Source organism: Lagopus muta, chromosome 2 (genome assembly GCF_023343835.1).
Source record: "Lagopus muta isolate bLagMut1 chromosome 2, bLagMut1 primary, whole genome shotgun sequence".
NCBI classification, from domain to species: Eukaryota; Metazoa; Chordata; class Aves; order Galliformes; family Phasianidae; genus Lagopus; species Lagopus muta.
In genome coordinates, this window is record NC_064434.1 from 51,474,323 (window position 1) to 51,534,981 (window position 60,659).

General features: G+C 39.7%; 2 protein-coding genes across 3 annotated transcripts; both read right to left on the bottom strand.

Moving 5' to 3' along the window:
• Positions 1-375: 375 nt before the first annotated feature.
• On the bottom strand, positions 376-21,934 carry KIAA0408 (KIAA0408 ortholog). Of its 2 annotated transcripts, XM_048936199.1 has the most exons (7): positions 21,714-21,934; positions 14,449-14,555; positions 10,403-10,600; positions 7,566-7,907; positions 7,164-7,243; positions 5,118-6,477; positions 376-3,268 (listed from the first exon to the last, which is right to left on the bottom strand). In XM_048936199.1, exons 3-7 carry the CDS (start codon positions 10,535-10,537, stop codon positions 3,095-3,097), a joined length of 2,091 nt encoding a protein of 696 aa, XP_048792156.1. In that variant the 5' UTR covers positions 10,538-10,600; positions 14,449-14,555; positions 21,714-21,934; the 3' UTR covers positions 376-3,094. The 2 variants fall into 2 exon arrangements, with proteins under 2 accessions (XP_048792156.1, XP_048792155.1); XM_048936198.1 differs by lacking the exons at positions 14,449-14,555; positions 21,714-21,934 and adding an exon at positions 12,419-12,459.
• An 825-nt stretch (positions 21,935-22,759) lies between these two features.
• On the bottom strand, positions 22,760-48,813 carry SOGA3 (SOGA family member 3). The gene is given in 6 exon segments (XM_048936197.1): positions 22,760-23,278; positions 23,280-24,584; positions 25,194-25,265; positions 43,019-43,177; positions 46,587-46,811; positions 47,093-48,813. Coding segments are annotated over 6 exon segments (3,057 nt in total). The 5' UTR covers positions 48,329-48,813; the 3' UTR covers positions 22,760-23,218.
• Positions 48,814-60,659: the final 11,846 nt, after the last annotated feature.

Here is a 60,659-nt window from a genome sequence, read left to right on the forward strand (position 1 = left end):
AGTTGTTCTTCCATGAGTATGCCTGTGTGCAGGCATATAGAGTCACCTTTGCCTGAGACTTCCAAGATAAATGCATTTTTCTGTCAAAGATTATATGGGGGAACTTGGAGCTCTTCCTACAGCAAACATGTACAATAAAACCAGTGCTATGGTTCAGTAATCCCTGCTCTGGAAACAAAAAACTTGCCACAGTACATAGGTCCTATACCTATGGGTATGGTTGAAGAGAATATTTCAACAGCCTCAGTGGCAAGTTTCTAAAATCAATATATCCAGCAAACCTCCTACAGATGAAAATCACCAGTTTTGATACTTTCAGGCATCAGAACCAATGTCTGTAATTTGATGGACACAGAAAACGTTGACAAAATGAACTTGTCCTTGACCTATTAGTTTATTTCAAAAATCTTCTGTTCATTAAATTTACATACATAAGGGAATGTTGTAGATATTTGATCCTTTCTCTGTTATTCAAAAACGTGACTATGTCAAAAGTGATCAAAGAACGTTAAGTACGCAAAAGAAACACATCCATTGACTGACTGATGAAAATGGTTCTGCAGTATTTTGTTCTCAAAAGAAAAGTGCACCACCCATTTTTCAGAATAAAGTTGCATAACTTTACCATGAAGGTAATTGAGAGTTTTGATTGTGACTGAAATAAAGAACCATAATTTTACCATTCTCTCATATTACCCTTTCCTCAGCTGCAGACATTTAAAGTCTCCTGACTACTTCGGCATTTAAAAGGTCAATTTGCAAGGTATTTTGGCATGCTAGTTTTCATAGTTACGAGAATCTTAATGTTCCAAATTCACTGTAAGTCATCTTAATCTTTCTCATTCTAAGGACTTCAACAGAGTGCAATTTCTAAATTAGGGCAAAGAGAAAAAATTATATTACTCTTCATTTTTCATTCAAACACAGATTTTTATCTCTGTCCAAAATGTATGAATTTTCTTCAAGGTCTTCTGTCCTTCTGTCTTTTCTAGTAATAACCTTGCAATAAAATCTGAGCTGTTTTTGGTTTATTGTTGATCTGCTTGAAGCCTTCATATATATACTCACACATAAAGTGCCAGAAAGTTTAGATGAGCCAAATTAGTCTGAGCATGTTTTTGCCATGTAGGCAGCCATGATTCTGCATGCAATTTTGGATTTATGGCTCTAACGCCTACTCAATCCAACTCTGGCATGCCTGAAAAGTTATTGATCCTACAATAGAGGGTACATTGTTCAGAACACATAGCTGTCTGCTTTTTACTCTGCAAAAAGGCAGTTGCATACAGAAAAGAAGAATAAGGCCCTAAAAAGAAGAAAAAAGGTGAGGGATCTCAGCATGACTGGGATTAGACAACATATCACTATCAGATTAAGCACAGCTAATTTTCCATATATTGCCAAACATACAATTCACTAGGACAAAAGCCTACGCTCTCTCTGAAATCCTTTTTACATTCACATATGAGGACGCACATATTAATGGAGCTTGGGATGATTTTTGAAACTCCTTTGAACACACTATATTTCTCCAGAAGAAGAGGGAAATTTGCAGGACAAGATTAAGCTGATGTTGAAGAAGGGCCTCTTTACTCCTTTTCACCTAGACATGCTGTTTAGAGGTACCATTTATCATCGTCACTACCCTGTGCATTCAGCAACAACCTAGAAAAGGGTGCAAAAAATTCCAGGATGGACACCATCTTTTCAGCAAGAGTCTGGGCAGCATCTGCACTTCTTTCACACTGTGGGAAAGAAAAAGCCAAGCTCTGTACGCATCATTGTGATGGCCCATAATACTGACTCAAGTGAAGGCAATAACACTTCCGATGCCATTTGTTGAGAATTTCTGTCACTACTGTGATGAGATCTCGATGCAGTACTTCCATACTAGATGTGGATGTTGCTAGAATGCAAGTAAACTTCATTACTGACTGTCAGAAGTCAGTTAGGGAGCAGCATGCTGCTAGCAAGCGGCTCAGGCACTCCAGTCTAGGAGGAGAATAAAAAAGGAGTGTGTCTGCAGCACTGGGAACAACAGTCCTTGTTCTCCTGCCTTGAGTGAAAAGTAAACAAGTCCATTTTTTTCTGACTTTGCCAAACCTCAAAGTATAATGCTAGAAGAAAAAATAAGTTTTGCAGAATTGAGCACATACAACCCTTTTCTTCCCTTCATAAACTGTATGTTACACTAGTTGGAACTGCTGAACTGTTTACAATATGCTATATATATAATGGCACGCTTAAACATTTTAAAGAGATCAGAACATTTCAGGAATGTCTCTGGTGTTGAAAAAGGCTGTGTATTACAAATCATATAATATTTTAATTCAGAAAAAATATGTTTGGGTATTTTGACCTCGTACTATAAGGGTTAGGAAACTGAACAAGGATGCCATGAAGCATGACTGATAAATCAGTCGAGCTAGTCTGCTTCAGATACATATTGTGCAAGGCATTATCGCTGCAATTAGAGTCACAAAAATGCATATTTAGTTTTTGTACATTAAATACTACACCTGTGAACCTATGTAAAAGATATACAAAATATAAATGTCATCAGGACTGTATATTTCAAACTTTTATAATAAACACAAAGTATATATATATATGTTGGCATATAGGTTGTAATTTCAATGGCAACACTAGCACAGTTTGTCTCTTCTAAGTACAGACCTGTATACTTCTTAGTCCAACACATGCACTTACAAACACATGATCATGCATACAGCTTTATGTTCTGCTGTTTGCAGAAAAGTCAGAATATACAGCACTATACATTGTTTCAACTCAAAATTGATTGGCGAATTAAGAAAGATGCCACTCAAAATAAATTCTCTGTGAGCTAGTATTCAAAACAAAACAACAACAAAAAAAAACAAAACAGGAGAAATCGGGGGTATCATTGTTTCCTCTCAATAAAAACACTGAAGACCATGATGATGACCTAAGATTCAAAACATTTTGTCCAGCATGTGATGGAGTCATTCTTGAACAAGATAGGACAGTGTAGATCTGGTTGCTACAACACATACCGAACACAGTTATAATGAGGTGCAGAGCTTTCACAACACCATCCAACCCATTTCTGGGTTCAAACTACTGAGGTCTCCGACCGAAAGGAGACAGACCAGTTGTACGCTGTCCTTCTCACAGCTGGAGGTGCTGATGGTGATCTGGATGCCCATCTGGAAGGTAGACGTCTATTTGCTGGTCGGGCTGGCCGTGAGAAACCTTTCCCATTTGAACATTTAGCTGGCACAGATATCTAGAACACAAAAGCAACCATCCTTGATTTAATGAGTTACAGCAGGAAAGTCCTTCAGGGAGTGCACTGGGAATGTAGGAAGACATTCAGGGTGACCACAGAGCAGGTGGTCTGAAGCTATTAAAAGGAACAAAGTAATGCGCAGAATGCAAAAGAACAGGCATTTCTATGTATAGGAATTCTCACTTCAGCAGCAGTTTAAAATATGCAGAGACAAGTGTCAGACACAAGGAAAGAGACAAAATGTTAATGCAAGTTAAAACTGAACACCCATTTTTCATTTCTCTTCATTGTTGGAAGTCTTGTGAATGAACTCTCAGCATCTTAAGAGTACGATCTACATACTTTTTAGGTAATTTTTGATAGCTTCCATGTCAGCAGATGCATTTTGCTAAGAACTCTCTTTCTATTAGCACAGCACAAAGCTGTTTACAGTTGGTAAATAATTCAGAATGATTATTTATTAAAGCAGTGCTGTGCCTGCATGCCAAGCCTTATATGTACAGGACAAACAACAGACCTTGATTTTAGCTACAGAAATATAAATCTGAAATAATAAAGATAAAACTCCATGCTTCATGCTGGGTGTAGTTTTTCACATCTTTGAAAAGCTGCTGAATGGAACCCCCTAACCGAGCAGTATTCTACTCTTACTTTATGCAACATAAATGACATCATAAAGTGTGAGTCTATGGAGAAAATAATCCAACTGGATTAGTAAAGTTATTCTGGGTTTGCATCAATGCAAATTCAGTCATTCATCATTATTTCTTCCTTACATATTCATTGATGAAATTCCATTTTCCTATCAAACTTTCACTGGATGAGAAAGAAATCAAAGGCTTTATGTATTTTCCTGTGCTGTAACAAAGATGCTTCTGCTAAGCAAGATGTTGCATCACTGCAAGGCTGACATAAAAACACGCAGATTAAAATCTACATGCTCACATTCTCAGCTGTTTAAATCCACATACCTCCACTGAAGTCTGTGAATTTGTGACAGTGTAAGGCATACCAGATGACAGTCTGAATCCGTCTAAGTTTCTCAGCTCTAAACATATTTGCCTTCTTGTTTCTGAGACAGTGAGGAACACATTCATTTGTGTTTAGGCCAAGGAGCTCTTCAGGAAAACAGATTTTTCCTTCTCTGAGGCCTCTTACAAAATCTGTAACTTATAGTTTATTTAAAAAAAAACAAACATCTGTTTCTATTTTCATTAAGAAAGAATGTTGGCAAAGGCAGCACTTTTGCAAATACAATTCAGCCAAATATAAATTAATTAGTTATGCCATACTCTTCTACTCTTGTGAGCATATACTTGAATTCATAGGACAAGCGTGGAGATGTAAGTGGATGTCACTTCATTCCTGAAAGCTCTAAGAATAATATAGCTCCCATTTTCATGGTCAGTTCCAAGGAAATCCTGAACCAAGCAGCACCCACGACTCTGAAGGATGCTGCCTCAGCCATCTAGAATTTTGACATGGCAGAGTGGTCTTAAGTCATTTGAGAAGGTTTATGAAACAAGTATCAGCTAAAGGAAGAAGGGAGGGCACTAATATCTGATTTTCAGTAGTTCAAACCCCAAACTGCTGTTAACATCTAGTTTTACATAGCAGCAGCAAAGGCTACAATCTGGCACATAACTTCACTAGTCATGCCTACTTACATACTTCTGCCCTCTCATGACTGTTATTTTTAAAGGAAATCCTTCTGATTCACCTAGATCCTGGCCTGACTTACCAGTTTTTATGTAATTTTTTACAGTATCATGATAGTCTGCCTCACTTTAAAACATGAAGCTAAGTATAAAATGGATTTTGTTCTTGCCATTCTTCTGAACCTTACCTCTGGTAACTTCTGTCTCTCCTTTCCTTGCTTCAGTTGCTGCCCAGTATGCCTGGCTGAATTCCTCAGAAATTCCTGTTTTCCTTGCTCACTTGGAAGCATTTCTAAACACTGATTCAGTGTCTCACAACCTCCATCAGTGGATTCAGAGTTTGGCCATGCCCACTTATCTTTGCAGTATTTTGCATTACATGGAGAAATCACTGCAGATTTTTCATAGTTTTTCAAAAGCTTTTCAACAACACCATAGTTTGATCTTGAGTCAGCTGAACGCGGGCGACCGGATAAATTACTCGGTCTCCAGTCATGCTCATGAAGCATGTGCCTGTAACCACTAGCATTTGAAGGTTCATTTATTTGCTTTTGTTGTCCTACTGTTCTGACAGCTTTGCTGGGGTTGCTAGTTTCTTGTTCTTTTGCTGCAGAGAATTTGGGATTTGAAACACAAGATGTATGTACCGCTTCTGTCCTGCTAATAGCAGAGTCACTCTGTGGGCTGCAGGGTTTGTGATCTAATGCTGTCCGAATCACCTGGTTTTCTTGTAAAGTATTGTTACGTTTATCTGTGTGAAACACAGTCCGGTTAAACTCATCAATCTTTGCTGCTAAAGTTTCATTTCTCTGAGTCTTTCCCAAAGTACAACTGGAGTCTCCCAAAAGACCGTTGTGCAGCGCAGCAGGGGCATAAAAGTCGTTGCTGTAATAAGGACTGCAATGAGACTTGGAATTTTGTTTCTGGTGCATTCTGTTACTATGAGCCATATTTCCATCTGAACAACTCTTCTGGGCTGACAGTGGGGAAGGCTCACTTTTACTGTCTTTACCAACATCGTATGCCCATGTATTGTGGCAGAAACTTGGCACAATGCACTCATTTTTGGTTACAGGTATTGCAGCAGTTACCACCACAGGACCTTTCCCAGCCTGCTCCTCATTTGCATAGGCCATTGCAGTTTCATTTTGTTTGATAGATGAAGGATTTGTCAATTTCCTTCCACTCCTACTGTCCTGAACCTTGCAATTGCTTTTGATGCCTGGATCTCTCATTGGTGCTTCAGAAAGCTGTACAACTGTAGAAAGTGAGTTTGTTAAGTGTCGAGAAGTGCTTCGTGGAGGAACTGGTGGAGCTTCTTTCTGTTGCCAAGGTCTGAAAACCTCTCCTCTGTTGCCAGTAAGACTACTGTAAGACATATCCTTCGAAACCTTGGTGGAGCTCATCAGATTCTTCCTATTATTATGCTCCTCTGTTACAAATGCAACTGAAGACTGTGATTCATTGTTGGACAGATGGTTCATCTCAGGCAGAATAACCGTGTTTTGGGTTTCTTCAAACTCCCCCAGGAAAGGAACTGATTTCATTCTGGACATAAAAAGATAGATATTTCAGGGGTGAGCACAAAGAATATTCCCTAAGGGGACTTCAGCATGGACTCATTCTATGAGCAGGTATTTTATCACTGGCTGCTTAAAAGGCTTTGGCAGCTGTTTTGCTACAGCTGATACAGTTTATTCAGAACAAACATGATGAATTTGAAGAAAGCTCAACACAGAGAATTTTGTGTTCCCTTCCCTTGCCACTAAAACTATTTGCTTATTTTCTTAACTATCCTATAGCAGGGATTCCTTGTCAGGCATTCCTTGACACATTTCCAATATTTAAGGCTAAATCTGGGATTAACGTAAGAAACTTCCCAGCCTAATATAAAATATTCTATAGAACCACACAGCAATCAGGGCAGACAAAAATATCTGCTCCCTTTCCCAAGCCTCTATATGGACATTATAAACAGACACAATTTAATCTCATACGAATACTTACCTCATTTTGTAGGTTCTATAAACTTCATTTTACTAGTAAAATGTGTCCTGTATCATATTTCACAACATTTCATTTGAATGATTTATGCTGTGTACTAAAAGACTGAGAGGACAGAAACTGATCGGCTGCTGATAAATTCAAGAGCAACCCTCCCTTCAAAGTAAACAGAAACATGGACTTGTATCTGTTTTCTTCCTCTAAAATATAGAGTCCAAATATGCCTTTACCTTCTGTGGTTAGACTTCTTCCGAATTTCCTCTTGATAGCTGCATAATTCTTCACTAACTCTGGCAAGTTCTTTAAGAGCCTTTGTAAATATAAGAATAGTTTTTTAACATAAGCCTTTTAAATAGCATCTCCAGAACTACTTTGAAAATTGTTGGGATTTTCATTTAATAGTCACAGCACAGGAAAGCAGTGTAGGGAAAGATATAAAAAAGGTTATGAACTGAGGTAAAGTGCATGCTATAAACACATTTAAACAGTGAGAAGACGCACATCATCAGCAAACTGAGGAGGAAGTAGAGACAGCACCTCGCTGGGAGAATAAAATCAGGTTAATCCTAGCAGACTACAGCTAGGGTATTTTCTTCATCCTTTTAAGTGAAACATGCTAATACTTTACTTACCACATTGAGATCACCAATATAGCTCTTGGCATTTTTCTTGGAATTTTTGATGCTGAGGCTGTCTTCAAGTTCCTCATGGTTCTCAAAGGCCAGACTGTTCATTAACAGGGTATCGTTTTTTCTCTTGGCTCTGATTTCTTTGCATTCAGGTCCTCTTTTACTCAGCAAACTCCCTCTTTCCATCCCATCATTTACCACATTGTGTTGATAGTTCAGTTCCATTGTGTCACTCTTTTCTGAAGTAGGAGAATGCATGGACAGCTGCAGCATCTTGCTCTGAATAGCCTTATTGTCGTGGACATTCATATTGTTCTCTCTTCTAAGTTTTACCTCCTGGTAAAGCTAAAAAAAAGACAACAGAACCTTCTATTAAATCACAGTACTTTGATCAACTTTTGAAAAAAAACCATCCACCACATATTAATTTTCTATTTCGAATAATGTTTCACTTGGTAGCACTAAGTAGAAAAATTTGATACACTTGTTAGTAGAAAAGTGTTGAGTCACACAGCATGATAGTCCACAGGATGTTATTGTCACAGGATGTGGAATGGGAGGTTGCTATTCAAATCCCTTTGCCATGGTTTTAATAAATGGCTGGCACACATAGGATGGGATTCCAAGAGATCTCTTGAGGACAATGTCCAGCCAGAGGTTGTATGATTGCCTTCCAAGTAATATCTGTGCATTATATTGTGAATCACAGAACCACAGAACACAGCTTTGACAGGCTGCATGGGGAATGAGAACAGATGTGAGAGAAGGCTCTACGTCACAGCCTGGTAAACTATATTAGTTTAAGAAGGGGAAGTGAATTTTCAGCACATACAGTGCCATCTGCACTAAAGCAGACTCTTCTGGTTCTCAGACAAATGGAATTCTTCCCTATGACTTCAGTGATAAATCAGTACTCCAGAATGGTACTATTTGGCAATGTGCTGTCACTGTCCTATTTTCTTTCTACCTGCTGAGAACCAGTGGCTCTACTAGTAAATGAAAAGGTGCTAATTCCTGTCATCCAGTATATACAAACCAGAGTACTGTGACAAACTACAAAGTTGAAAAAATAGCAGCATCATAAAAACCTCTTATGTTTACATTATTATTTCTAGTGCCAAGAATCCCACGGCTCCTTATAAACACTCATTCTTAACTTTCTCTTATGAAGAAAGAACAGAGTAGGCACCTCCAAATAACCACCTGCCTGCTCTCTTGTTGTGCACTGTCCTTTTGGAAGGTCAATGAAAAAGAATGACAATGTGAAGAACACGGAGTCATTTCATGAGTAGTGCTGTTGATAAGTACTCTCATATTCAGAGACTTTGACACTTGACCTCCTCTGAGGCTTTCAAAATTCACTCTCAAAGCCCAACTATTCAAGAGATCTGAGGGCCAAACTTTGTAATATCCAATAAAAGAGAGCCTCATTTGGATTCAGCACAGATACTAACAGGGTGCTAATTCAGCAATATCATCTCTTAAACCATCATAGTCCCTTCTGGAGAGATCCTTCAATGAAGTTCATATTTGGTGGGCTGAAGAAAATTACCAAACAAAATCACAACCTGATAAAGTAGCACAAGCCTTGTTTAGGAAAACCCTCTGCAGATGACAGCATTTAAAAAGGGATCTCCCCTTTTCTCCAGACTTGTGGCTTTTTGTGAAGAACTGCCAGGAAACTGAAATCAAGGGCTGCCACAGTCATAGATTAAAAAGGACCTTAGGATGTCAATAACCTTGGGGCATCACCTCTAGTACTGTCCGGTTCTGTATTTCCCCTCAAATCTATTTCATTCTTCATCTCTTTCCTGACAGCACAGAAGCATCCTAACACAAAAGACAGAATGCAGTGGGGATTGGCACACCAAAGTTTGTAAAAACTTCAGGGAAAAGACAGGAGAGCTGACATGAAGTAATACTGCATGCTTTGGACACTATGGCTGCAGTTCTTTTTCCATCTCCTACTTCCACGTGAGCAGTCTCTGCCACACATTCCTGTGTTGCTCAGCCACAGGGAGGTGTTGGCAGAGAGCAAGCAAAGCTACTCCATGTGTATATTAGCACGAAAAATGTGGAAAACTCGGTGATGAAAAAGCTTGTCTCTATGTACTGCCAAAGCAGATTCAATTTATGTGTTTCAGGATGCCAGAGGGTTCTACTCAAGTGACAATTTGGGGATAAAGAAGTAACAAATAATTATCTAAATTATTTCTGGAAGGAGACGCCATAGAAATGGCAGAAAGTGAATGTTTGTTAATACGTGTAAACACAAGTGGTGTGAGGGCTTTCATGCTATTTACCGTAGCCATTTTCTCTATTAAATGTTGTCCATAAATGGAACATGTTCTCGACAGAACAATTCAGCATCATACAGAGATTGATATATCACATTCTTTTTAACATTACTGTTTATCCTACCAGACTTGTGCCAAGTAATGCCCTTTTTTTTTTTTGCCAGAGAATTGATACTTTTTTTTGTCACTAAATATGCTTTTTCCTATGCCTCATACATTCAGATCTATTTAGCATGTCTGTACTTGCAAAAAGCATGTATAAAATGAGCACCATGGCTCAGTGCCAGAAGAACTGGCACAAGTATATACCGCCAACAATACAGCAAACTTGACACTGAGTTATGTTTAACCTCCTGCTTCATATTTCTGAATATTAAATGAGCAATTGCAAATACTGATTAATCCCAGGCTCTGCATCCTACAAAATCCCAGTGACCGATAGGAAATAGGATATAACTCAGAGAAAAATAAATTAAACTGATCTCTAGTCACTGAAAATACTTAAGTAAAAATGTTAGTGTTCAAAGCTTTGTTTTAAAGTACCTCTTCAATTTTCTTCTGCATAACTTTCCATTGACATTCCCATTCTTTCCTCTCATTGTCAAATTTTTCCAGCAGTTCCATCTTCTCTTTATTCCAGTTCCTCTCGGTGTTCTCAAGTTGTTTATGCACGTCCATGGTTACAGTCTGTGTAACAGCAACAAGACAGCTCTGTCTTTCTTTTTCTTCCCTGAATGTTTCCTGAAAGATTATCAGAATTAGTCTTGTCTTTCATTCTAGCTTCCAGGAAAAAACAAACAAGCAAACAAACCCTAAAATTATTAATTTAAATGTGCATGCAGAAGACAGCAGCGCAAGACTGCACAACATATATCTGCAGTGTGACAGGAATATGGAAGACCTAAGTGTTGCAGGACAAAACTCCAGAAGGAAACAGATCCAATCTGAAAATGAGAGGGTGGATGCACAACCAGCATCATAGGATTCACCAGTGTCTTCCACATCAGGCTGTGTACCATGGCCTCTTCACATCTTTGCTGTTATACCTCGCTATAAACCTGCTTTCCTTGAAATCTGACTCTGCGTGATACTGAGTGGCAGATCAGGACCTTGGGATCCTCTAAGGTCTGCCCTTGAGGGTGAAAGCTATATTTACGTTTGTTCAAAAGACAACCACAAGTGTAAAAGTATCATGTTTGCTGATGCACTCTTTTCACACAGGCATTTAGCAAGAGAGAGACCGAAAATCTTTTGGCAATTGAAGACCGTAAACTTGATACATGGGAAGAAATTTCTCATGGCTGTATGGATCCTTAGAATACATTAAAAAAAAAAATGGAGAGAAAAGCTAGAAACAGGTAACAAGCACATACATGCAGTAGGAAGCATCATTCTGACTACAGGCCTCTATTAAGAGTTTATGTATTTTGTATGTATTTTTATGTACTTATGTACTTTGGATTCACAAACATACAGCATAAGGAAAAAGATAGGACCAGCATAGGGAAAAATGGAAACAGTTATCTGATAGCACTAAATCAAACTTATTTCAAAACCTCACTCAGAACATTTAACTCATTTGTGCTTCAGTTTCTTGATCCTTTTCAGAAGTCATTAGTTTCTTACTAAGTGTTGATGAAAAATTATTAATATAACTACTAAATGTTTTAAGTACTTTGGATCTGCTCATTTGACTTTGGAACAAAACAATTACAGATTTTATGGGCCTAATACTCTTCCTGCTTTGTTAGGCTCACAATAGAAGTTCCAGTACTGCCAGGACATTCACCATGCCAGAAAGGCCAAATCTACACTCATTCAGTTACAGTGACTTCTGCAGTATAACAGCTGGTACATACCCATTGATGCTCAAGTCATTAACTTTGTGTCTCCAAGCATGCTGCTGTGTCACTTAGGTTGGGCTGGAATCTAGTTCTAGTCACAAAATGCCTCTGCACTGCTTTGGTCTCCTTCCAGAAGCCAAGTGTACAGGCAGGCAAATGAACTACCAGAGAGTGAACAAGGGGTGAGTTCTGGTTTGCCTTCTTGGAATTTGTTCACTTCCCTGACTGATAGACAGTGACTGTCAGCTCACAGGAACTGCCCATTTTGCCACCCACATCTTCTTTGATGTAGTACATATTCACACTTGAGCTTCACACAAAGCTCTTCCTCATCCCATATTTTATTGAGTGAGACTTGTTGATTCAACTGTGGCTACTATGTAATCAGCACTTACCAGTGTCTGCATTATTTCAGCTGACTGGTAAGTTGATGCCAATCCTAGAGTCAGCTTTTTTCATGAGCAAGTAAGTAAAGCTCAGCTGAGAGCAGAGGGTACTCAGGTCTTGGTGCCACAGGAAGTCTTGCTGCAGCATCTCACCTGGCAGGCATCTTGGGGCCAGTCCTAGCCCGCTGACTGTAATACCACTGACCCCAAGCACCTTGGGAGTGAGGAAGCAGTCACCAAACATCTCTGTTAACCTGTTTCATAGCAGCATAGTCCTGTCACCACGTAACTTGTTTTTGGAGCTTACTCTTTTAATATCTTATTCATACCTGTCTGGGAGCTCTGAAATGATCATTTGCCCTTCTTCTCCCTGCATAAAAATGCATGAGGCAGCTTTTCAAACACCTTAAACTCTCTAAATTAAGAGCTGCTCAAAGACAATACAGCATTCTCATTATAAAAGAAGTTAAACACTTGTTCACTCGCAGGTTCCTACGGAAAATGGCCAGGCTACAGAGATGCACCTTTCCAAGCCAAAACTTTGGGCCAGACTTCAGCATTAACCAAAAACAACTTACAAAAGAATTCCACTGCACTTGAGATCTGTTGCAATCTAAGCATCTACTGCAAAATAATTTTACAGCTGTTTCAATACTTTCCCACCTTCTTAGTTCAAAGGTTGTAATTTTTATAAACAAGTAACTTGTCTACTTACTCTGCTTCTCTGAAATCTTCAAACGTGTCAGAAAGAAACAATAACAACAACAAATACATCAGCCCTGCAAAATCACAAACTAGAGAGGCTGGCACAATCTGTCTGTAACATTAAGGAATGGCGATTTTACCAGTGCTCCATTGATAATAATGGCTGCAATTCAATCAACAGCATATTACTTGGCAAGCACTAAAGACTATACATCATATTTAATTTATATGCATATAAGAACAGATATTTACTTCTTTCAAGCACGCATATAACATCAAAGAGGTCCCTGGTGGTTTCTTTGTGCTGGGAGCTACTACTGCTTAACAATTTCCAAACTGTTTCATGTGATGCTGTAATTATAAAAACAATTGGAGATAATCAAAATGCAGTCAGGCCTTGGATGTTGTGAAGAGGTTAGTTATAGAAGTTACAGGTAGTTTCTTGTAGCACTAAGGTTCACAAAGAACTATTGCTGCTTCTTGTTCTCTGATATTCTCTGTATATAAACTCTCAAAAGAAAACTGCTGCTATTGTACAATGGGTAATTTCCTCAGACAGTTTATCTCTTGTTTCTGTGGTTCTGTTTGCTTTTTTTCCTTGGCCTTTATCGTTTATTTGTTGATATATTTTTTATTTGCTTGCTTACTTATTTTAGTAGTTCTTATTTGTAGTTCAGACAGTGTATCCTGTCTGTCTGGTGCACCATGATGTCCCCATGGGTATTGCATATGGCTTATGCAACACAAAAAGATGTCAAATGCCACATTTTAATCAGCCATGTGGATCTGTGCTCTTGCAGTATTGGCATATTCTGCACGTCCTAGACAAGGTCAGAAGCTCATTACAGCAATCAACTTCAAGCAAATAATCAATTTTGTCTACATCAGCTGCATTTTTCTCTTAACTTTCCCTTTAGCTCTACCTGCTCTCAAGAAAAAAAATGACTTAAGCTGCTATTTGACATTACTGTTAGTATTCCCCTATGTCTTACCTGCATCCTTTCTATCTAACTATGCACAGCAGTTTGAAATCAACTGCTACCAACTTCTCAAAATAATCTGCAGTGACATCATCTGGGGAGACTTTAGTTTTCAACAGAGATTAATTAGACTGGTTTTGCACAACCATTTAGACAAAAAAATCTTCCACTGAGTTTGCAAAAGACAAACAAAAAAAGGCAATTGGCAATTAAACTATATTTCCAGCAAATTCCTATCTTTTCAATGACTAAGACAACCATAGAGGAATTCATTTGTTCAATTATAAAAGAAAGCCGGGTGTCACAATACTGAGCATTTTATCATTCGAAAGAAACTGCATTTGAATGAGAATGAAAGAGAAGGAGTGAAAGAGAAAAAGGGATGAAGAGAAGAGAAAGAAAATGGAAAGAGGAAAAAGAAGGAAAAAAAAAGTTCTCAAAATGATACCTGTTGTCCCTATTCTGTTGATATATCTGTGTCTGTGCTAAAAAAAAAAACAACAACTGAACTAATGCCAAGTCTTTCTCTAAGAATAAAGAATATGCACAAGATACATAAAACACCACGTAACATATGAATTGCAACATGGAAGAGATATTTAAATAGTAATTAGTAAATTGCAGGGTTTTTAAATGTTAATTGCTCAAAGATTTCAAATAAGCAATAACCATACCTTTCATGGAATAAAAAATCCTTGAGAAGGTTTTCAGTCCATTTCTAAACAGCAGTGAAAGCAAGGAAATGCATAGCTAGCTGAGATCCAGATCTGCAAATCTTGATCTTTAAAAGAAATAAGAAAGCTAAGCAATATGCAACCTTTCAGTTGGGCAGCATTTGCAACTGTCTGTGAATAACTCCACAACTTTTGCTAACTGAAAAACAGTTCCGCTCAGCATCATCCCAGCAGCTGGCTTCCACGTGACGTCAGTGCATGGAGGATGGCTTTAAAGCCATATCTTCCAACCCCCAGCTCTGTAACTTTATATCTGCTCATATTTTGTGTAAACAACTCCAAGTCCAGGACATTTTTAGGCTTTATAGTGCAGTCCAGTCTTCAAAGCTTGCCAAAGCAGCCAGTGTTAACATTACAGCTATGACAATAGGCAATTCTAGGTTGCTTTTATTAGAGTCCATGTTGAGAAGGAAGATTCTTTTCTGCCTCCCAGCCCCAGCTTCCAGGGTTATACTTTTTGGTATGATCATTCAGAGCTTTGCAACTTGATCTCGTAAACTGCTTTGTAAGGGGAGTGTGTTTAAAGCAGCAATTTTGTTGGTTAATAGCTATCTGCAAGAGCTAAAAGCAAACCACACCTCCCTAAAATCTTTTTTTCTGCGTTCACACACTAGCACTTAGAAAGGGCAGAATTACTAGGCATTGTGTAATCCTACTTTCCTGCATTCTGGAAATGGTGACAACGATTTCTTTGGGATACACTCAAATATTCCTGCTACTTTATAAAGATTCTGGATTGGATTCTCTGGTCTGTTATGATACTTTGTGTCTCAGCAAAGCAAAGTGCTTGAAACTGGATAGAGAATCTCCTTTGCACAGGGAATTTCACCCCTGGTGTAAGGCTAGCAAGGAAGCTCCAAAAGCACCACAGCCTGGATGTAGAGGATTAGGAGTGCCCACAGCAAGTGCTGGCATGAAACGTGACAAAAAAGACCAGGCCAGTGAACATTCGCAGGAGATCCTAAAGCTGATCAACAGGCGGAAGAAGCCCCAAATTCTTATATGTCTGCTGACCCCACACCTTGTGCAGCAGAGAGGCATCGCTGCATCATTAGACTGCTATGCTGTGGCACAGCAAAGGAGGGGGACCCCAGCCATAGCTGCACATGTCCTGCTGCCCTGTCAGGTACTTGTACCTGTGGGCATTCCTTAAGACCCACCACAGCCACAAAACTCACTTCAGGGAGTGTTCATCCTTGTGTGTACCTGGAGAAGAGCCACAGAGTACTTCACTGAGGCAGTATAAAATCCTGGACAAATTTTTTCATCTAATATCTGCCTTTAAATATACTAGGCAGAAGTGACATCTTTTTTTGTGGGCAGAGCAGCTGATGACAAGAGGATCTTTGAGATGGAGGACACAGTATGAGGTTTCATACCTTCTTACTGAGTCAGCACTCTCCTCCTTAAAACAATACATGAGATCCATACTCAGCATAAAGACTGTAGTTCTGGGTGCATTTTATAGGAAATAGCAAAGCATGTTTCAGGGAAAACACATTTTTTCTCCTTATATGGTCTAGCTGTATTTATATTACTTGGGTGCTTATTCTTCCCCTATGTGACATAAATAATGGGACTTGGGCTACTAGTGAAAGTTTGAAAGACAATCTCAAAGTGAACTAAGATGCCAACGTGCATGGCTGAATGTCCCTGAAGAAAAAACTCAGCTTCTAACTGGGGAATTACAATTTCCCATTCACAAGGCAGAAGTGTGATGCTCTTGGAGGCTGCTCCCCAGCAGGCCAGCTGGCATGGCTGGCAGCAGGGCCACGTGCCCAGGGGCAGCCTGGAGGCACAGCTGGAGTCTGGGTGCCACAGCTGCTCCTCCCAAGCACTGCTGCACCACACAAACAGAGGTGTGAGACAAAGCCTTTTTTTCCCCCCCTGGATTTCCCATCAGCATTGGCTATTACTCCCGGGTATTTAATATTGCTAACTCAATGTCCCTCATCATGCTGTGTAAAGACTTTGAAGCACAACAAAGAGAAACGAAAGGAAATAATGGACTAAATCTCAGACTCAAGTTCTTACTCAGGCAAAATCCTACATTTCTGTTGGTGTAATTAAAAACACATGCAGCTTTGTAAAACAGTTGCTTGTAGTAAGCATTCCCTTAGTTGACAAGAACATCCCTCTATGCTCCTCATACCTTCTGGTAACTGCAAAGACACTAGGAAAGACTTTTCCCCCTCCTTACCTGATGGAGGCCAGGCAGAACTACAGCTCTGCATGGCCACAGGCTCTGTTTCATTCACACTGTTTTGCGGGATGATGCACGGAGGAAGAAAATTTCTTGACCTATCCACAGCACTGGAAGGACATTTCAGAGACAGCTCTAGTCTGGGTAGGCAAAACTGAACAGTGCTGTGCATAGTCAAAGGGCCTCTTTCTAATAAGGGAAAGGAAAGCAAACTTGGAGGAAAAAAAAAAAGACAAAAAAAACCTAACAAACACAAAACAAGCTATTAAAACCTGGGTTAATCGAACCCGATACTACTAAGTGCAGTAACAATGGCTTCCTCTTTGGAGGAAAGTAAGTCATCCAACAGAAACAGCTCACCCTGCAGCGACACCAGAAAATGCAGTAAGAGTGGCTTTCTGGGCTCTGGCATAGGCAAATTAAATAGGAAGGCCATTGTAGGTTAATTACATCTGACACTCTGCTTCCATAGGCAAAGCGTTCTTTGTCCATAGCTGGTATCAGCTCTGCATGTTCTAGAAGTCAGCACATCAACAGAACAAGTGCAAGGGCATTTTAAACAATTCCTCAGCTAAATTTGTCTTCATTGTGCAAGACTGAAGTCAAAGAAGTGTGAGTTTCAGCATGGACTATAACCTGATCACATATTCAGCAGTGTCATCTGGTTAGAAGTCTGCATTCAAGATTATTTCAGAGCATCTTTGGTCTTGCCATACTTGCTCAGGAACAGCATACCCATTTTGTTCTGTCAGCACAAACCACATAAGAGAGAACAGCACAGCTGCCATTGTAGTCAACACAAACGTTACATCAGATCCCTACGAAGTACGTTTTACACATCAATATTTCAGGCAAATATATCTCAGCAGTGGATATATGTCTGGAAACTGGCAGACAGGAATACAAATTCTGCCTTCTCTAACCATCATGCACTTCTGCAATCACATATACCTTAGCAGAGAAATAGAGCCAACAAAGTGTTATGTCATGTCACTTCTCCAAGGGTACACTGGAAATCAGTGGCAGATACTTTAGATGTTTACTTTAAATAGAGCCACTGTAATTTTCCCCATAGGCAACTGCATGTGTAATGGCAAAAGTTGAGTTTGAATATCACTACCCTCAACATTATATCAGAGACAGAAATGTAAGCCAATGGGAGTTAGGCACCTGGTACTGACGCCTTTAAAGTCTCCTACTCGCCTATCAAATTCTGAGGTGATTAAGGGGAAGGGCATGTAATATCCTAAAGCTCTGCTTGTTTTTGTAAACAACTCTGAAAGTTCATGTGCAGTTCATCTCTTTTTATAACACATATTTAGACAGCCACAGTTTTGGCCATTTTTCATTTTCCGACTGCGGGCACATTTCTGCACTGTAGCACCTGCTCACTTCTGGATTTGATACTGAAGCAGTGGTGACATGTGTCAGCAGACACTTATCCTCTCTCTAACCAGAGCTTCAGGCATGGATATTTTTGGTTGAAAGAAAGATCACTGGATCCTGGAGAAGTTGATCTTTCTAGTATCAGGGAATTTTTCAGTAAAAGTAAAAATATATAAAAAGGTACCTTCTCTGAGTATGCAGAAATTTTTCTGAATGGGAAAGAAAATATTTCTCTGGTTGCATTAAAGGAAAAAGAAAGCATCTATATTCTAAGTGACAAAAATTTGTCTGACTTATTTCCAACGTATACAAATACAAAAGTATCAGAATTAATCTATATTTGCAAGATCTTTATGAAAGGATGTGGAACACATGTCCTGGAAAACCTAGGAATCAGAAATTTAATCTTTCAGAGAAACTAAGACAATCTTGAGCCTGAAATTTAGTAACCTTTTTTTGCAAGGAAAGAATATTAATCCCGGTATCCAACCCAAATTCAGATTTTAATACTTCTACTCCACAGAACAAAATTCAGCATCCATTTCAAGCAGATTTTGCTTATTTTAAGTTCCCTTCATTAATAGGCTCTGCAGCTTTTTTTGTGCACTTTTATGTAAGATTTTAATATTTACTCTGTAGTGCAATGTGTTACCACATTTATTTTAATATCCCTGTTAGCAGCAGTAAATATTACATCTCCTGTTTTTATAGGGCTTATACAAGTCCCTGGATGTGCTTCAGAGGAGCTGGATTTCATCAGTGAAATGCCTGAAATGCCTTCAGCTGACTTGCACAGGTAAGCTGCAGCGATCTGTGAGAGCAAACGTACTTTATAAAGGTTAGCTACATACATATTCTTGCTCAACATCTGAGCTTTTTGCTATAAAAGCATACTTCAAAATATTAATCCTGCTTTAATTAAGAAGAATCTATGATTTGTTGTTGAAACACTTTCCTTCACTTGCAAAAAAAAAAAAAACATATATCTGCATCCTCTCATCAGGAGGATAACAAACATTTCTTTATTCTGCAATGCCTCTGCTATTGCAGCGCACTTCAAGAAGTTCTTCTGTTTCAACAATGGGATTTGTGAATCTACTACCAGCATAACTGATACTGATAGGCAATGTGCCAGGTAATGTGCCATATAAGAGCAAAATCACCCATTTTTCTTTACTGCTCTTCTGAGTTGCACACTATGCAGCAGATAAGTTAATGAATCAGCAGTGCTCAGGTTGGCCTTTCTCTGCCTGACTCCCACACACTCCCGCTAGAGGATGCGGATGTGTTCAGCTGAATTTAACTGCTTGTCTCTGAAGTAGACTTTGTCCACCACCCCTATAAATGGGGAGAATCTGCAGCCTTTCTTGACAAGTAGAATTGTCACATTTGTGAGACCGAGCCACTTCAATTCAGCACGACACAGAAGACTTACTTAGCTAAATGTTATCTTCTGGCTATCAACAGATTCTGTGCTGATTTTATTAGCTTTCTCAGCAACTGTTAAAATAAAGAAAAATGAAGGGTTGTGCACTCCTCTGCAATATTTGACGTGAAACAAATAAGCAAATCCAGTCTGCCCCTTAAAGCTGGATGCAGGACATGAAAAATAACTTTCATTTCTCATTGGGATTTTTCTGTATCAAGGGTTGCAGGGTTCCTGTTTTGCTCATCAGATTTAAAAACTGTGGGGATATGCTAAAATGATTTTGGATGCTTCAGGATCCCTTCATTTCAGGTTGTAGGCTATGCAACAGTTCCCTAAATGTCTCAGCTCTGACTTGTTTTCTTGATGCCTGGCAGAACTAGGATGAGGAAGGTTTGGTTCACGTAAAGTAAATGAACCATATGTAAGAAAAATTACTGTGACTAATCAGTGGGGTTATAATTGTCAGTCCTGTACAGAGGGTATGGCCCACCTGCCAACTCGATAGATTCATGTACACTTTAACTGATTTCTAAGAAAAAGGCAAATCTTTTCCAAATAACTTCCAAAATATACTTGATGTATAAATACTGTGCTTTAAGCTTTTCTGGCAATTTTACAGTAGTACCATTACTGATACACCCAGTGTAAAGCAAACCCTTTCTCATCATCTTTATTACAAACAAGCTGAGAAAGGGAAAATGTGTGGGTTAAAATCTGAAAGCCCACAACTTCAGATCAGGTTTGAGCATGATTTGTTGTACTCTTTGGGACTAAGACAGTAATATTAAGAAAAAAAATAAATGTTTTCTTCCCCCAGTAGCAGCAGTAGAACAAAAGAAGTTTAAAAAGCCAGTGTTTTGCTAATATTTGATTCATCAAGTTGAAGCCTACAATTATCATATTTTAATGTCCAAATTGCAAAGCCTTTGGAAAAAAAAAAACTCAATTATTGAAATAATCTGACAGAGAAAAGCATCAAAAAGGCTGTCCCCTCAGTGACTTCAGTGCTATCTTTAAGATTACAGAAGTTCACAGTGAAGGGAAGTTACAACTGACCATATCTCACCATAACAGTTTCTAATATGCGCAACTCAACTTTAAGGCAATTGAGCACAAGAAGCTTTCAGAATTCTGTTGCACCTGACTTCCTCTTTACCCAGGTCAACAGATGAAGGTAAAAAATTCTCTCTTTACCTATATATTGATCATTGTTTTCTTTACCTGCATCTCAATAACCTCAAAGTAAATAAGACAAAATTCCCTGATAGGAATAACTGTTTGGATTAAATGAAGGTTCAGTGATTTAACTGATGAAGGCTGCTATACTAGTAGAGAATACATGGAAGGAGAGCTAGACAAATGAGGAAAAAATAAAAGTTTTGTTTAATGCTGAATGCTGTGAGTTCACTACCTTTTCCATTCTCATAAAAAAAAATTCTGTTGTCTAACCTCTGCTTACCTATAAGTGGTTTCTCTCAAAACATTGTCTCTGCTGTTTCATACAGTGGGCTACAGCTCTCGGCAGGAAGTTTGATCAGATGGAGAGAGGCATAAAGATGAACTCTTGTCATATGGGAGCAGGTTAAGTGAACAGTATGAAAAAGAATTCATATTGCCAGCTAGTAAAGCAGCTGCTTTATTACCACTTATTTATTGTTTTGGCACCAGACAAGGCAAATAGCATCACCACCCACAGTTCAAGTAAGACTGCAGTGTGGCCGCTTTTCTAGAGTGCACAGAGATTGCAGCCAACCTACATCTCTCAGCAGACTCCTTGCTTGCACTGCTAGCCTCCTCTTCCTTGTATATCTAATTCTCAGAGGCCCCAGCTCCTCACCACATTTCCACATACAAGTACTCTGTATCAGCCATTCTTATTCTGTCCCCTCCACGGTGCCTAATCTACATAACACAGTGCTGATATCAAAACCATAGAAAATATATATGAACTGTGAAATACAGTTACAGAATACATATGGTTTTACTTTTCATTGGCTAGAATGCAAGTTATTTTTCTGGGAGTGGGAAGAGGAAAAGCACAGACTCCTCATACCCACTCCTCATGTTTCCGTTTTTCTTCTGATTTGGTGCAAATTAATTAATATTACATTGGTTCCAGCCACTCGGGAATATTTCATTCAAAAATGATAAAAAGCAGAGAAAGTGAAAAATATTCTGTTTGCTTACCTGGAACACTATGGTGAGCAGGTCTCCTATTCAACTGGATGATTTTTTTTTTCTTTCGCATTTTTAGGTGTCTGTTTCGGTTTTGGCAAACAAGTAGTCTTCAGTGTTTTTACAGCAGTGGATATTACAGAAATTATGTCTCTTGCACGTCTTATCTTGGAGGGTGGACAAAATAAACAAACTGAAAATAACACTACAATGAACAGTAAAAGATGAATGGGTTACAGTACAAAAAACAGTGTAAAAAGGAAGACAAGTTTAAATATTGTTGTGTATGAAAGGGATGAAAATAATACAAGGATGAGAATAAGTAAAATGATAGGCTGGAACATCTGGGAAAGTAAATACAAAGACAAAGAGAACAGTCAATTAATGGAATACCAAGTCCAAAGTTTTAAAAAAATAAGTAGTGATTCAGATTATGCTTGTAGAGGGACCAAGTGCCCATCTCCCATTGACTTCAGTAGGAGTTCTGCATGGTTAAGCCCTGAAATGCCGATTTAACTATTGATGTTATTTGTTTAGAGAAAATACCAATTGGATTGCTTTAAATTTGTATGAACCCATGCAGTGCTCTGCCTCTGAGTTAATGGGAACTCTAACAAGCTCAGAACTATTGCTAGATCAGAAAGTGAGCATGCCAAATGTCTTTTCTGTTTGATTTCATGCAGTACATGTATAGTAATTGATTAACTTTAAACTCACTGCGTCTGTGACTTTCTGATACAAGAAAACAAAAGACTAATTAGTCAGCATAGGGACAAGAAATAATAGCTTTCAGCTTCACCTGGCAACTAATTTAAAATTGCAAACTAGCAGGACAGCACACGTAAATTAACACAGCAAGAGACTTACTAAAACTTCAGGATAATACTGTGACCAATAACACCATTTGCCAACTATAGGATTGCATAATAAGATAATGGGAGGTAATTTTCATTTTTCACGGCAGAAGATCTTGAGTCAGCAAGGAATTTGCTCCCCAAAACCTCTCTGGGACAACTCTGCACGTCACATGCAGGATGCTTGTTGGCTCTTTCCTTAGGGGATAAGAGAAGAATAAAAAAGAACTGCAGAAAAGATGCTAGCCACCGTTGCGTATAAGCAGTGACCCATAACCTTTCAGTGAAAGATACAACCAGTTACAGCAATTCCAATAGTACCAGTATTCATCACCACGCAGTCCATGTAGATTTTTCATGGTTTATTTTTTTTTCTGTGGTTCATTATATTCTTTGTAATTTTGGAAATTGAATATTTTCTAAGTTTAAAATTAATAAGATTTTTTTTTATTCATTAAACAAGAACCCAACGACTATGAAAAAAACCACGTTCATTAACGTGCTAAAAATGCTATCTGCATTGTCTTTACTGGTAATCACTGCAGCTTGATTGCCATTAACTCTGGCAACTACAGTTGCAAAGCCAGAAGGAGGAAAGTCTTCCAGCTCCTACAAGACTTGTATCTAGACTATAATTCTTTCACTTTCATAGAGACCATTTGTTCACCATTTACAAATAGGTCCCATGGTAGAACAAATTTGCATATAGCCAAATAAGGATTTTAAAATAATTTAATAGAAATTTTTGTCCACATTCTAGTTTAAGAATTTTAAGGTGCCATACATCAAATTTTAGTCTTAATTCTTTTGGCCAAGGTTTTTTACCTGTAGGCCATAATAAGTAAAAGTCTACCTGACTCACTGACAAAGGTTCGTCCGCACTCCGATCATCCGAAGACTTCGGAACTTCAAGTCTGTCGATGAAAGTCTGGAGTTCTTTCCTGAACGCCTTCATCTGCGCATTGATCCTGTAAAGAAGCTCATGCTCGCGTATCCTGCTGCCATCGTCTTCCTCATCCATCAGTCCAAACAGGTCCCCATTAGCTACATAAATTCTTGCCTCTGTTATGATGGTGCTTGTGTCGGAAATCAAGCGATCTATTGTCTTGCCCAGTCGCTCAGCTTCACAACGAATGTCCTTCATCTGCTGCCTGTCAGTGAAGCTTTTCTGCCACCCAGATGGTGTTGGATAAAAAGATCTCGTGGGTGTCAGGCACCGAATATTTCTCACCTCTTCTGAGTCACTTTCCCCACCGATGGGCCCTTCCCTTTTGCGGTGAGGGGGACGGGAATCATCATCGCTCTCCTTTTTTCCTGCATCACTTTCTGCATCACTGTCTCTGGGGCTGCCACGGATCCCAAGATGAGAGGCTAAATCATAGCGTTGCATGTTGGACATAAGCACTCTATTCTCATACTGGAGTTGCATGACTTTGCCACTCAGCTCATTGATCTGCATTCGTGCAGCTTTTAGCTCCTCCTGCAGTGCTTCAGTCTTGGCATTATCGTGGTGCCTAGAGCTCTCGTGGGCTCCGGATTTGTATTTGTATTTGTTCAGCTCAGCCGTTATGCGTTTGTTTTGTTCTTCCAAGTCAGCTACATTTCTCCTCAGCAATTCTGTCTCATCTTCTACTAGCTGCAAATGCTGTCTTAATTCTGACAAGGATTCACTCTGTTCTCCCAGGAGTGGATTGGTGGCCCCTGAGAAATCATCTCCTCTTAAGTCATCTAGCTCTGCTTTTAATCCTCTATTTTCTACTTCTAGCTCCACTATTTTTCTCCCAAGAATGTTAGCTTCCTCTTCCACAAGTCTCAACCGAAGCTTGAGTTCAGCTTCCCTTGTGGTAGGTGGACCGCCTGCTTCACCTTTTGGCAAAGGGCTGTCTAAATCACCATAAAATGATCTATATTTTTGCAGCTCGTGTTCAAATCTGTCCTTCTCCTTATCAATCTTAGCCATTTTCTTCCTCATCAAAGCTGCTTCTTCTTTGACAAACTGCAGCTGGCATTTCAAGTCTTCGTTGTCCTCCTTAGAAAAAAAAAGGAAAGCAAAGAATTTGAAGAAAGTTGATGTAAAACAGGAGACCTTCAGTGGATGGTCTTAAATTACAAGATCAACAATTAAAGATACGTGGCTTTAAATACACAAAGACTTTCCTGTGACCATTTGTTCATTAATCAGTAAATCAAATAAGGGGAAATAAATATTTAAATTTGAAAAGAGAAAGACTATTTTACTCGCCATTAAACCCTGTGCAGCCCCCAAAAAAGGCCTTTTGAGGGTATCTTGTAAAAATAACTTGCAACACTGTAGTAGATATCACAGTGTTAAAAAAATCTTGGAATCTGTACACAAAGGGCCTATAATCTTATTTCACTGGTGCTCCATTTACTCATTTTGCCTAAAATATTTGGAGTACATGAAAACTGGTGGGTTTTTATTGCAGCACAAATAGTTCATTTAGGTAGATCTTGACATCATGTCTTCTCACTACATGATTCGGGGAAAGAAGTCTCCATTTCGCAGCATGTGGAAAAACAAAAATCAGAGCAAACAAGTGTAAATCTGAAAATCACATTTCCAGAGTGTCACTAAAATCTCCACATAATGATCCAGATTACTGTTGTTTCAACATACCTCTGTTGGTGTTTGCTGTGACTTTTTCTCTGATTTTTGTAGGTCTTTGCTCCCTCTTCTTTTCAATGACTGCTGAAACAAGAACAAAGTGAGAGGAACTGCATATTTCACTGAAGAGCTACATAATTTAGTCATTCTGTTTAAACATAGTGAAACAAATGCAAATACAAAGGTAGTAGCCTCTTGCAGCTCCTGTGATGTCAAATAGAGAGGAGAGACACTGCTGCCTAGAAACGACACAGAAGCACTGCTTTAGTGAAGTATTGGTTTAATCAGTCTCCAACATTTTTTTATTCAACACATTTTGAAACGAACACATAATAAATGCTTAGAGCACCCTTATCATCACATGAGAGGTAAGAAAGGAAATATATCCAACGGTAACCCCAAAAAAATGGAAAACTGAGGCAAGCAGTAAAACCAGTGCCATAGGTAAGCCACACAAAGCATTGTCAGTGACTTCCCCCAGCTAACCTGAGGACAAGGACATCTTTCTCTGCATCCCACCCACAGGCCTCAAGCTTGCAGTGGACTGCTGCTACAGCTCTCCTAGGCATAAACTGCAGACAAAGCAGGCAGAAAGATGCATACATCTGGTCACTTGATTTGTTCTGTTCTCCAAACATATTCAATACCTATTTTAAGTTGCTTGGACTACAGATTCCTAGTGAAAGGGCAAAGCAGATTTACTTGCGACAAGCACAAGACAAACAAACCTATCCACACCATACAAGTGAGCTACTTTTTATGGAGCCAAGATGAAAAAAATGGTGAACAGAAATTCCTGATTTTAGAGCAGGATGCACTGAGTTCAAAAGTTACTAGGAAAGAAATCTTGTAACTGCTAACAATGAAAAGGTCATTAGTGGGCAAGTGGCAGTAGTGGAAAACAACTGCAGCAATCCCACTGTCAACACACAATTTAGATCATCAAGAAAACAGCAGGGAAGAGGAAAGTGAGTGAGAAGATGTTAATACATAACAACCCACTTGCAGCTGTTCCCAGGTTTTATGCTTCCCAGGTGAAACGTAGCTCTTGCAGCAGAAGTGATATAACTACCTCCCTCTGAGACTATTCTCTGGGATGAGCAACCTTTGTGCCACTGAATACTGAGAAACATGCATTTCCCTGTGCCAGCCAGGGAAAATCCAGTGGTATATCCATAAGTCATGCAGTTCCACCTAGTGGGAATTAAAATCTGTTCACAATCCTCAAGGAACAAAGTACAATGGGCAAGTATACTGTACATTGCTGCTGCTACCAATTATTCTCCTTCTTCTGCAGATCAGCCTCAATACAACTACTACGCCCCAAGGACTGCTCCCACCAAAGGAAAACTTGATAACACAGAAGTGATTGGCGTACAGATCTAAGAAACCATAAGAGATGAGGCTTCTTGATCAAATTCACTACAGAGTTGTACCAGAATAAAAATAACCTCAGATTCAGGATCAGAATTCACAGGTATAGCCACCAAGAACCAGAATTGAAACCTTTATGTCTCTTGAAAATAAGCGGTGCTCTCAGTAGATAAAACAATAAAAACAAAGATCATTAGAATCTCAGCTGGATACCTATGAGAGGATTCCAGAAGAATCCAGAAAAGTCACAAAAAATAGTTAAATTGATTCTTTCTTTTAAAATAAAGCCAACAATACAGGGATTAAGTCTACAAACAAAATTATTCTTCTCCAGGGTCACCCATTAATTACCCTACTGCAGAATTGGTATGTGCATGTGGAAAGTTTTTTTAGTGCTTTCCTAATCGAACTGGCAAACTCATAAACTTTCAGAAGTGCAGATTCCTGCTATATGTCACAATTAATCATTCCACTATAAAAAGCTCATTTTCAAGTCAGTTATTACTGCAAACTTTTCTGGAGCCAAGTTCTTGCCAGTGCCATCCACTAATAAAGTAATTAGAGGATAATTAAACTATATATGTTTGATTACCTAAATTCCTTCCCGCCAAGCCCAGCATCTCTTCAAACAAAATGAGCTTCTAAAATGCTGGGACACAACTTCTTGTGTACCCTACAACATTTTAGGATATGAGATGTATGAAAAAATTTTCAATGACAATACCATTAAAAAAAGAGAAAGTTCAGAGAGCAAAAATTATTTTTCTGAGTTTGACACAGAACTAAAACACTTGTTTTTCCCCTTTCTCTCAATGTTTTTTATTTTAAAGTCCTTTTCTTCTTTTGTCAGCATAATAAATTTTTAACTTCAGTAATAGTAAACTGTTACTAAACTGTAGTAAAAACTACTCTTTCTTCCATTCCTCTCAAGTCCTGTACTACCGCTGTCTTCCAATTCAGTTGTCAATATGTTAAACAATTTATTCCCAATCATTAAAAAAATACTTCAAAACAAAACAGAAAAAAAAAAAAGCATTCAAATAAACATACTGCAAAACCAAAATCAGCAGTCCAGACTCTTGCAAGTGAATGTTCCCATTTTCCCACTGGATACTACTGAAACTGCACACTGCTTATTTTGATATACTAAATAATGTTACACAAGGCCATTTTAGCCAACCTCATGTACAAATGTTGTCTGTTCAAAAAGCTTCATATTTCATCGTCTTTTAATATATTTCTCCACTTGTTTGGGTAATTCTCCTTTTTCCATGTCACAGTGTACAGCAAGGAATACTGCAGTGCTACTGAAGGCTGCCTTGTTGTTTCCAAAGTACAGCAAAAAAGTCTGCCCATCAAATTCTAGAATTGTTTTGAAAGTGTATAATTTAAATTACCCTCTGTTACATTCAGTTCAGTCTGTTTAATGAGTATGATTCTTAAATTAAAACAAAACGACTGCATTTGCACTATCTAATCTGCAACGCTTTCTAGAGAGCTTTATGGTTGTAATAATCTTAAACCAAATCATCCATCTTCAGGAAAAAAAAAAGAAGCAGCAGCAAAAAATGCACATCATAGTGTTTCTGCAATGGAGATTTTGCTAAACTGCTCAAGTAATAATGAAATATTCCAAAAGTGCTAGAACAATAGGACCAGCAGCTGGGGTATGTATTATTGTGCTGTATAAGCTCTGCTTACCTCTGAATGTCTAGGAAGTACAACTGAGTCTGACCTGACTCCTAGCATTCACTGGTTTGGGCACACATGAGGTTACATTAATGTTCTGACAATGCTGAGAAATTTCCACAGCATAGATAAGGCCATAGACAATGTTTGCACTATATGCACACCTGATCACATGACATGGGCAATCCTGTTGTGATTTTCAGGAGCATCAATTCTCCAGTGACCTTCACTGGACTTTATCCAATGTCTTGTTCGAAATGCTAAGCACTCCTCAAGACCAGATGGCAAAATCCTTCTCTTGCCAGCCTTAAAATGCAATCCAAATGTGCATTTGCAACCACCTACGATGCTGAGTGCTTCAGAGTACAAAAAGACCTGAAGTCTACTTTATAAAAACCACAGCTGAATGAAATGACAAAATGATGCTGCACTGAATATCAAAGCTTTAAAATGAACTAATTTCTCACTACTTTCTCACTACTTTTCCTTGTACTACAGGAAATCTCTCTGCAATTAATAAAGAAGCTGAATAGAATATACCACAGTTTTTCAAGACTTCTGGATTGATTATTTCAAGTCTGAGGGTAAATGATCTAAAAAACAATGTAAGCAAACACAAGAGGAATTGTCAAAAATATAAGGGAACTTATGAGTGCACAAGGTTCCCCTGCCAGCCCCTATCCCTGCTCACAGACCAGGCCAAGGCAAAGGCTGTGCAGTTTCTGAATCTCTACAGGTGCAACCCACCATGGTTGTACTGCACACACTTGTAGTTAGCTACCTCTTAAACACTGCGACAGATCTACAGAGCTTTCAAAAATCAGAGCAAAACCAATGCCATCTTTACAGTCTTTAAAAGTCACTGAATACTTTGGGACTCCACAACTTGCCTCTGTTTGGCACAGAGCGATCATTATCAGGAAATAGAAATTCATCCTCAGACTTTCTCTGTTCTTTCTCTTCAGTCACGTACAGTCAGTTAGACTGTGGATCTGGATCAAAGCAGACACAAGACAGATTTTTCAGTTTACTGCCACTGACTCTAATTCAATGTATTACACATATAGTTAACACTAGATGGATACTCTCCATGGTGGTAAACTGAAATACACTTTCTCCTCAAAACAATCTTTGTATTTAAAATGTCCCCCTTACTCTGCAAATCTACCAATCTTTTTCAGATACAGACTCCTTAAACTATCAGCCACTTTGGTGGTTGTTTGCCTGCAACAAACTCCAGGCACTGGCTTTGTCATTGGCACATAGAACTACACAAACGCTTTTCTCTTTCCACTCTTCTTGAAGAGCAGTTACCACAAGTATTCCAGCATTTGACTTGCTTCCAAGAGCTGCAAGAAAATGCGGAAGATAAGGGAAATGCAAAGCATGGCACCCAAGTTCAAGAACCAAACAAAACTGTAGGTCTAACCATATCCCTACCCACACTAGAAACACTCCCTTCATATTAAAACTGGCATAACTGAAAACATTGCTGAAGAACAATATGAAATGAAGGCAATCAAAGAGAGAATAACAATTCTTAGTTTTTGAATGTCTTCATATTTTAGAAAAGAGTAGCCACCCTGCCATATTTGTATTTTTTTATTTGCATTTATTTATGAATTACTACAGATATCACTTTCAGATCCTCTGCTGTTATCCATTTGTCAGTTTTAAGAAAAAAAATAAGAAGAGGGAAAAATATACATCTTTATCTAGAGAAAGCCCTTATATTTTGAAGGAAAAACAAACTGACAAAGCAAATAATGAGAACTTCACAAGTACAATCAGGTAAAAAGATGAAAGCTGCCTTTTAAAAGCTCTTTATATAATCAGATCAAATAGCCAGCAAAATCTGACACTTCACTTTCTGTGACTGCACTCTTCATCTACAAGTACATATGAAAGTAGTGAAAGCAAGTTCTCTGAAGAGGAAGCTGTCCTCTGCCATTTGAGCAAACTGGTCCTTATTATAGATGCAGAAATCAAAGGCAGCTTACACACATCTCTCTAATACTGAAATGCAAGAACAAATCTCAGAACACCACAAATACTTTGGAGTGAAAACACTGGAATAAGGTACCTTGCTGCACAGTGATGCCAGTTAAGCCTATTGTTCAGGACTTGTCTAAGTTGCAGTTTATCTGTGAGCTCAGTTATTTGTGTTTTCTGGGAAAAAGAGTCAGTCTTTTTGTTAGGGTTTGCACAGCACCTAGTACAGCCCCAGTCATTATCTTGGATTGTTACTGTGACAGAGAGTATGTCAACACAGTTCAAAACTTTACCATACAACAACAGCAATTATCATAAACCACACTCATGGACACAACAGTTACCAATTAAATATATTGCAGATTTTACTTAAGTTAAATAGAGTTTTCTTTCTCACACCTATCATCGCAAGTAGATTTTTTCAGTCTTATCAGAAGAATGCCTTAGAGAAAATTACAAATCATAAGAACACAAAAGTGCCAACAACCTGATAAGGTTCATGGCCTTAGTTACAAAAATTCATGTATATCAACCAAAGGCTAGTTATCTCTTGACAAAAAAGGCTACTGTGAAAATGGTAAGTAATAAGATGGAAAAAAGGAATGATTCTACACGTACAGTGTGCACCCTCACAATGATCACTGGAGGAGTAAACAGAAATCAGTTCTGCAAAGTTAAGCTAGTCGTGTTTGTACAGTTGCACACAAGCTTATTTCAAACAGAAGAGCTGTGTTATATGCACAGACAGCTCTTATTGGATTCACATGGAAGGGTTATCAAGAAACATTAGGTTTGTATGCACTCAACAGGAAAAAGGGCTCTGTAGGTCACCCTTCAAGACTATGCACCCCAGACAGCATTTGTGGTACAGGAACATCTCACATAACAATCAAATTTTAGAGTCATTTGAGAGGATGCAAAAGTTTGAGGTGAATTAACTTAGGAAAAATGCAAGGAGCTGGAAGCTAAACTGGAAGATATTTTAGCAGTTTAGACATCCCCATGCCCACCTTTCTCACTTTATCCCATGCCTTATGCTCATAAGAATGCACACAGTGCTTTTCTCACTATTTCTACCATGCAAAGGTAGCAGAATATAGCAATACTGGCTGAAGCAGGAATCCAGGAACTCCATTCACTACAAAAGGCTCAGAAGACCTGTGACTGGCCCCTATGCCACTTCCTCCTAGGTGAAACCTGCTCAGCTTTTTAAGGAAGATGCTAATTCCTTGCAAGAGGAAGGGCTGTGGATCTTAGGCTCACTTGAAATCTTTATATCTGCAGTTGCCTTAACACTCTCGTTTAATATTTCCCTTTGCAGTGACTGAAAATTTCATTCTGAAATGAAATTTGACTATCTTCAGCTCATTATAAATATTGATCACTCGGATGCATTTTTTAACTAGCCTTCATGAGCAAACATCTGACCGTTCTTCATTTATCATAAATGAATCACTGAACCACTGGATCACCTGCAAATTAACAACACAGCAGTGACTCCTTATGGGGTCTCAGAGGAATCAATTCTTCATCCTAGCTAATTTTTCACTGCTGCCTGGAAAAAATTAAATCATGGATAAAATCTGCAGACAGAGTCAAGGTTGGAGAAATTATGAACAGTGAAAAGAACTATCACTCATGTAAAACTAGGTGAAGTGGAACAGCATCTGTTTTAAAGGATGATCAGTTGAAATTATGTACTAATGTAATTTTTTGACTGTATTAGACTTACAAAGTAAGGTTTTTGTAGCAGGGGGCTGCAGGAGTAGCCTGGTGAGCAGAGCCCACCACTACCCCATATCAGATCAGAGCCAGCTCTAGCTGATCCAAAAGGGACCCACTGCTGCCATGAGTAGTGCTGGTTGTCCATGTGGGAGAGCAGACTGAAGAAATGGAAGAACTGCTGCACAATAGCAGCTTGGGGAGAGGAGTGAGAAATGTGAGAGAAACAGCCCTGCTGGCAACAAGGCCAGCGCAGAAGGGTAAGAGCTGCTCTAGGTTGAAGCAGCCCAGGAAAGGCTTATGGTGGAGTAGGTTGCCCCTCCCCTGCAGCCCACGGGCAGCACATGGAACAGATCTCCGTGTGCAGCCTTGAAGGAGCTCACAGTACAGCAGCAGATGAGGCCTGAAGGAGGCACAGCCCACGGAGAGCCACTGCAGGAACAACCTCAGGCTGGAGCTGCAGCCCTGGAGAGGAGTCCACAATGCACCAGGAGAAGAAGGAGACCATGAAGGCCTGGCAGAGACAAAATACTGTGCTGGTGATGGTTACTGGTGGGTGATCTCTCTTGTCTTTATCTTAACCCATGAGTTTTTTTCATCATATTATATCCTCCTGTACTTTTCAGAGAGAGTGGTGTGGTAGTGTTGAAACCACTGCAGTAACCAAACAGCTTAATTTAGTTCTACAGTGTAGATACCAAAACTAAGGTTCCCTCTGCAGTCTCTAGAAATGACTGATTCTCCACAGTCAATCCACCTTCACAGGTAGTGAAATGAACCACTTCCAAGTACTGCCCATCTTTCCCCTTTGAGGAAGGACAACTTCCTGACTTAGATGAACATATTCATTTTTAAATGGCTAAATGATGACAACCCTAAGCATGCAGATTAAAAAATACAAAAAATAAAAACACAAAACCAGGCACAATAAATGAAGCACTGATGCTGGACTCTTCAGTTTAACACACTAGTAGGAATGAAACTTTGAAACTTTACCAAAGTCTGGGAACTGGGCAACACTACTCAGAATAGCACGCCATAAGAAAAATGAACCTTTGAAGTGTATCTATGTCTGTATATCATCAAGGCAATGCTCCAGTTCAGAACTCTTTCTGGGGTACTGTTACTGGTGCTTCTAATGAGTCACTTAATCAAAGATCTAAATTGCAAGCATCTGTAAAAATTAAAATAATTCAGCCAAGCCTGTATTATAAAACACTCTCAGTAATTAGGCCACTTTGATGTCATCAGTCATGCTTTACAGAGATGCAGAAACCTCTCATTACACACAACACTGATGGAACAGATGCCTGGGAAATACATTCTAAGTGCAAGTACTCAACTGTGACCTAAGCAAAGAGCTTGGTTATTATTCTAACCTGATTTGCTGAGAAAATCAAATTCAATTAACACAATCATACATCTAGGATCACACAGAGCAAAACAAAATTGATATCCACATATCTCAATGTGCTATTATTTATACTAACAATGGAAAAAAAAATAAATAAAATCACACAATATGTCAAAACACCTCAGCAGAAACAAACACTTCAGGAAAATTTATCTGCACATCTAAAAGGTGAATCCACTGCCCTTTACTTCAGAATAGTAAATGCACTCTTCAGAATTCATAACCATGTAATGTCATCAAGCCAGTAGGCTGCATTTTTTTGATGTTACAAATAAAGCAGTAAATGAGTAAATATCAGAAGCCTGGTTTTCTTCTTCCTATCAATTCCCCAGTGTTTGGTTGATCCCAGCACTCAGCACACCCTATAACTGAATATTCTCTCTGTCCATAGACTCATCTCTATTTAATATGCACCCACCACAGAATATAACTATAAACATATTCAAATATAAGAGTTTAGAAGAAGGTGGCTCAAGACATCCATTCTGCACTCTGCTCACAAACAGAGCTATGCTGCATAGAACACTAGTTGCACTAAACACTATCAGTGCAGCATGGAAAATGCCCAGTACATACCTGGGTCTGATTTCCTGTTCACTGGCCATGTTTTGCCTAAGAAAACAGTTTCACAGACTCCAAAGCCTCCCTGATTAAAAAAAAAAACAAAACAAAAAACAATCCGGAAACAATTTCTTTTCTCCCAGAACATTACCTTTCCCGTGCCTGTGTGCTCTGCAGCAAAGTGAGAAATTAGATTCTTCTTATTATTGATAATTACAGAAAAGAAAAATATCAAAGAATGAAAAAATAGTTAAGGCTGAAAGCAACTGCTGGACATCTAAACCAATCCTCCTGGTCAGAGTAAAGTCAATTAAAGGAGGCTTCCTTGTGCCACACCTTGGGGGGTTTTGAATATCTTCAAGGAATTAAAGACAAAAATACTGGAAGAGAAGGACCAAGATTGTTCTGTGAGTTACTGAAGAACACTTGGAAGACAATGCAGTCACTGTTCAGAGCCAACACATATTTATGAGGAGAAAGCCCAATTTAATGAACTTAATCTTCTATGAAAAAATAATGGGTAGTATATTGAACAGTAAATGCAGCAATTTCTGTGAGTTTTATTCCATACGGCTCTGTAGTCTGTTTTCTCATTTGAGGTCTTGCCAATTTCTTTCACCTGTTTTTACACTGGAAACTACACTGACATCACTCCCTGAGGGCCCACGACATGCTTCACCACAACCATCTGTATTATGACATGACAAGGTTATTATTTCTCATGCTGGCAGCTGAGTTCAGCCAAAACAAGAGCAATGCTTACTTCCATGGTGTTAGATTCAGTCTTCTTACTCTCCTAACACTGGGACAAAAATATAGGGCCATGAAGCTCTACAAAAGAGCCATCAGGAACACATACTTGAAAGATGCATTGTCTACGTGCAGACTAACAAATCTATTTGATGACAGAATGCCCAGGTTTCTTGTTTTTTGTTTGTTTGTTTTTTTAACTGTAGACTTACTATTGCTAACATAAAAATAAACTCTAAAATTATTTCATGTGGATTTGCTAAAGAGTTCAAGATAAGACTATGAGAAAAAAACAAAACCAAACAAAACAACCTTGAAGACAACAGTGAGCACATGCACTGAACAAAAACAGCCATAGCAATTTTTCCCTCGGTCTGAAACAAGCTCAGCTTTGACCTTTTTCAGCACATTGAAAACAGAGGTGTTTCTTGAAGGGACTGATGCACTTAAGCAGAAGACTGAACACGGTGGTATAAAGGGCAGAAATCATTTATTATTCTTATTCATCAAAGCCTTAGAAGGACTTCCAGTAAGATTACGACATTCATTCTATATTACAGCACATATCTCAACTTCTCATTCAGCACTCTGAAAATGTCTATATTCCAAGATAGTAAGCAATTTTGCAAAGTCATCTGAGTTTCTCCAAATCTATCTAGAGAATCCTATATTCCCCTTTCTGTTCCTGTTATAGAGTGAAGAGGTTGAATTTGGCCTATATTCCAATTTCTTTCTTTAAGAAACTAAGAAAATCCTACATAGCATCTGACAGAAAAAAAACTCACGTATCCAGGGACCTGTCAATAAATGAAAAAATAAGCAAAAATAAAATTACAGTTGGAATCTAAAAGGCATAATTATTTAAAAAATAAGTGAGATAACAATGAAAGAATCAATGTGGATTACGTGCTGCCTTTGCTACAACTATGGATACAAGCATGAAAGGTAGCATGATAGCTACTGAAATATCAGATAATGCTGTTTTTTTTTTGTTTTGTTTTGTTTTTTACACTCAGACTTTTAAATTACCTGGTATCTTTTTCTTTCAATTGAGCAAACAAGCTGATACCTCTATGTTTAACTTATACATTTGATACCTGAATGTCCACTTAAGTAAAAAAAACTAATAATAAAAAATACTGAAACAAGGAAACGCAAAACTAAAAACTTGTCTTTTGTAATGCTGCTCCATTACTGTGTTGTATGAAACTTAATGTATTTTCCTAAAAATTATGTAAATTCAAGCTTATAAGTAGCACCAACACAAGATTACAAATGGCTGTACGTAAACCAAGTGACAATGGTCTTCCCAAACTTTCCTCCATTTATTAATGTGTTGTGGCACTTGGAGGCACTTGTTACTGAAGTCATTAGCAACACTGCCTACGTAGGTAATGAGATAGGTGACCTTCTCTCTAATTTAGATCTCAAGAAAATCATATGCTAAGTTCTGAAGTAACAGAGATGAGCATTTTCCAGCCTTCCCACCTGTGAGTTCACACTCAGAAACCATATTCTCTGGTAACCAGTTACCATTCATCAACCTGACTCACATTACTACACTGTTCATTACTTGCTTAGACAACTGGCATAACAGTTCTGTTGGCACTGTAGCTGCTGGTGATTGCCCCTTTCCAGTAAATCTCAGCTGTAGTGAATTCACATGACAGCCCTGAATTGGATTTGATGTTCTGTTTCCCTTTGCCTAGTTTTTACACCAGTAAATGAAATAGTCAGGAATGGTTCTAAGGGTCTGATGCTGACTGACAGTCCACAGTTAAACTATTTTCAGCTAAAAATGACAATACAGCTAAACTTGTAAGCTGTAGGAATACAGCTTCCTACAAACAAGCATGACTGCATCCAAACTGTCAATCAAGAATGAGCTCTGCCCCAGGCTAGACTCCAAATCATGAACAAACTCTGAATCAGTGGTAGCTGATCCACATCAAAATCATCCAAGGGGTACAACTGGCAACAACACGTCAGGGTGTGAACCCATTCCTCAGCACAATTCATTTTACACATATAGTTGTTGTATAATGGAAGCAAGTCTACAGCAAAAACATCTTTGAGAAGCATGACCCAAGCAATAAAATGGTCTCAGGTGTTGAAATGGGACCAGGACATAGAGATTCCAATCTGTTCTCTAATGCTTGGATTCTCTGTGATTGGAAGCACATCTATTATTCTGCATTCCTGTTCTGATTAGCTTTGTCTGAAGGAGATATTCCCCCTTTCTTTTATTGTATTTAGTTCAATACAAAGGGATTCTGGTTTTACCCGGAGACTTTATCAATAATAACCTTGACAGGCAAATTCGCTTATCTTAGGCTGCTTGTATCCATCACAGGAAAAAGGCAAACAAAGTAGCATCCCATCAAAAGGAAGGAACCCCCTTGCCTCCATCAAGCCAAAGCAATAGTAGTATGTTTACAGATTCAAAAAGAGATGCTCAAAATAAACTTCATTCTATGACTGAATTCTCTTCTGTTTTAAACTTAAGCCAGATATACTCTTTGTCACTAGTTACTTTTAGTATTAGTTGCCCATTAAAAAGCAAATCAGTCATTCCTTTTGCATGTCCTTGCAAGTTTTACAACAATTTAATAAGAATTCATGAATTACCACATCAGCTCCAAGGACTCCTCAAAAAAAATCCTTTCCAGGCATCTTTCTTCGCAGTAAGATATCTTTGGAACTTCACTCTTTTGAAACCTCTCACTGTATTTTACATGTGTTTTGGAGCTTACTATGATTGACCACTAGGCCATTATTTTCAGTTTTGATAAACTCTCTTTGAAGCAAACAGCTCATGAATTGCTGATGGCTAATGCATAATTAAAAGGTAATTTTGTGAGGTTTAAGCGCAAACTGATTTGCAAGTGTATATCATTTTTTCCTCCTGATGGCATGATGTTTTCAGAGAACTATTAAAACAGATTTTATAACATAAATCAATTCATTTCTCCATTATTTTTTTCACATATTCTAAACTTTAGTAAAATCTTCTTATGCTCACTGTGGAATCAGTGAAGTTGATCACAGCATGCTCTGAGCAATGAAGTCAGAATCACAAATTCATAGCTTATGAATATCATCCCTGCTGAGTACTGCTTTTAAAGGAACAAAATATTTAGGCAAGATACCAAATGCAAAAGGATTTCACAAAGACAATTCTGAAGTAAATGGAGGTTCCATGTCTGCAGGATGTGGAGCTTAGAGAATCACTGAGCTGGGCTTGGAGACAGGGGAATTCTTTTTGCCTTTTCCTATACTAACACAGACAGTTTCTAATCTTTTTAAAATGAAGTCTTGTCATCACACTGTTGTTCTTTCACCAAAGCAACCTGAGTTTTCACAAAGCAACAGATTCCAGATCACAAAAGCATTTTGCCTAAAGGTATTCCTAGTCCAAGTGCAGTCATTGATGCAGTCGGGTCCTCCGACAGGCCAGGGCTTATTACAATTATTAAATCCCACCCTACTGCAATATGATGCCAAGAGTAAGTAAATTACTGCAACTCTTCAAAGAGTCCCAGTTTCTCATACTGACCTTATGAAACTGATCAGCTACATTAACAGGCATCCTGGCATTTCATCTCTTGCTCTTTACCTCATCCCTACTCCCTCCCTTACTAGCTGTTTCAGATGAGGATAAGGCAGAAACAGAAGCATGGGGTACAAGTAGGAAGTTATTAGAGGACAGCATGATAGAGGAAACTCAAACTTTCCCTGTCAAAACAATACAACCAAGTGTCTATCTCCAGTAACATATATGCACATGGCATAGGAAACAAACACAAGCTAGAAATTCATGTTCAAATATGACCTTGCTGGGATCACATGGGAGACATAACAAGATACCTCACACACCCAGAGTGCAGCCACAAATCTCTGAAGGTGAGGAAGTAGGGTTCTGCTCTATGTAAAGTTCAAATGTATTATGCATAGCCTTGTTATCAGTGATGGGCAAGTTGTGAGCTACGGGTAAGAATCGGAGGATAGAGAAGTATGGGTAACACTATTTTGGGCATCTTCTGCAGAACATCTGATAAATAAGAGGAAATAGATGAAGCCTTTTTCAGACAGCTATAAGAAGCCACATGATTTGTGCGATGTGTTGACTTTGAAAGAGATTTTTAATCAGAGACATAGAGGCTGATACTGGGACAAGATTATCCCTTGCCAGTTCTTTTCAAAGACCTCAATATTGTTTCTGTGTGTATGTGTGGGTTTTTTGTGATGTGAAATCTCCAGTTATTCTCTTGATTTCTGCTCAGAGATCTGAGAGCACTCAGATATATATGGAGATCTAAGTTGTGCCCACAGATTACATAAACAAAGCAAACAAACTTCACAAGAGTAAGCAGAAATGCATAATTACTTTCCTGCAGTCCCACAGCACGCTAGTGTCAATATCAGAGATAGAACTCAGATTTCTCCTTGTAAGTCCTGTGCTGAGCTTCCTAGATCATGTTGCCTTCTTCCATTTTCACACAAAGTACAGAACAGTCTGACTGACAGGCAGGCTGCACTCCAAGAAAACACAGACACATGCAGAAAGACAAACTCTTCTGCCTACATTATGAATTGAATAGGCACAAGAAGTCTCTGGCTCAAACCATGAAGCTCTCTGAGCTAATAACCTAAGCTTACAAGAAGAAAGTGCCAGCTTGCCAACATCACAGTAATCTTGCTGAAGAAATGAACTATCTTGCATCTGCCCCATTTAGAGCAATAGCAGAGCTATCTATATCTATTCATAAAGACATATATATCTGAGAAACATTGCACTTCTGCATTGCAATGAGGATTTGTAAAGCCCAGGGCCCAGTAAATCTGTCATACTCTCCACCTATTTTATTTATCTCACCACATACAGTCTAAAGCATGGTTAACTGGGCATTTCCTACATAGCTACAGCAAAGGAATGATTCTTTCCCCCATATTTATTCAATAAAAGCTCTACAAGAGTTAATTAGGCTTCAACAAATGCTATCCATATTTTGAATTACTAAAATTTTGTCAGAAGGAATATTGTTTCCAGTTTGAATACTACCTTTGCTTAATGCGTATCTAAAATAAGTGTAAGAACTAAAAACAAATTAATGAATAAGTAAAGGAATGCAAGTCATTAGCAAATTCTTATATCTCAAAAATTATATATGCAAGAATAACAGTACTGAATGAAATAGCTGCAGGTTGGAGGACTCCAAGTCAGAAGTACCAACATAAAAATAGCTTGCTGAAACACCTTCCAACACCTTGGATATTTGCAAGCTTCTGTCATCAACAACTACTTCCATTTGTCATACAATGCAATGTATCTTTTTTAAAAGCTTCAAAACAAACATTTTGCAGATATATCTCCAGACTAATGGACAAATACAAGTATACATTTACTCAAATGTTCAGCAAATAAATATAACTTTGTCTCTAAACAAACATATCTGCTAGCATTTATCTTTCATATGTGTTTGCAATGACACACTTATTAAAACAATATTGAGTCTATACAGAGAAAACTTTGGCTCTCATCATGCTCTAGAGACTACCAGATAAAAAATGCTGCTTCTGCTTCCAGCATTTTAACAAGTCTTTTCATTCTCTGCTATCTCACATTTATTCACCATAGGAGAAAAAAATTCCCATGGCAAATATAAATAAATAAATTTTAAGAAGAAGGGGATATTTTACCAGCCAGCGCATAAAATTAGGTGTTTTTGCACTATGCTTGATAATAAAAAAAGCACAGAATTCAGTTATACATACTCTAAGCACTGCTACAGTGCTGTAAAATAAAGAAAGTTCATCGACTTTGGAGATTAAGTCCGTCATTAATTCAAAGCTCAATTAATTGTAGAATCCAGACAAAAGGTCTTGACTCTTCATTCCTATTTATGTTAAGCAGAAATTACTTGAGCAGGAAGTTCCATTGGTTGTAATGGGTAAACCCACATGAGAAAGGGTTGTAAAACCACAAAACCAGGGGAAACAACTCAGGAGCAAATAGAGGATTAACATTGTAACTATCTGACAATTACATTGTCATCTGAAACCTCCATTCAATGATGAATAAGAAAAAGTATTTTTCACAGAAAAATTCTAATTCACTTTAGATTGCTTTGGGTTTTTTCATGGTTGTTTCACGTTAACAATTTCATAGTTTCTTCACGGATTCTAAATTTCAAATTTGTAAGCATTAGTATCCTTCACCAGCACTGTTTCATTGGTTTTCCAAGTTTGCAAAGTGCATGACAATTTGGCTTTGCTTCAAACTTGCTTTTCTTCAACTTTTATCACCACAACCACCTTCCAGCATCCCCTATCCTATGCTAAAAGTCCTAGACAGAGAAATAGCCTCCTCCTACTAACTGACACACAACAATCTCTGTGAAATGCAAAAATGAAAACTCCTGCCTAATTGTGCTAAAACACATAATTGATTGGTGATGGCCATTCTTCCCAGCTCCGTATAAGGACGCATTTCTGACCCTTTATCCACTCCACCTCTACTCTGATATGTAGAATCATACTGCATTTTTCCATTCTGGCTCAGTGCTCCCATTCTTTGTCAAAGGGAATCATTTATGTGTTCCAGCTTCAGGAAAACAGCATCATGCAGAAGAGCTGCTGGCTTAAACACAATTTTTTTTCTGCCTTGCTGGTGTATCAAATATCTTTCCATTGATATCAATAACAATAGAAACCTAAGCTATAGAAAGAAGAGGAATATGAGCAACCCTGCCTGTGACAAAGGGGTTGGAACCTGATGATCCTTGAGGTTCCTTCCAAGCCATTCTACGATTCGATCATTCTATGAGAACAGCAGAACCACAGTTCCGCCTAGTGGGCTGTAGGGAAGAGCCAGGACAAGGAGAAAGAAACCACTGGTGGCAGAGATGAAGCAGCCTATTTATTGGGTTAATTTCCTGCAGGTGCATAGCTTCCAAAAAAAGCAAAATATTAAACTGCAACTACACTTTACTGTAATCCAGATTTCTTATGGTCATAAGAAGAAGCAAAGCAAAAGAAAAAAGAAAACAAAAAGAAAATACCTTTGTTACAATCAATTACAGGGTAGGAGGAAAGCTACAAGAAAGTAGATTTTGAGACAAGAAAAACTGAAAACTTGGAGAAAAGTCAAGCTTAACAAAAAGTTGTAAGCATAATTACAAGAAGATCATGCTCACATAAAGAAGATGGTCTCAAAAACTTAGTGGTATTTGAAGGCAGAGGCCAAAGCGAAGACAGAAAATCTCAGTCATAGGACAAGGAAGCCAAATAAGGCTCAGACGTCACCGTGCCCTTTTAAAATCTACAGTTATCTAGAAAACAGCAGAAGATGTGAAAACACACCTGTTTATTCTCTACTAACATGTTTGAAATTCAGTTCCTGTGAAAAAAACATATGCATATTTTTAATGCTACCACACTTAGAGTAAGCATTTGCAACTCTTTAAAGTACTGTAACTGATGGAAAATATACACTTGGCTGGAATATCCTCCAAACCTTAGATGCTCACAAGAATACAACTGAAAATCTCCTGGCTTTTTAAGAACTGAAATACATCCTTTCCATTTGATATAAGAACAAAGTAGACATTGGCATTTCTGCTAGGGAGTATTACTGAATGTGAAAATCATTGTCATGCGTTGAATTTTAAACACTGAACATGAGAGTTGTTCCTAAAATCTATTCTAAGAATTCACTCTTAGTCAACATATTCTCTTTTAATTGCTTTACCATCTCTGTGTCCTGGCTATTATGTTTTAAAACAATTTTCTGCTTACTTAATGGGATTGCAAGTTACATTTGAATAATAACAAACTGAGTAATTTTGAAGATGACTTAGATACAATATTAAATTATGCTAAGACTGAAAGTCTAGGTAGAGTCCTCCACTCTCCAATACTCCAGAAGAACATGCCTGAGTTGCCTTGTCTCAGTGTGCCTGCTAGTCCCTAACAGTAGTTAGCAAAGGAAAAATACTGTTCTTCATAAAAACATGAGGAATTCTTTCTGTACACATTCCAACATAAGCACAAGGTCTCAAGGCTTCTGAACTCCGTTACTACCAGTTCTACCTTTCATTTCTAGTACAGGAAAAGCTAAGCCACTATCTCCTTTATATTTCTCCTAGAAACAACTGAATCTTTTCATTTGCTCTTAACTTCTCAGTCACCTAGATGTATTTCAGCACTCTTTGCTACTTTCAACTTTATCTGTCATATTTCATGCTCTTCAAACAAGCTGTTGGAAGAAAAATAGTCAGGAATAAGAATTTGAGAACTTCAAATATTTTACATAGAAATAAATAGCAATACCAACCTCTTTCATTTTTTCCAGTTCATTCTGCAGTGCCTGTTTTGCAGTTTCAACTTCTATAAGCTGCTGTCTTAATTTTTCATTTTCATCTTCTGTTACAGTACGCTTTTCTTCTACATTCTCTAACTCATGATGAAGTCTCACTGATACATCTTTTGCAACCTAAATGTAGAGATATTTCAAAAGAAAGGGAAAAAACCACAATTACAAGAGAATCACTGCTGAAGTGCTTAGTGTCTAAGCAGCAATTTACAAGTTAATTCTGGATGCTTTTATTGAAGTGATATGTAAAGAAACAGGTATACAATGACATATACACATAGGATTACAAATTATTTAAAATTCAAGACAACCCTACAAAAAAATTGAATATTGTTTCTATGGAATTTACTGGAAAGCACTGGAAGCCAACACTTTCTTAGGTTCTGTCAAATCAGCAATGAAATAATATCTTCATTATTCCTGGAGACAGTGCAGCATGCTTTCTCTCAGCCACTGCCAGCTTATTCTTTTCAATGCAGTAAAGGATATGTCCCTCAAATACTTGACATGTGGAAGTCCCAGGTTAAAAGCACAGCACAATTTCTCTAGGCCTACTGTACCTGGGCATTGTAAAGGGTCAGAAATGGGAAAAACTTTATTTTCTGACTCTTCTGATTTCTCTACCCTTCATGGATAGCTAATCAAAATATATGCCATTTAGTTCATTTGCTACTGGTTAATTTAAGGAGTAAAGCATGAACAAACATATTTACTGCCCTCATACTTACCTAAATTATGTGTGATGAACAGAAACTGATTTAGGGGGGTTTCACATTTTCTTTTTTAATTGTATTTTCACAGGAACAGAGTTAGAAGGAACACAACAAGATCTAATTCCCTTTCTTTGTGTAAGACAATAAAAATTTTGCTATTTAAGCCATTTGCATTATATTTTGTGAAACCAGTAGCAACTACAACCACACATTAAAATATTTAAATATACACTAATCACTGCTGTGGTGATGATTTAGACTTATAATTTGAACAGGCTAATTTGATGATTTTTTTTTTTTTTTAGAACATGAGAAAGTAAAATTAATCCTTTTTAGCATTACTTAGGGAAGCTCAGAGGGCTTTCACTGCTTACATGTCGAAGAACTCTTTTTGACATACTAAAACACTGGGAAAAAAAATTGCAAGCAAGCAGTCTAGAAGAATCCGATCTATCAGAATACAGCAGCAGCCAGTGAGTCAGCCTCCCTCGACAAGAAACTGTGAGTGCATTACTGATACAACACTGCAGTGTAGCTCAAGACCACTCAGTAACCTCCCCCACTGCACGCATACTCAAGACACATAATGCCCAACGTTAGGAGAGAATGGAGAGGAATTTCAATGATAAGCAGAGCCCAAAGAGACTGCAGGATGAGCTGAGAATCACACCATAAGGCTGCACCCTGATGTCTTTTTCCAACAGTAACTATTAAGCTGTTCATCTGGTTGACCAAAGTAAACAGAAAATCACTGGGGACATTCTTAACAGCATCCTACCACAGTCTGCAGCTATAATTCGTATCAGCAAATACTACACAATCATTACTAAAAGTGATTTTATGCCACAAAATTTGGTGGAGTGGCAGTTAAAGCAGGTAGATAATACAGACATTCTAGATCACCTGGAAATTTGAATTCACTTATGCAAGATGCATTTTAATACAGCTATATGAAAGACTATACCTCTGAAGAACTAAGTCCCCTAATGTAATATATTTGTAAAATGGAGAATGTTATTTTAGATAGAAATTCTTCAGAAGCAAACTCGGGAAGACTACAAAGAATGGTGCATGAGTTACAAGCATGGGTACCCAGAACCAGGATTTCAGCTTGGCAGATATACGGCATTTGACAGCCATCCCTACCCAAAGTAGAATACAACCACGACCTGAGGGAAAGCTTAGTGAAAATTTCACTCTTTTCTAAGCAGTCAGTTGTGTAATCATTAGTAAAGACATGGGAGAAGTCCTAATTGAAAAAGAGCCCTTTGTTCAGATTAAACTGTGGCCTTTGGATCTCCTGCAACCGCAGGTAAGCACCAAACTACAGGGTCAATTTCCCTCCCAGCCGCTGCTTTCTCCATGTATACAAAGTAGTATTGAGCCAACTCTTTGTTTCTTTAGCCAACACAGGAAGCTGGGATCACCCATTCAATCTGTAAGGGAAGATTCATATTCTGCCTACCAAAGTGTCTCAGCCATTCCCCTAAACACAATTTTGACTGTGCAAAATGTCTTTTGCTTTGATCAGAATTCTCACTTGACCCCGGAGAAAGAGGCATAAAAAGCAAACAAACAAGCAAAAAAAAAACATTTCCACCAGTTTTGTTCCTGACCAGGAAGACACCAGTTTGTCCAGAGCCACGTGACAGCTAGGTACAGAATTGTTGCGGCCAAAACAGCAAATGTAGCTTTTGGATACGCACAGAAAAGGAATATCAAGAAACACCAAAAAGGAAATTATCATTTTAAATGGCATTAGTAAGAAAATTACTGGAATGTGTCTTGGTCTGCTGTCTATGTTTTAATAAGAATGATGATAAGCCAGAAATTTTTCAGAAAAGATGATCCAAGTCTGAATAACAGGGCTGGGAACAACAGACTCTCAATCCTTCACACTTATCAGAAAGAAGTTTAGCAATTGTCTATTCGCGTCATGTATTAAATTAGCATTTCCAGCTGCAGTCCACAGAATCCAAAATGGCTAACTAGTACTTGGGAGGAGGATGGTCTGTGAGTTTCAGTTTGCTACACAGAGATTTGCAGTTCCTTGAGAAATGGCTGGGAGATCCTTCAATTGACAAATGTTCTGAAGTGTTGACTTGGGAACAGCCTTAAAAAATCTAGAGCATGGAAGCAAAAATTAAACAGCTTCCAACTAGCACAAGTCCCTCTAATTGGAGCAATCTAGAACAGAGATTATATTATTTACTAACATTAGTATTTAAACAAATGCTGAAATTTCTCAGCAATAGGCTGTGGTTCATTCAAATGTCATGGACTAAATACAGGTGATTAGACATGGAAATTTGATGGCTGTGTCTACTGTTTCACATGGATGTGGAAAATCCTGGCTTTGCTGAAGGTCCACTGACGCCAGCAGAATCAGGATTTTGAGGTTGCAACTGCAAGCATTCAGTTTAACAGCCCTTTGTGATCTTCACCAAAGAGAACACTGATCTCGTAAAAGTCAGTGGGGCTGTTCATCAGTGAGGTTGGTTTAATTGTGCAGTGGGAGAATATGGCCTGTGTTCAACATAAAAGACCCAAACCTCCGGACTCCAACTGGGATTTAAGTCACTTTTTGCACAGTAACTTCACAAAACACAACTGGACTAAAGCTGCAAACAGTATGCCTGTGTGTCCTCACCACAGAGCTGCTTGCTGGAGATCTCCCATTACTAGTTAAGCTGCAACCCTACGTGCGGCACAGTGTATGACAGAATGGATGATAACATGAGAGTCACGAGGCCTGAAGAGCAACACGTGCCTCTACCTCCAGTGCTCTGTCTCACCAAGGCCGCTCATGCCCGTACCTTGAGGTCCTGCTCCATGCTGCGCAGCAGCTCACCGTCAATCTCACCAGTCTGTGCGTAGCGGAGCCTCTTGCGCTCGGCCTTGCGCAGCCGGTACTGGAGGATCCGGCAGTTCTTGTTGGCTCTCTCCAGCTCGTGGCGCATTTCTTGAAGCTGACAAGCGTCCTCCTCGAAGAAGCTGTCCCTCATCTCATCCATCTCAGTCCTCAGCTCATCTATCTCGTTCTGACACCAGGCCGAGAAGAGGTGGGGACACCAACAGGTGGGTCAGAAATAGAGGTCAGCAAGGGTAGGGGAAGGCACCCAGAGGGAGCTCGGAGACGGCCCTTCTCCCCACAGGGATCCGCCTAGCTTATTAAAAACACCGCAACAAGAGAAGGAAGCGGTGCTGCCCGCGCACGCCGCGCCGAGGCCATTTTCCCTCCGCCCCAAAAGCCTCCCGGGCGGCAGGGAACCCCTCCCGGCTCCCCCAGCCCCATCTCCGGCTCCCCACCGCGTCCCCTCACCTTGAGGCTCTCGTTCTCCTCCCGCAGCTTCTCCATTTCCTCTTGCATCTCGTCCTGCGGCTGCGGGCTCAGTGAACCCTCGGGTGTGCCGTTCCTGCAGCCCGCCTCGCCCTGCCGCAGCCCCTCGGCCCCGGCCGCCGCCATGGCAGAGGGCGAGGAGGCGGGGGCTGCCGAGGGAGGCTCGGCCGAGGCGGCGGCCGCGGAGGCGGCGGCGGCGGCGGCAGCAGCAGCACCGGCGCTGTGGTTGTTGCCCTTGGTTTGCATCTGAGCGGCCGCCGCCAGCCCCTTCCTGAGGTGGAACTGGATGAGCTCACTCTGCAGGCATCCCTCCTTCCAGTACCCGCCGCCGCCCGCCGCCCCGCGGCCCTTCCCCGCGACCGCGGAAGATGGAGGCGCGGGGGCCGCCTCCCCCGCGCCCTTCGGCGGAGCCCGCCCCGCTTTCCCCCGCCACTGCCTGGGCGGCGGCGCCACCGCCCCCTCGCGCTCCCCCGCGCCGCTTCCCGCAGGGGGCGCCTCCTCGGCGGGCTCTTCGGCCGCGGTCCTCCCGCCGGCAGCGAGCTGCGCTTCAGCACCGGCGCCGGGATGGACAGCTCCCGGCGAGGCCGCACTCCGCGGCTGCTTCTCGGCGGCGCGACCGCGGGCGGCCCTGGTGGACTGGCCCGGCGGCGGCCGCGCGGTCCCGGTCTTCAGGGCGGAGGCGGCGGCGGGCGGGGCGCGGGAGGCGGCGGCGGCGGCCGCGGCGGGCGGCGGCCGCGCGGCGGCGTCGCGGGCTCTGGCCGGGGAGGAGGCTCGCTGCTGCTTCCTGCCGCTGCTGCCCTCGGGATGGAGGCGAGGCTCGGCGGCGGCGCCCCCTGCGGGCGGTTGGCTCATGGCGACGGCTATCGGCGGAAGGTGGCCATCCCTCTAGTCGTCTTTGGCGCTGCCGGCTGGGGAAGAGAAGCGGAGAAGACGATCGGGCGAGTGGGGACGCGGTGGCGACGAGCAGAAGCTGCCCAGCAACCAGCCCGCCTCGCCCGGCGTGCTGCCAGTTGGCCCCGCGGGCGCAGCGATGACCGAGGCCGAAGGCCACAACTTGGGTCCGAGGGGCTCCAAAGGGCTGAGACTGAGAACTCTTCCCTCTCCTCTTTCACCGATTGCTGTTTTCCTCCTCTGAGCCAAACCTATTCCTATACGTGCTGCCATACCACAGCTGTATTTGAATCCACACACCCCCCATTTCCTCATGCTCTTCTTCATTGCCTATTGTAGTACCAGCCCAGATTGCTGCTACATCCCTCTGCCTGCCTTCAGGCACCTGTCAGTGGGCCAGGCTGCTTCACAAACAGCTGCAGGTGATAGTGGCAGCTCACTGTTCTTTGGCCTTAGCAGGAGTTCTGCCAGGGCAAGGCCAGGCCTCCAGAGCACACCAACTAAGAGTCCTGGAAGAAAAGAGTCCCTGAACCAACTTTTAAGCCCATCTGAGTTTGATACTGGTTATACTGAAACAGGAGTGAGGCATAATCACTCCAGCAGATTTTTAAAGCTCAAGCAGTGAGGAATACACCCCAGCCCAACAGCAGTCATTACACAGCATTCACTTGAGTGTGCAAGGATGGCAGTTTTGCCACAGACCGACTGAACCAGAGTTTTCATGACCACAACAGATGACCAAAATAGGCTGCATTCCTTAATGCACTCCAAAAATATTAGCTATGATAAATCAACTGTTTTTACATAGTCTTTGTTCAACTGCCCTTAAAGGGAAAACACAGGCCAAAGTAGAAGTGACAGCATTCATAACACAGCCTAATGATCCCACCTAGACCACTGCAGGGTAAGGAATAAAGAAATCAAACCAGGCAAAGTCAGAGTAGACCTTATGCTGCACCCTGACAATTGCTTTGCTCTCTGGAACACACCAGGCACCAACTCTACTCCATGCTCCAGGGCAATGGCTCCGATTTCTGCCAAGTGCACTGTCATTATACCTCTCATTTTAACCAATATGCTTAAAACTAACTCTCTTTTTCAAATAATAATAATAATAATAAAATATCTTTTAAAAGATAAAAATTGGTGAATCTTCACAGGCATTAAATAGTAAAGAGGTAGAATGGGAGTGTAAACCGACCAACAGTCACGCATGCACAATGCTATACAAAAGGTTTGCTTCATTTCTCTATTATTCATAATAATTGCTGCTGTTCAGAGCTGTAAGGTACCAAATATTGCTCTTGAAAACCAGAAACCCCTACGGAAGCTGAAAGAAGTCAGAACAGGACTTGGCTTTGATCCCATATTCTCCTGAGCCCTCTGACTCTACCTTACCATCTTCATGCCTCCAGTTTCAGGGTTGGCTACTGCCTACAGTTTGCTTGGCTGTGGGTTGGAGTTTTTCTGGGTTTTTTTTTGTTTGTTTGTTTGTTTGTTTTTGTTTTTGTTTTTTTTCCTTTCTTTTGTTTTTTTTTTTCTTTGTTAACAGCATAATGAAGGCCCCATTTGAGCCCAAGTCCAAATCCCATGTCTCAAATAAAAGCCCCTCCATACAATCTGCCCTCCAAGACAAATCCACGTGGCGGTACGACACTGCATCTCCATAGGTTTTTCCATTGGGAACAAGAAAAATGCTCGACGAAAGGCAGCAACAAAAGGCTCCACCCGCAGCGTCGGGATGCGGCGCAGGGCATCCCTCTGCCCGCTACTCCGCGGGACTCCGGACCCCGCCCGCCTTTTGTCCCGATTCTAGGGGCGAGGGAGGCTTTTCTCAGCTCCCCACTTCCACCCGGCGGTTTTGTTGGACCAGAACATTGAGTAAGATCCCCCCCTCCCTTTCTCCATATATATATATATTTTTTTTCTCTCCAAAGAGAAGAAAGAAAGAGAGGCTCGAGCCTCCAGCAGCCGCATTACTCACCGTCGCTCTGTCCGCTGCCCGGCTGTTGAAACGCGTGCACGGAGAGGCGGGCACCGCACCCGGGGTACCCGGAGCTGCTAGAGCCTCTGAGGAAAATGAAGCAATATTCATGAGCTGACCTCACCGGGCCTGGGAGACGGAACGGGGGGAGGGAGGAGAACGGCAAAGGGACGCGAAAAGAAAAGATTAAACGGCAAGAACCCCGCCCAGGCCTGGAGACGAGTTGCGTCTCCTTATCTGTCTGCACATGGTGGAATTGGATTACAGCACAAATGGGGGAAGGAGCAGGCTGCTTGCGGGAGATGCGCCCGCTTTCTCTTCCCAGTCCATCCCGGCAATCGATTCCGATCTATTATTTAATGTCCCCGTCGGGGAGCTGGCTTGGAGCAGCCGGAGATGCCAGGCGTCTCCTACATCGGGGTAATAGGATTTCCCTTTGTTCGCTTCCTGTATCTGCGCTTGGAGGCAGCGATCGCTCCACGCGTCCTGTTGACAAAAGCCTGGGGAAAGCTGGGAAAGGGAGAAACAAAAGCAAACCGCGGTGGTCTATTGAAGATAATCACCCTGTGCTGTCTGTTCGCGTGACGGTAGGACTAACGCACCACTGGCCGCATGCTGCGAGCAAAACTCAACCACGTCCGTCTGTTTCACCTAAAGAAGCTACACCTGTTTGTCTTGTCACCAGAAGAATTTGCTTTAGATGGTCTGACACACTTCGCACCTACATCCACTCCCGATTACAAACAGAAGCCAAAAAAAAAAAAAAAAAAAGGGGCTTTCCTTCCTCTCCTCGCCTTTTCACTGGAGGAGGGTAACACTGGTGGCCGAGGGTTTTCCCCTGTCCGACAGCCACGTGTGGGAGTGCCCAGTCCCAGCCCTGTGTAGCATTCCTAGCTGGTCTCTGAGCTGCAAGTTCCTCCCCTTTAAAAGAGGATTTCCAACCTATAGATGTAGATATACACATAAATACATGCATACATCTATATACACAGTACATATACAAAAATATTGTACACATATAACATGTAAGCTTATGCATACACACTTGTATATGCATACACACATGTACAGCACACAAAGAAGTATATATGTATATATACTTACATGTGGTATGTGTATTTATATATATATATATCTGTATACTTAACTGTAAGGTCTGTATTCTGGAGTTGGGGGAGGGCAATCTGAAGGGAAACAGCTACATTCTTTCTAGTTGTCTTTGCCCCACCTCTTAAAAAAAAAAAAAAATCAACCACATCTTAATCATCACATCCTGAGATATGGAAAGATGCACTCCCTATCTCCATGGCCTCCAGTCTTGAGCCCAGGGACTACATGATGTGGACTTACATAGATGTGACGAGTTGAGTGCAATAAAAAACAAGATGTGAAAGATCTGTGCTGAAGGATATGTCTCATTTGAAACCCATCATGAATATCGATTGCAGTCATATGCACTAACTAACCAACATGATTGGTTGAAACACAAGGAACAGAAGTACAGAACAGCTCCCTAATCAGAGCTGAGAAATGCAACATGTTGTAGTTTTCCAGATAAATTTACTGATAGATCCTGAAAGAACTGGGATTACACGCAGTAAAGCAGTATAAATAGTAGGTGGTCCTACTGTATTTTATTGGTCTGTTACTCCCAGAGTTTCATAGCATTGCCCCTGACATGGCTTACTGGGCACACTGGTGACAGATGGTTGAGCTAGCTGCTCTCAGTGATCTTTTCCAACCTTCATGATATTATGAGTAGGCATGGCATTGATGGCTTGATGGTTGGACTAGATAATCTCAGTGGTCCTTTCCAACCTTCTTGATTGTATGAGTCTATAGAAGTCTAGACTCTTTGTCTCCGTAAATGTTAGTAATGACAGAGTACACAGGGTAATGGTGATGAAGCCATCACAACAACACAACACTTTGTCTATACAATTGCCGTAAGGAAGTGCACAGCAGTTCCTACCTTCAAGCACAGAGCAGGAGAAAACATCCTTTCTGCCCCCTCCATATTGTCTGGATATACTTCTCTGTGGTTAAATAAAAATGGGATCCAATACCTTCCCATGATGCTTACAGTAAGTTTTACTGCACAGTTGGAGAAATGCAGATCCTAAGTATCCTAACTGTCTTATATAAGTGTCCAAACTGAAAGCAAGTAATCAGATAATCTCCCTGTCCTACATTTTCTGCTTTTAAATACACAGTACTACTATTTGTGGAAGAAAAACATGCCCATCTCTAGGCTTTATTTGGGATTGTTGTCTTTATTCTCGGGTCTAATGGGGTCTAAGAGGAGTGCAGACAGGCTCCACCCCTTCTGGTCACACAGGTGAATTGCCTTCACCTGTGCTCGCAGCGCTGACTCAGTCCTTTCCTCAGGTGATCAATCAGTGGTTCAGGCCATGACTCAACATTTCCTCTACCCTAATTCAGAACAATTCCATGGTATAGATAAATTTTGAATTCCTAGTGAAGCTCTGGTCCCCCATCTCATAACGGACATGATGAAAGGGGGTGAGGGGAAGCCAGGTTATGATGTAGCTCTGTGCAAGGAATGGTTTCAGGCTGGAAGAGGAGACTTTGGGCTGGGAGGGGGATGACTGAGGAGAAATATAAAACAGATCCTTGCAGACTTTTGTAAAATAAATAAAATTGTTCGTTTTGTGTTACTTATGGTTATTCACAGTCTCCTTCCATGAAAAGCAAAGATGTAAATGTGAATGAAATCAACAAGTAAGTTACGCGTTTTGAAAAATTGCAAGGAAGACAGTTCTTGTGGTTACACTCTACAGTTCTCTGCCATGAGGTGCTCTGAATTTAAGGGCCCACATGATATTAAAAAGTGGTTGAAAAATTCACGGAAGGAAAATCAACTGAAGGCAATAAAGGCAAAACAGATTGTGTTTTAGCAGGTTAAAACAAAACAAAACAAAAAAAAACAGAAAAAATAACCTAGCCTTCTGCACTACCAAATTTTCATCTGGAAAATGGCTGGGGAGAGATATTATTATGTGACTTTGTGTTATCTTCTAGCATCCACTATTGTTCACAGTCAGACACCTATCACTGAGCTAAACAAGTCTTTGATCTGTCTCTGAATGAAAATTCTTATGCTTTTTCTCTAATTTTGCTTCTTTCTTTTCATCCTTTTTGCCATTTCTTTCTTTCTCTTCCTCCTTCGATTTCTTGTCATTCACAGCATTGGTAACCTGCTGCACCCTGATTGAATGTGTACGTGATTGTTTAGCACTTTTTCTTTAATAGATAAAAATATTTTGACACAAAATTGTTAATGCCATATATTCTTATCTCCATTACTGCTTGTTCACAAAGATTTTTTTTTCATCCAGCTTGCAATTGCATTTAGTGGTATGTAGTAGTCCAAAAGGCACTGGACTCAAAGAGGTGCAGAAAGAGAAAGGAGATGGGGAATTTTCTCCTCCAAGCACAGTTTTGGTTTAAGTCATGTAAGTGTTTTTCCTAAGGTGAAGTTGAGAATTGCCTTATATAACACCCTAAAAGTATGCTCCAAGCATGGCCTCCTAGCCTGCAGTAAAAAAATACTTTACCAGCAGATTTCAGAAGCTTTTCAAACAGGATGCTTTTCCAGGAAGAGCTCTGATTGCTGTACTTTGGACACATTGCTTACTCACCTCTTCTGCCCTCTTAGGAATACACTGGGTTATGCTGGGGCAGAAAGAGGAGGCACTGGAGCATGCTGTGCTAACTGGCACCACCCCAGTTGGCACAGACCCCATCTTATCTCCCTGCTCAAGGAGATGTGCTGGACACCACTAATTATACATCAGACCACAGTCCTTTTATTCTGTCCTTGGAAAATTGAAAGTCTGAGACTTCAATTCACCAATTTCTAATGTGTTCACTAAATGGCACTAATGTCTATTGTACCAAGCAGTAATTTGGGGATAAACAATTAATACTTTATCGTGGTCCTTCTTTCCTATTTATCTGGAAATGGAAGAGCTTTTTAGATATACTGCATAGCAGAATTGTGCAGCACCAAATTGAGATAATTAAAAAATAATAAAATAAGCAGCGGAAAATAGTTCTTTCAAGCATGCTTATTTTGGCATACACATTTGACCAGATCATTATATAAAATAACAATGATCCTGGTTGTCACATCTCTCTCCTTCTTCCTCCTCCTCATGCTCTGTAGCAGCTGCTCCTCAGCCAGAGGCTGCTACAGCACAGCACATTGAGGTTGCACCTTCTGTTCATCTGCATCCTCATACACAGAAACCCTACCAAGGGTGCAGAGATGCTATTTGCATCCTTCCTGAAATACATACCAGTAAGAGAAGGAGACAGTGCCACTTTCTGCCACTATGAAAAGGAAACTGTTAGATATGACCCACTGGCATCAGTCTCCATATTCATAATGGACCTCTCATATCCCAGCTCAGAAAGGCTGCTTGCCATGTGCTGTATCACAAAGGTCTCAATCTGCCCAGCTCATGAATTCCAACACCTGGCTGAATTCTTAGTATCATGATGGATTACATGATACAAAAATTGAAATTAATATTAGAGGAATCTTTGGCTCTGATGGTAGAGAATAAAAGTAGATGAAGTTAGGTCTGTTGATTATTAGGACTCAATTTATTGTAGTGATAAAATAAAGGCTTTCTTCTATTTTTGCTTTCCAGTATTTCATTCTGGCTTTCTGAAGATTGAAGTTTTTGTGTTTCTGCCTTTTGTTCCTAGAGAAATCAATTGTACTTATTGTTCAGAAATGAGCACACCCTGAAGCAGATCAGTACCTCTCAACCATTCCTGATGAAAAAATACAGTTCATAACAGGATCTTTTTGCCACTCCTGGACATATAATACCTTCTGCTGTAAGAATGATTTGATTTTTATTTTTAAAAATTTATAAATTTACAACTTCAGTTATTATTTACAAGAAAAAAAGAAAAACGAACAAGCAAACAAACAAAAACAGTCTTTCTGTATTGCTGTTTCCTGTAACATTCCTTTGAATCTCTTCTTTTTTCTTATTTAGAAGCTAGAATTGCACCAAACTTGCATAAGTCCTACCATTCATACATACATCTGCATAGGCTATATATTACATTTGTACCTAAAGCTCACTGGTTATTCAACGAGACTGACAGAAGAGGAACTCTACAGAAAATCTAATGGCTAAGAATGTAGGAATAAAAGCCAAAATATAGAATATCTTTGGATTAATCAGCCCTGTCCCTTGTATTGTTGCAATTTATGTAGCATGCCCAGTGACTGCTAAAGAAAACATTCCTGTTTGAACACTAGCACGTTACCTGTAGGCTCAAGTAGCCAGTTCCAGAGAGAGGTTTCAAATATGAAGGAAAATGATTGAAGGCAACATCAGTGCTTTTTCCTAGTGCTTAATGGATATTCTTAAGAGAAGTTACTGATAAGCAGGCTGTGTGCTGGGATTTGCCTTCTTTCTCCCTGAGGAAGCTCTGCGGACCACTCTTCCTGCTTGTGTATTAACAGCCAGCACCACTGCATCATACCAAGTAGGGACTTGTGTTCAATACATGAGAGCTGTTACTCATTGTAATGTCTGAAGTCCTCATCATGACTTGTTCAATCAGGCTGCAGATATTCTTATCACATTGCACTCCACAGCTTAAAGTAAGTGATCATAGTGGTTACGGCACCCATGGGCATTTACAAACTCCTTCTTCTGTGCCTGAAGAAAGGTTAGAAGAAACAAGGTCATACTGTAGGCTGGTGATGTTTCTTGATTATTCTGCCTCTCTCCAGCAGTTGGCCATTGTGTCTGTCAGATAAGTGTAAAATGAAGCTACAAAACCATAGAACTGCTCTGGTACCAAGTTCCCTCTGAGTACAAGGAGACTTATGCCTTTATCTTGAAAGACAGTGAACAGGTCAAGAAACAGCCTATATTTGTGTTGAGGGACATGCTTTAGTGAGTTTTATTGGTGATAGGTGGAGGGTTGGACTGGATGATCTTTAAGATCTTTTCCAACATTGGTGATTCTGTGATTCTGTAATATTTAATTAGTTTTGTTTTATTTATTTATACTCCAATTAATTGATTTTTATTTCCTTTTTGTTAATTTGGGATGTTGGTTTGATTACATGTGGATGTGTATAATTGTTCAGTCTGGGACCATATGTTGTTGCTGTGACTTCCAGGTGGCATCACATCACCAGAATCTGTGGATCTTTGTCCACGTGTTAGCCATTTTTGAGTGTAACACTATTTTTATGGAGATAATTCTTGGACTAGAATTTTTGAAAATGTTGACAATTTTGCCTCAGCTCTTTATGCTCCTGAATGCCTGTAAGAGCTCAGCATAATTCAATTTGAAAATATTTTTTCCATTCCTATGTCTTAATTGTTATTAAATACGAGGAGTAGAGCTTGACATGTGATTTCCTAATTTATACTTGCAAAGACCAGCAAAAAAAATCACTGCACTTACACAAGCTAAAAATTAATAAATCAATAGTGAATTGGTTCCTTTGTTTACCAGTTTGTTGGACTTTCTAGCATGTGTATTATGATATTATCTGCATCTTGGATCATATCCAAGCTTCTTACATAATGTCCTGTTGCTTGTTGAGAAATAAGAGAGCTTCTGGCACACAACAAAACAGTAAAACTAGGATATCAGGCTTTCCACCTGGTACATGTAAGCATTCCTGCATGGAATAAGGTCTGTTTCCAGAATTACATATTAGGGGTTTGATGCATGGCTTCAGATTCAGGGACTGCATGTGAGAACAGCAATTCTCATTTCTCAAATAATTTAGCTCAATTATACTTCCTTTTGTATACCAGTACTGCTTTGTAAGGCTCTGAGTTGCAGACAGATTATGCCTACACTGGCTTCTGTTTTCTCCCCAGGCTTCTAGAGAGCAGTTTTGTGCAAGCAAGGCCAGAGTTGCATTGGTTTCTATGGTGACTTCAACCTCACGTCACACACCAGCAGCCCCTCTCCACAGGCCTCAGTGAGCTGTGCATGCCATTATGCTTTGCTGGAAGTACCAATGAGGGAGAATTGTTTTCAAGGAGCAGTGAGGGAAATCAGAGGTAGTATGTTGCCTTTGTAGCTGCTTCCATAATCTCAGGTGGTCTGGAAATGGTAATAGGAGAAACCTCATTCCTGTAGGGTGGTCTCTGGAGGACTGCTTTGTTTTACCACCTTCCTCTCTTGTGAATGCTTGGCATCAAGCAAAAGCATAGAGAGACAAGTACCTGTAGCCTGATATGTGCCATTCTGAGTCCCAGTGGAACAACATTACTCAAGGCAACACATTTATCTACTGCAGTTTTACTAGAGGTGAAATAGCATTTGGGTTTGTAGTAAAGGGGCAGGGCAGGCAAGATGGGTGCCAGGCTCTGAGAGCCTGTCTCCCACTGCCACAGCAGCATTGCTGCCCACGGAGAGCCAGAACACTGTGGAACAGGTCCAAGATAACACTTTGCTGGGGCCTGTGACTGAAGAGTACCCTTGAACTTAAGCAGAGCTTTTGAGCTGGAATGGGCATTGACTGAAGCTTTTTCTCTCCTTAGAGTCTGAGCTGTGGAGTTAGCTTGGTATTCATCTTAGCAAAGGCAGTAGTAACTCTAAGTGCTTCTAACTGTCTAACTTAATTAGTTATTAATGAAACGTGAGAGGATGCCCCACAGGTTCTGCTCAATCCCGAGGTATAAAGAAGCACACAAACCTACCTTACGTCAAACTCATGTCTGTTCAGAACCTACAGATTCAATCTTTCTGAACACGCTCTCTAGCCCTCTGCTCAAGGCTCTGTTGTGATTGTGAAAGAGGCAAGTGCAGGAAGCAACCACATATGATATTGCAGGGATCTTCACTGTTCCCTTAAAATCCTCTCAAATTAAACTTTGAGTCTACTGAGGTCGATTGCAAATGTCACACTTATTAAAATGGCCAGTCCTAAATATCTGTTAAGTTTCATTGGACATTTTACTCAAAGTCTCAGGATAGTTGGCATAGGATTGTTCACATAATTTGAATACTGACAAATTTAACTTAGAATTTTTAATAAATAAACTTCTATAAAGGCAATGCATATTTTCAAATCACTGATTATTTCTGCCAAGATCATAAAAAAAAATAATGTTGAAGTCCTTTATATAATCTGAGAAATGTTGTGAATCACATTACTGAATTATGCTACAAATTCTTAAAATGTCTCTACAAATGAACTTTATTAAGGTAGCAATTGTCCTTGCTATATTTGTAGTTGGGACATGGTTAGTGGGCACAGTTGTGATGGGTTGGTGGGTGGACTGGATGATCTTAGAGGTCTTTTCCAGCCTTAATGATTCTATGGCTCTATGTAATAAACTTTTGAAAGAAAAAATATGAAAACAGTATAATCACAATAAAACTCACTTAATGTAGCACAGATGTTGTTCAGATTTTGTAATGAAGCTTTTATTTTGAGAGAAATAACTACAGCTTCTGGAAATGAAGGTTCTCTGTACTCACTTGGGGCTGCCAAGTCTCATGCACAGAGCAGAGAAATTCCTCCTGCTCTCCTGTTTGATGCTGGGTGCACCAGATGACTTTCAGTGTTACAATTTCATAACCACGTAACACTGTTAGCTAGCATCAATTCCCCTCCTACTCTTGAGATCTATTTCTGGAAAAAGTTATAAAAAACAGATTAACTCTGAGAAGTTAAGTCTTTCCTCTCATATAAGATTGAGGAATTTTTTTTGTATGTATGCTTTTCTTGTTTTTGTTTGTTTTTTTGGCTGTTGTTTGTTTGTTTTGCTGGTTTTTAATAATCATCTTTACCCAATTTTCATTTGCACACACTTTGCATTCATCTCTAATGATTGAAAAACCATGAGACAAAGATCAATTCTATCATTTAGCTTAGCATACTTCTAATAGCTTGAAATACTGAAAACTCCAGTGCTGAAAACTTCATTGGCATTAAAGCCCACAGGAAGACCTGTGAATAACTCTTTTGAGTCCAGGATCTCTCTTTCAGAAAGAAAAATTGGCCTCTTCAGCTATTACTGTAGTGATGATCTTTCTCATTGCAGGATGTTTGGTGAGCCACTGGGAGTCTGAGCAGTGAAGCATGAATCTGATTTGATTATGTTTATTTTTTAGACATTCAACTGCAATTTTCTAGGCTATGAGAATTTCATAACTACAATAAAACATTTGTATTGGCTTGCACATTGGGTACAGCTTGTGTAATGCAACAGACTTATACCAAAACAATGTCACGCTTCTGCAAAGTGAAATTGAGGAGCTCTGAAGCAGTTTCATTTTATGACTTCACAGAGTAAGGAAAGTTCTTGCTAGTATCATTCTTAGCATACTAGAAAAATCTGACAGCTTTCCCACATGCACAAAAGAGGACACTGATCTCTCCATAAAGCATTTAAATACATGGAGAGGAAACTCCAAGGTAGGTGTTTGATGTGTACTGTCATTTCAGTAATACTCATGGAAGAGAAAATGGTATCCCCAAGTGCAGATAAACTTTATTTCCTATCATGGGAATCAGAAGTTTTATGCAAGGATTAAATGCAAAATTTCATTTGCATATTAAAATATTTGTGATACGATTGTGAGTTTAATACATCACAGATAAAAAAAAGTCTTGTTGAGAGTGAGAGCATGATAAATCAGAACTCCAGCTCATGAAAGAGGTAGCAGATTCTGTTCCCCAGTTGCACTCTTATCATCAGACTTCTGATCAGGTTCAATTGAAAAATTTGACAGCAGCAATGCCTACGTGAGGTTCTTTCTGGTATACGACCAAGCTGTCTGAAATCAGTATTAAATCCACTTCCAAAGAAGTTAGCAGCTCATACAATTGCTCCCTTCACTTCTTCGAATGAAAGCACAGCAGCAACTGGTCACTGTGGGCTGATGTTTACATGACATAACAGAGTGCCAGAGTCTTTTTACAAAATAGTGTTGAAAATGTTGAATACTTGAATTTCCTCACAGCAGATCTGACAAACAGTGGGATTGAAAACACTGTGATTACTAAGTTTTGAATCACTGAAATGCCATAAGATTTTCATCATATGCAAAATACTTCTTGTACAGGCACAACCATTTTCCCATATGTAAAGAAACAGAAGAATGCACATAAATATTTCTGCCTCAATAACTTGACAGTGGAAACACTTTGTCATTTCTGTAAAATATCATGTTGTTAATGAAGGCTTTTATTAACATTATTTTAATTAGATGTATTTTTTATTTCTTTTCATAGCAACATAGTACTCAAGATATCTACCAGATGACATTGCCTTTTAGGAATGCAGGGCTCTTGAATGTCATTTAGCACCATACAGCCTTGCTCTGCCAATCAAGACATAAAGATGGTCACTCAGCTCCCAAATGTGGACAAGCTTTACACAACAAGGATAACTCTATTGTAGTGGTGGTGAACCAAAGTCTGCCAGAACTCTGAAGAAGAAACACAGGACTTGTGGGAGCAGGCAAAGGCCAGTACAGCTCTTTCCTGCTGCAGGTGTATTTTCTTCAACTCTTTGGGTGGGATCTAGAATTTGAGTTCTTTCTCATCCTGTGTTTCCTTAAAAGAAAAGTTTGCATATGAAGCCTGGGAAGCACTGTTGCAAATTAAATAGATACCAGTACCTCCATGTTTGTTATGAT

Bases quoted from the DNA above. Each gene is read 5' to 3' on its own strand.
- KIAA0408 (XM_048936199.1), bottom strand. From the start codon at position 10,537: ATGGACGTGCATAAACAACTTGAGAACACCGAGAGGAACTGGAATAAA. The intron at 7,908-10,402 runs GTACTTTAAAAC...TCTTTTTTTTAG, and splicing joins TGCAGAAGAAAATTGAAGAG to CTTTACCAGGAGGTAAAACT. The intron at 6,478-7,163 runs GTAAAGGCATAT...TTTTATGTCCAG, and splicing joins AAGAAGTCTAACCACAGAAG to AATGAAATCAGTTCCTTTCC.